The 67,390-nt window shown below is 39.2% G+C and overlaps 1 protein-coding gene across 2 annotated transcripts; it reads right to left on the bottom strand.

Moving 5' to 3' along the window:
• Window positions 1-7,324: 7,324 nt before the first annotated feature.
• On the bottom strand, window positions 7,325-52,727 carry trim44 (tripartite motif containing 44). Of its 2 annotated transcripts, none has more exons than XM_030730593.1 (6): window positions 52,471-52,727; window positions 50,987-51,671; window positions 49,596-49,673; window positions 41,639-41,935; window positions 35,991-36,013; window positions 7,325-8,606 (listed from the first exon to the last, which is right to left on the bottom strand). In XM_030730593.1, exons 2-6 carry the CDS (start codon window positions 51,629-51,631, stop codon window positions 8,522-8,524), a joined length of 1,128 nt encoding a protein of 375 aa, XP_030586453.1. In that variant the 5' UTR covers window positions 51,632-51,671; window positions 52,471-52,727; the 3' UTR covers window positions 7,325-8,521. The 2 variants fall into 2 exon arrangements, with proteins under 2 accessions (XP_030586453.1, XP_030586454.1); XM_030730594.1 differs by having other exon boundaries at window positions 50,987-51,636.
• Window positions 52,728-67,390: the final 14,663 nt, after the last annotated feature.

Genomic DNA, 67,390 nt, shown 5'->3' with positions numbered 1-67,390 from the left:
GTGTTAGCTGATAAAGTAGCAGTCCATCCTTTCATCCACATAAAGTAACAACAAAACATCAGCACAGTATGTGCATATAGTGCAGTAACAAAAGAATGTTTGGAATCAGTGGACATCCCACCTGTTTGACCACTGATTCTCATTGACTTCATTCTCTGCACCTGTCTGCATCTTATATTCTGTTGCCTTTCTCTTGTTGCACTGCCCCACAGCCTTTTTCTTTTCTATGGACTGTAAAATGTTGAGCAGGGTCCTCCATGGTCACAAAGTGCTGTAATTCTGTTGCACTCAAGTGCTACAAATATGTGTTACAGTAATTATGACTTGCACCTGTGGGTCACTAATATAGAAGATCTTCATTTAGCCTGTAAAAAGAGTTTGTTAGTTTATAAAAAGCCAGTTTATAAAGCTAGGACATCTTACTATTCATCACTGACTGAAGAAAATAAGAACCCCAGGTTTCTTTTCAGCCCTGGAGCCAGGCTGACAAAGAATCAGAGCTCTGTTGAGCTGAATATTCCTTTAACCTTAACTAGTAAAGACTTCATGAATTTCTTCACAGATAAAATTTTAACATTAGAGAAAAAATATTTATAACCATCTCACAAGCATATATTATGTACAGCTACTTTCAGTTCTATTGATATTTATTTAGACTCTTTCGCTCTGATTGATCTTTCTGAGTTAATTTAAATAGTTACTTCCTCCAAACTATCAATGTATATATTATATCCCATTCGTACAAGATTGCTACGAGTCCTACCAGTAATTAATGCTTCAATCTTAAATATGATCAATCTATCTCTATTAATGGGCTATATACAACAACCTTTAAGGTGGCAGTAATTAAACTGGGGGTTCATCCGGGATCTCTTATCCCACTGCTGGATTTTGAACATTTGGAGGTTTTTGTTTCTGGTCACTGGGAGGTTGGTGTGTCTGCTGTCAGTGGTGATTATGGCAGCTGGTGCGTTTGATTCAAGTAAGTTTTTGAACGAACCTTCTTGGGAGGAATTACATCTGTATAGGAACGATGATTTGTTGTCCTTGGCAGTGCATATTAAATTAGATATGGGCAAGGAAATGTGGAAAAAAGACTTGAAAATGTGGTTTCAAATAAGCTGGTGGAGGAGAGGTTTCTTATTGAGCTTGGTTCACTTTGTTCAGGTTCTCCTGATAGATCTATGGAGTCCCAATTAAAATCTGCAGTGCTGGTGACAGATGGGGATTGCCTGCTGTTGGGACGCCACCTAGAATTGCAAAAATAACCACTTTGTCTAGCTCTGTTAGTACCTTCTCACTCGCCTGGATTGAAGGCAAAATTGCAGTTAGAGGCCCAAGATAAAGCCCAAGCCTGTCAGGCAGAGTTTGAACTTTGGGAGTTGGAGCTAGAGGTAGAAACAGAAATTCCATAGACTCCAGAAACTGGAACTGGAGTTCCAGGCTGATAAGGAAATAAGGCTGCGTCAGTTAGAGCTACAGGCACAGAGTTCTAGCCCTGCTGTTCAGCCTCAGGTTTTGTCTGTTACAGCTGGTTCCACAATACATAAACCAGGTCCTTCCACAGAACCCACCATGGGGTCTTCCACAGAGTCTATGACTTCTTCAGCCAGCCTAAGTTAATTTAATGTGAGTAAACAGATTGTGTGTGAGTCAGAGGTTGGCACTTATTTCACTGTGTTTGAACGTGTTGCTACTTCTTTGCATTGGCCCAAGGAGTTTTGACCTTTGCTATTTCAGTGCAAATTGGTAGGAAAAGCCCAAGAACTGTGATCAGCTGTGGTGCAGCAGCCAGTACTTACATAGCCACCAGGCCCAAAAGAGAAGGAGCAAGCTGAGTCTGATAAGGAACTGAAAAAGATGATGGCATTGATATTGAGGCAGAAGGTGATGCCAGTGCTAAACCTATGGAGAAGGAAGAAGCCAAACCAGAAGAGACTGTGGTGGAGTCAGAAGTTCTCTAAGACAAACCAGCAGAAGCTGAAATGGTAAATGCTGAGGCTTCAGCAGAAATTGGAAATGTAAAACCTGAGTCTGAGCCTCAAAAAGATGAGGAAGTCCCTACTTCTGGCTCTTTTTAGAACAGGAGCAGACCAAAGATGCCCTGCGAATCTCTCATACCCTTGTTGTCCTTAGAGGCTTTTCCTGTGCCTACCACCAGATGGGAGCTGTGTAGAGTCCTTTGGAAGGCTGGCTACTACAGATGTTTCTGCAGAAATTTCTCCGAAGTAGTGGCACCTTTAACTAGTCTGTGCAGCCCAAAGCAGCGATTTATCTGGAGCAGTGAATGTCAACATGCTTTTGAATGTGCTAAAGCCCTCTTGTGCAGCTCACTAGTCCTTGCTGCTCCAGACTTTTCCAAGCTTTTTAAGTTGGAGGTGGATGCTAGCGATGCAGAGGTGGGAGCCGTACTTCTCCAGGGCGATCCCAAGGGAGTAAACCCTCCAGTATGCTACTTCTCTTGCAAGTTTAACAAGCATCAAATGAAATATTCAGCGATTGAGAAGGAAACCTTGGCCATGCTTCTTGCACTTCAACAGTTTGAAGTTTATATGGGTTCAACGCCACAACCTGTGGAAGTCTATACAGATCACAGCCCCCTTGTATTCCTGTCGTGTACGTACAACAACAATCAGCGTCTAACGAGGTGGGCACTATGTCAAAATTACAACCTCCTCATTAAACATGAAAGAGGATGTGACAATGTGGTAGCAGATGCCCTTTCGCGGTTGTAATCTGTGTGCTATAGTTAACAAACATATGTTTTTTCTTATGGGTGGGGGTGTTACATTCCCTTAACAGAATGTATGTTTGCATCAGGTCAATGTTTATTATGCTGCTTCCAGGTCCTGATGTTTGGGTTCCACCCTTCCCCTACTACTGGCTCCTGCTCATCCTGCTTTCCCTGCTATTGGCCTGGTCTTACTCCTACAGCCAATGGATGCTCTGCAGGGCCTATATTAGTTGGCTGTAGCCACACTTCAGAGCATTTTGCAATTTGTTGGTGATTGGAGCACCACACCATATCCTCTTGGGTGTTTGTTTGCTTTTGATCGTTAGCCTTGATTTGTCCTTTTGTTTTCTGTTATAGTGCCCAGTGGAAGTTAGGGTTGTTTTAGTTGTTGTGTTGGCCTTGGCCTTAACCTCTGGGCAAAAAAGCTTTTCAAACCAACCCAAACCGCTTCCTCATGTTCCTTCATCCAGTCTTATCTTACTCCCCTCACCCCAGCCCTTGTTGTGGATTTAACAAAACTATTACTTAAAAAGCTACAGTATCACTTGACCCAGTTGTCTTAGCTAATTATAGGCCAATCTCCAACCTTACTTACTAAAATCTTCAAAGAATAGTTGTAGAACAGCTAATTGATCATCTGCAAAGGAATGTTTTATTTGAAGAGTTTCTGTCAGGTTTTAGAATTCACCACAGTACAGAAGCAGCATTAATGAAGGTTACAAATGATCTTTTTATGGCCTCTTCAGTGGACTCCTCTCTGTGCTTGTCCTGCAAGACCTCAGTGTAGCTTAATATTTTAATATTTTTTTTGACCAAAATATTTTAGTACAGAGATTAGAACATCCGGTAGGTATTAAAGGTACTGTGCTGCAGTGGTTTGAATCATATTTAACTAATGGACTCCAATTTGTTCATATAAATGGGGAGTCTTCTTCACACACTAAGGTTAATTATGGAGTTCCACAGGGTTCTGTGCGAGGACCAATTTCTCTTTGCATTATACATGCAAAGAGAAATTGGACAGTATTAGATTAGACAGTATTATTAGAAGGCATGTCATACATTTTCATTGTTATGCAAATGATACCCAGCTTTATCTATCCATGGAGCCAGATGATAAACCAATTAGTTAGACTGCAGCAATGTCTTTAAAGACATAAAGGCCTGAATGACCTTTAATTTCCTGCTTCTAGAATCAGATAAAACTGAGGTTATAAGGTTATGGTGTCTAACCAGATACTTACTCATTACCTTGGCATTACCTTGGCTTCCAGTACCACAGTGAGGAATCTTGGGAGTCATTTTTGACCAGGATATGTCTTTCAATGTACATATTAAACAAATATGAAGGACTGCTTTCTTACACTTTCTTGCAATATCACTAAAATAAGAAAGATCTTCATAATTATCAGGTTGTACTAAAAACTCCCTGAAAAGCCTTCACTTGATCCAAAATGTTGCAGCTAGAGTACTGACAGGGACTAGAAAGAGAGAGCAGATTTCTCCCACATTGGCTTCTTTTCATTGGCTCCCTGTTAAATCCAGAATCAAATTTAAAACCCTTCTCCTCACATACAAGGTCTTGAGTAATCAGGCCCCAACTTATCTTAAAGACCTCATAGTACCTCTTCTGTGGAACCAGCTCCCAGTTTGGATTCAGGAGACAGACGTGTGTGAACGATATAGAAAACAACAGTGCTTGTGTGAATACAAATGTGTTGTATAAAGCGCTTTGAGTGCTCAACAAGAGTAGAAAAGCGCAATATAAGAACTAGTCCATCTACTTTTAAGATTAAGCTTAAAATGTTCCTTTTGATAACACTCATAGTTAGGGCTGGATCATGTGACCCTGACACTTCCTTTAGTTACGCTGCAATAGGCCTAGATTGCTGGGGGCTTTTTTCACTCACCTCTTTTCAGTCTCTGTGTGTTTATACATCACTCTGCATTTAATTATTAGTTATTAGTTATAGTTATAGTTGTTAGTTATGTCTTTTGTCTGCTCTCCCTCCCCTCACCCCCAACTGGTTGTGGCGAATGACTTCCCCTCCCTGCCAGAAGTTTTTTCCTGTTAAAAGGGGATTTTTCCTTCCAACTGTCACCAAGCGCTTGCTCATAGGGAGTCATCTGATTGTTGGGATTTTTTCTGTATTATTGTAGGTTACCTTGCAATATAAAGTGCATTGAGGTGACTGTTGTTGTGATTGGGCGCTACAGGAATAAAATTTAAGTGAATTGGGTTCTGTGGACTTTGACAACTAAATTGGCTGCTCTGTATGTGATAATGGGCACACTTTGATGAATACACTCTAGTCATCTAAAAAGTATATTTGGATGACAGACACAGATAACCAATAGGGCAGTTGTTCCAATTGTAGACAATTATGCTTAGCTTTTTCCCTAAATATGTTAAACAATTTACAAGTGCTACAAAATGGAAAATGCTGCAAGTAAAAATAAAAAGAAATGTCCTGAAAACTTCATCTGTCATTCAAGTTTTGAGCCAAAGCAGCTGGAAATAAGCTAGTAATATCATCTAAGCCAATATGTTAATTTTTTCACTGCTCTCCACCTCCCATTCTGTATCCAAAATGAAGGGTGCAGATTGGAAACCCTTATAAGTTGACACAGGTGATGAAAATGTTGAATTTCAAGGTGACACCAGCTTTGAATTTTCACGATGAAATATGTCAGGTGTTGTAGCAGTCATGTCTGGTTGCAGTGAGACCTAGAAGCCAAAGCAAACTGAGGGAAACCTAAAAAAAAAAAAAAAAAAAAAAATCTTGGCTAGCACCCTCAGACTGATGCCTATTTGCTTGTTTTCAGGTGTGTGTATGTGTGAGCATCTGAAAAGGCCAGAGGAAAAGATGAATAAGAAAGTGCATTTACTGTGAGAGAAGCAATTCATTCTCCTTAAAGGTACAAGAACATGTTATTTGGGTGAGGGTGGAGGTGTGGGTCTCTGCAAATAAACTGTGATGTTTCACAGGCCAACGCACATCCTTACAAATACTTAAAAAAAGCACACACATATAAATATACCACGCAGCGTGCACACACAGATACATTTCAGCGCAGTGTGCAGTCTGTTATTAGAGAAATTTCCTATTTCTCTTGGAGCTATTGCATTGCTAATAAACAGAATCATTAAGGCATGTTATGGTGGGCTGGTGGGTGGCAGAGCTGCTCCATTACTGGGAAACCCACAGACTCTGTCTTAAAAAGACAGCAGAGAAACAGGCTCCATTAATGGCAGCAATCAAAGCTGCATCCCCACTAGTAAGCCTGTCACGTACCTAATTCAATCTCACAACCCATGAAGCAATTAATTCATGTCAATACAAATACACAAACAGTCTTTTTTTTTTTTTTTTTGCGAAGCAAAGGTCTTAAGATTGTGCTTCTGTTTATTCGCACTTTGTGACTGTGTGTGATCATGCTTAGTGAAGTGTATGTGGAAGAGCAGGTGTAATTGGGTGTGGAAAAAAGAAATCTTGTGGTCTCCTGAGCTAAATGAGATCCGACAATCTTCTCCTCTGCATTTCCTCCCCTGACAATGGGCACATTGTGCCCCCTCAGGTTTGTTATCACTGCTCCATGACATAAGCAATGCACATTTAGGACTAATGACAGCACCCTCCCTTTGATAGCACAGGAGCTTGTATCTGGCTATGCCCACACCTAACTAACTTAAATCAATTTAGCTGCAGACACTAAAACACTTAAGGCAAAAGGGAATCTCTAAAGGGGTTTAAGTGCTCTGGGACTTTGACAGGAGGCAATGACTTAGTAAATGTTGGAAGATCAAAAGTTAAAGCCATTAGAGAATACCAAACTAGATGTTATCATCTATACAGCAACCAGGGGCTAAATGAGTTTGTCAGAGTCAATATCTCAGTGTTTTGTTTGAGTCAATATTTCAATTATGCTCTAAGAAAGCATTCTTGACTAGATGAAGCAGCTCAGGGAGAAAATAGGTGTGATGCGACATGCATCACACGGTGTGTCTGAAAAGTAATGTGAGAAAGGAACATGAGCGACGGAGGGACAAAGCCTTTCAGATTCAGGTTAGGAGCTGATCAAAGTGGGTTCCAGCTTGTCTGAGTCTGCAGGCATGAGACTGGTGTGCGTTAAAATACATCTGTGGAGAAGCAGAGACCCTAAAGAGCTCTCCAGCTCCATCACTCCCTCTTGCTCCCAAACCTCCCATTCCCAGCCCTATCTGAATGGGTTGTTGCTTTGAATTTTAATGAAGAAAAATTCTCCCCTTCCCGAATTCCCTCTTTAGAGCACTTCATCTCTTTTTCTGTCTCTATCCATTAGAAAAAAAAAACCTTACATGCCTGTAAGGTTTTTCCTGATAATGGTGACTTGGTTGACTGATGGTTTTCACATGTTTTAGAGCTTTACAGGAGACACAAACAGTGGCTTTTGAAGTGGAGATATGAATGTCATCATCTGCATCCAATCTAAGAAACAAGCTGTTTATTTATAGATTTAAGACAAAAATAGACAAATAAAAACAAGCAAAAACATCAGATAGCCAGACTAATGTGTGCTGTTATACTAGAAAAAACAATACGCTTTCAGTTTTTTTTTTTTCAATAGGCTGTTGACACACCAACATTTCCCTTGGGAAGGTACAATCTCAGTGCATCTTAGTGTAGTGCTACAATAGTGAAGTCATGTTGTTGTCAAACTTGCCCCACATATTGTGGGTGACACAGCTTTCAATTCTGGATTTAAGGCAACAGAATCAATCACATTAAAAACAAACTGCTGATACAGACAGACTCAGGGCAGTACATCATAAATGAAAGGTATGGATGAGTAGGTCAAGGTAGGGGGGGGGGGGGGGTGCGTACACTCGTCTGGACTGTAATCTGTCATACACTGCAGATTGGCCAGGAGTAATGAGCCTTTACATTTCAGTACATAGAAAGGTGATAACTACTGGAGTGCTATTTTGCACAAAATGCAGTTCAGTTTTCACCTAACAAAGACTCAGCAACATTCACCAATCAAGAGGTGTCAAAATGTCCCCCCACCTTTGATAATAAATCTGACAAGAGCATGAGGAAATGGCACAAATCTACAAGCCTTATGAGACACGGGGTAGGGCAGAGGATGTAGGGAAAAGAGGAGGTGAAGGCAATAGGATGACATAAAGCACAGGTGACAGTTTTTTTTTTTTCTCCCTTTTTTTACCATCAACATAAAACACACAGAACAATATATTCTCTTGACACTGTAAGGCATTGTGGCATCTGAGAAATGTTCCCTTTCTGTATTTCAGAGTGTCCACAGTGTTTGTCAAAACAACAGAGCCAAAATGATATTGCGAATAAATGAAGAGTGAAGTACACCCTGTCAAAGAATTTCCTATTGCTGACATCAGTTTGGGCTTAACAGATGCTTTGCTCGGCTGCCTACCCAGGCTCCTGTCTAAGTCAGCCAGGCTCACCAGTAAGCCAAGGATCTGACTGGCTGTGAAAATTGAGCCTGATGGTAATTGATTGCACATAACTTGCGTGCTTCAATTAAAGAAAGTTAGTAGCTAGTGAGGAATTAGAAAAGTTTGAGTAGAAAAGATGTGGCCATCCATATTTGTCACAGCAGCTTTCTTCAAGGTCACTTCATTGCCAGCAGGCACTGAAAGGGGAGGGGGAGGTCCTAGGGAGTTGGCTGACAGAGAGAGGGCCAGCCTGACAGCTCAGCAGAGCTGATGGCTGGCTGAAGCAGATAGTGAAGGACAGGTAGACGTAAAAAGAGCCAAGTCTTCTTGTATCAGGGGGCGTGGTCCATGGATGGTCCAGAATCATTGTCTTCAAAGTCCCGTGGGTTCATGGGCTCTGCTCTTGGCTCAGGCAGCCTAGATGAGAGAAAAACACACACACATTATATCATATCTGTTTCAGTCCCCCAGCTTTTCTTCTCATCCCTTTTTCCACAAACATCTGAAAGCACTCACACAAACATCTCCTACCACCCACACAGTTCAACACTCACACATATTATGGAAATATAATAAAGCTTTGTGAAATGCAATCAGCTTCAATCAAGCTACGCCTTAAGTAGAAATCATCCATTCTGTCAGTTTTATATCAGCAGCTTTAAGCTGACAGAGACAAAGTGATAGCTAAATTGCAGGGACCTGTTGTAATTTGAGCCTGGCTGATAGATTCAATTTCACTGGAGACAGTCTACACTAATCATATGCTCTAATTGGACAATGTCGCAAGGGTGACAGAGCACTGCTGCCGCCACATAAGCAACTCTACTGTAACTTCTTTCCCACCCCATCTTTCTTATTATGATTTTCCACCTAAATCTTCAGGCAAACATCCATTTTCAAAAGACTACATGTCAGCATCTTTTTCTAAACACACACTTATTCACAGTATGTGGGAACTGTTTAATTCAGAGAGATTCAGTGCACTTTAGGGCTATGCCATTTAATATCACCACTCAAATACATCAATTCAAAGCAATCGCTTCCTATGACCTTGGGCAGTTAGTTTGCATTTATATATGTGAATTTACACTCATCTATCAAAGCAAGAACACACAAAGAAGAGCTTAGTTCAAATACATCTCTGACTTTATACTCACATTCAGTTTGTAGGCCATAAACTAGAGCAGAAGGACAAGTAAACTCTTACGGGAGTTTGATTGCCTGTATACTTAAAGATGTGCATGGATCTCAGCCTTTTAATGCCTTTGCTTTATCACTCTCAATAGTATGTTGCATTGGTACAGTGTGGATGCTTTTTCCTTTGGTTTTTACATTTGAAGGTTTAATAACAAGTAAAAAGCAACAGGTAAATAAAGCAATATTACCTTCTACACAAATGGTTACAAATGATAGTTAATAAAATTAATTCCCAGACAAGCACTGTGAGCAATAACTAATAACTGGAAAGCTTCTACACATAGTAACAAAGCAGTCATAATGCAACTAAGAATTGCTTGGAGAATATATTAGTGTGATGTGGATGCAACACAAGTTATTTCATCACACATTTTTTCAGTTGTATTGAAATGGAGCTAAGTGCAACGTACAGGAAATTTGATGGAAAGAACATTTGTTACAATTCCCTGTAGGTGACTGTTCCCATGCAGTACTGTTCAAAGGTTTAGAACCACCCCTCAATTCTTTATATTTTGCTTCCAAGGAGCCATACATATTTTTTTTATAAGTGGTCTTGAGCAATAGTTCTCAGGATTTCTGAAGGTCTCTGAAGAACTCAAAAGTTTTTCATTAGACATTGCCTGCATTTCCATTCATTTTCAGTGCAGTCCTTGTACGGAACATTTTCAGATGAATGCTTTTTTAAGCACTGAACTCAAGGAATGAACTGCTGTTGTCTACACTTAATAGAAAGCTTAGCAAAGAGCCAATTAAAAATTAAATCTTTAGGCACTTTGGCATTTCTTTAGTTGAATCTACAAAAAAATGCTAAAGACAACACAGTTTGACAGGCATAAAATAGTAAATAGTAAATTTTTCAAGGTGATTTCCAAAGAGCTTTTAGCCAAAAACTGGAGGAAACTGGAGAAGGAGGACAAAAGAAATGGCAGGTCTAAAAACTATCTACAATAGATCTACAGTATCTGAAAGTATTGTCAAGTGATTAAGAAATAGGAATCATTTAGCAAAGACCTGAGAGGAGCTCAAAATGCATTTGGCCCTTCAGTTGTTCCATCTACTGTTTGTCAAAGCCTCATCAAAAATGGTCTCAGTGGAAGAGTGTCAATCAAGAAGCCATTCTTTAGGAAGAGAAATAGGGAGAAAAAGCAGAGTTATGCCAAATTACACAAGAACTAAAAATCAGTTTTAACAGGTCTTATGAAGTGATGAATCCAAATGTGAAAGTTTTGGTTCAAATCATCATCAATATATAAGGTCAGGAGAGAAGTACAACGGTGAGTGTCTACAGCCATCTGTAATAAACGGTGTATGATTTTTCATGGTTTTGGGGAGCTTGTCAAAACTGATAGACTTCTAAACGCAGAAACGTATGGTCAGATTTTGAGCCACGATGCAGCACCATCTGGAAAGCATCTGATTGGCAACAGCTTCATTTTTCAGCATGACAATGTTCCCAAACACATTGCCAATGCAGTAAAAGCATACCTGGACAGAAAAAACACACAATGGAACACTTTCAGTCACAGACTGGCCTGCCCAGAGCCCAGACCTCAACATTATTGAAACAGTGTGGGATCATCTTGACAGACAATGAAACAAAATGTCCTTCAAGAAGCCTGGAAAACTATTCCTGAAAGCTAATTAAAGAAATTACCAGAAAGCCTGCCTAAGAAGGTTCAGGCTGTGTTAAAGAATAAAGGTGGTCATACCAAATACTGATTGTTAAGACTTAACTGTTAGAATTGTACAAACACTGTTTTTGCCTTATGTACTGTATTTCCATGTTTGCATGTATCATTAAATCCCTGCTATTTCCCATCTTTCTAGCAAAATATAAAAAAAAAAACTTTGGACAATACTGTACTAATAAAGAGGTAAAAGCAAACACCAAGTTCAAAATAGATGAACAGATCATTCATTGGCATGAATGAGACCCAGGACTAAGATTAAGGATTAAGAACATGACTTAGTAGAAAGACCAACAATTTACAGCAAAATATACTTAATATATATATAATAATATAAAAATACACAGTAGTAAAATGCTACTTACTTAATGAGTAAGTTGCATTTTATTTTTGTATACTTGCAATGATGGAAGAATAATTTGACTTTGTACTGGGTAGCAATGCTCAGTATTCTAAACACTGATCAGCCATAACATTAAAAACACAGAATTTTGCAATAAACTGCAGTTTCACTGGGAAACCTTGAGTCCTGATATCGACGCAAATGTTACTTTCAGTACTACTACTACTACATACTAACCACTGAAACACTGTTGCAGACAATACCAAATCCCACATGTCAACAGCTCTCCCCAAAGGTACCAGTGCCCCCCCAGCTTCACTATAATTTCAAGCTGTTTGGATAGGGCACAATAACACATCCAACCTATACTGGTTAAAAAAAAAAAAAAGCCACCTTACCTTGCAAAAGCAGCAGCATCAAGCAATTTGGTCATCTATAAAGCAACATCCCATTTACACAGTCGTGGAATATTTTAAAGATCATTAATAAATGTCATCTAGACCTTAACTTGTGCAGGTTACCTCATGTCATTTCCTCATCTCTCTGTGACAGACACATTTCCTTCCATCTCTGCTTCCCTGAAAAGTCATTCCCACCTTTCTTTCTCCATCTTTGTTGCCCATGTAATTTATAGCACAATCTTTGAGGGGAAAAAAAGAAAGCGTCCCCATTTTTGTTACCAGGCAGCAAAACCTTTCTGAGCACTGAATATTCCTGTCTGACAAACTTTTGTTGGCAGAAACAAAGAGCTGCTTCCTCTCCCTTTCTGCGACTCCTCAAGGAGCACCTCATCACAATAAAATCTCAAACAGGGCAGCAGATCAAAGAACAGCGTGACACAGGAACACCTGCTAGTCCTTGTGTGTACGGCCTGTAATCAGAGCCATATTAGCCTTCCAAACCTTGATGGGTTTACTCCAGTTTGGGTAGTGGTCAAGCTGTAAACAACACTATAAACCAAGCAAAAAATATGCATACAGACACACACATACACACACACAAACCTTGGCATCTAGTGCCAACTTTCTGACTGCCAAAAGAAATGATGATACTGGACAGAGTCAACACACACAAATAGTACAGGGTCAGTTTTTATATAATTGTATACCCTCTTAAGCATAAAATCAAGACATTAATTATTCAACAGTGCTGTTAATTCAAATTCTTGGCAAAGTTATCTCTTGTGCTTTCATGCTCTGGACCAGTTTTACTCAGGATTCAAACTGTCGACAGGATCACACAGGCTGTTCATTCTTTGTCATCAGCACGACACACAAAAGTCTGCATTGAGCTGAGCCCTGAGCTCTCACAAAGCTCCGTCCTGTCTGAGATGGTGTTTGGGGTAAAACGTTGACAGACTTATTTGTGTAAGGCAATTTCATCTTGCATCTCCAGTCAACCAAAACAGTCACCCTGCTCCTCACAAAAAAGACTATGGCACAAAGTGAGGCCTACACTATGGAGGCAAATGAACTATTTATATTCAGATGGTCTTTGCTGAGCTTTAGGACACATGGATGTAATAACTTATTTATTCCACCCGGAGGAAAAGGCCATTACTTGAGTGAGAGTGAGGCTGTGAACGGGACTTGTAGTCGACAAAAAAAAAAAAAAAAAGGCAGTAAAGCTTTCAACATATAGGGGATGGGTGATAAATTCCCTATAACTTAAAGACTTTGATTTGTTCTCTTTTTTTTGTCTGTTCATCTTCCCTGGCCTAAGTAAAAGATCACTTAGCTGATTGTATATGTGCATGTCTTCTCACGACTGGGTTCTTTCCATCCATGACTTATTCATAAGCTTTAATGCATTCGATGTTTTATTGATCACGACTGATCACTGCCTTCACCCCTTGATGTGACCATGGCGTAAAAGCGGAGAGCTGATGGCTGAGTGGGCCGCTACAGAGCCGGCATGGGCTTCAGTGAAACATGCTGGCTACACTTCTAGGTGATGGATGGACAATAAACATAGTGTGTGGAAATTTGGAACACCGAGCATATGTGTTTGTGTATGAGGGTGAAAGAGATACGGGTTTAGATAGGATTGATTGAGTAGGACAAAGCTAATCTTACTAATGTTTCCTCTCTGAGTGAAAAAGAAAAGTTTCTTCAGTAGCCCCAGAATGAAACCATCGCTCACTAAAGAAAACCTCTGCCTCCCTGTGGGGAAAACAGAGGGAGGTAAAGTGTGTGATGATGCCTAGACTTTGACTTTTGTCTCTCTCACTCTGTTCCTGTTTAGGCCTTAACCCCGTGCAGCTCTCTGGTAGATAGAGGAGGGAGGGGTCCTTGCCCTGATTAAGTTTGAATTCCCTGCTCTTGGCAGAGGAGCCACAGGACTCCTAAGTCATCATCCGGAAAGACTCCCATCACGCTATGGCAGCCTTGCCAGCTTGATCCAGCCTCATTGCCATATGAATAATCATACTGCAGTAGCTTGGATATGCTGAATGGGCCTGAGAGGTGTGTGTGTGTGTGTGTGTGTGTGTGTGTGTGTGTGTGTGTGTGTGTGTGTGTGTGTGTGTGTGTGTGTGTGTGTGTGTGTGTAAATAGATAGAGAGACGGAAAAGGGAGGAGCTGAAGAGCAAACTGCAGGTTGCTGATAGGGGAGTGAGGTCCTCCTTGATTAAGCAAAGAGGTTGAATGAGAATAAGGCTATGTACACAGGCCTCATGGCAATCATCCGGAGGGGAAAATAACCATTGCAATTTGCATTTCCAAACAGTGGTGATGCCATCTAAGCGTACTCCATCACATAAGATGGCTGAGCCCATTCCTCAAGCCCTGGGGGTCTATGAGGTTTGGTCTAATGAGAGAGGATCCTTAATGGTTATTGATAGAGCCCATGAGGACAGACTCTTACCCTTACTCCCCAGTGAAGCAGTGCACTCTGCTACTATTTAATGAAGTAAAACTTGCTACTTCTGAAGGATGATTTAACACTAAAAACAGATTTCTGACAAGAGATGACTGTAATGGGTAGAATGAAAAGAGAAGTGAAAGGAGTGTAGAACATTAAGGAAATAAGGACGGAAGCTGGTGAAAAAAAATTGCAAATGGCAACCTATAATGTAAAAAAGTACAGACAGATTCTCAAGTATTATGCATAATCTACTATCTCTGCACTATTGCTTGATCTAATAGTCCTGGAGAGGCTTACATCCTTCTCTCTCTTTTGCCATCAAGTCATCAACATCCATCTTCTCTCTATGGATTTATGTTCTTTCCTTTCATCTGACAGCCTTGTCTACGGATGAGTAATTTAGAAATGGCCCATGCACATACACCTTTCATTAAAGGCACCCCTGTGATCTTCCCAGCACTTTGCACTATGATGATCCTGTTAGCTAGAATTTGAGATATGAATATATACCAATGAGAAAAAATGTAAGGGTAAAGCAGGGGAGGGCAAAGGAGTGACACAGAAAGGTTCAGGAAGGTAAAGATTAGAGAACAGTGAAAGGAGAACCAGAGTGATAGAATGAACATGATATCATTTTGATTGAAACGTGTGCTGCAGAAACATGAAAAAATAAAAAGGTAAAGCGTTTCCTTTAAAGTTCCACATTCTTCAGGCCATCATAAGCGTTTCACCGGTTCATTGGGAACAGCACGAGCACTGGCACGCGAACCGGCTCCTCGGCAGTGGGAAAGTAGCAACAGTGTGTTTCTCCAACACTAAGGGAGCTTGCCTGCAACACAATCATATATATATATATATATATATATATATATATATATATATATATATACACACACACACACAACATTTCTAAAATTATATCTACTTTGCACACAACAACAGCAGCTTTTAGTAGGCTATAATACAAACTTGACAGATAGTGCAATTTAATCTTTAGTTTAAGAAAAAAAGCATTTTAAGGGACAGCTACCTCATCAACAAAGTACACACAATAAGGAAAACAAGAGCACTTGAACAGAAGCTAAAACTGTTTTAAGGTTAAAAAAAAAACATCTGTCCTGAAGGGAGTCCTGAAGTGCTATATTCAAAGTAATGCATTCTTTAAGTGCAGTATCCAATATTTCTATGTCATAAAAGCAACAATAAATAACACAATACTTTATTAAGGATGGCTTCGTAAATAATAATAAAAAAAGATGTTCCCTTCGAGTGGGAAGTGTTGGCCATCCAATCTGTTCAAAGAAGTTGCAATGAAGAGTGTTGAAGCTGTTTCCTCTAATAAATCTAAGAGAACAGTGATACATCAAGGGACTTAAGAACATGGGCAACATCATTCATATAAATTATATCTGCATAGTCAAGCACTAATAAAAATGTTGCCAAGGACAAGGACACAATCTAGAGAAAGAAGCTTAGGTAGGGAAAAAGCATGCCCATAATTGCTTATTGAGTTTTTTCCTAAATTTTGCTGGACTTATTTCCCCAATCAGCAAAACAAAACAAAAGAAAACAAAACCAGTGTGACCATTTCTGAATGCCCTGACAAAATTGTTTCCAAGGTCCTGCCTGCAAACCACACAGGACTTTGAGTCTAAAGTATTGACTTTAAGTGATTTTTGGTGTGTGGCCAATTAGAAGTTCAGATAAGCTGAATTTAATTTATTTGAATACACTGATTTTTTGTTTCACAAATAATGTCACCGATGAATAAAACTTCAAAAGCCTTATATAAAATATAAAGACTTAGACACCAAAATAAGTCAAGACTTTAGACTGTTATTTAATCATAAAAAAGACAATACAAACAACTGAAAAATGCAATATAAACCATCACCATTTTTATAAGTTTTTTCTATTTCTTTTCCATATGGGGACTGTGACAACAGCTTCTATCTCAGGGAGCAAGTGCATCCTAAAATGCCCTGAGGAGCAGATCACCTGAGCTGCATGAATCAGTGAAGCCAGCGAAATTGAGATCTCTGGTGCTGAGGAATGGAAAGATCACGTGAAAGGTCACAGAGATATTATCCATGCACTAAAAAAAGAGGTGATTGCTGCACCTTGAGAGACTTGGCATCTAGCCAAAGCCAAGCTAGCTGCATTGAACAACTCATGCCATCCTCCTACAGATTGCATGAATATTCTTGGTATATTGGGCCCTATTCACTACAGCGATTCCTAAGCAGTTCTTTTATGGGCTTAACAACAAATTGTGTACCGCCTGAAATATTCAGAAGGAATTCTTTATTTAGCTTGGAGTCACTGAGTCATGGGTAAGGCACAGTGTGCTGGTGGATGCAGTGTCTTATGGAAAGGCTGGCACAGACATCAGCATTAAATCTCTATCCACAATAAGGACAAAAGATGCAGGATGAGGTGGGACCATCAGATTAAGATGAAGAAGTCAGCAGAAGCTCAGCCATGACCAATTCCTAAAAGCCACAGTGGATGCCAAGTGCAGTGGCATTAGCCACTAAAAACACCTCCATCTAGTGAAGAAGACAACTGCTTTTGTTAGGACTAGGGAAATACTAGTATCTGATGCCTGAACACCCTCTGGTCTGCTAGCAATGGCCCAAGATGAAATTCAACCTGGGGAAGCAACTAAACCATCATTGATGGTGTATCCAGCAATAGTTAAATGATGTATTATGTAAACTGTGATTCTACCTGCTAAAAGGCACAGCTGCATTCTTCCCTCACTCTATCACTTCCTAAGACTTCATTGATTAGTTTCAAAGTATGACTGCATCTGCCTCTTTTGATCACAGCCAAATAACAGAACCTCTACAATCTGGACAAGTAAACTGAATAGAAAAGGTAACCATCTTCTGCACAAGGGCTAAAATTTCAGAACGCACCTCAACATTCCAGGCTATACAGGTCAGTAAAGTACTTACTTTTATCTAGTGACTCCTTTAATGTGCTTATGTCCCCAGTATTTTTCTTTCTGAGTTCTGCTTTATTTGTAATTCAAACACCTACAATACTACAAGGTTTTTTTTTTGTCTGTCATGGCAGAAAAGAAAACCTCTCAGTGTGAGAACAGTAATCGAGAGGCTGCTATGTGAGCAAAGGTGCGACATGCAGTGCAGGCATTAGAGGTGGATGGCAAAATCGATGAGTCACAGCTGGAAATTCATCCATTTTTAAACCATTGCCTGATACACTGTATTTCATATTCCGAAAGGCATAAATAAACTTTTCAATTGCATTATTTGGGAGTCAATAATGACACACAAATAGGTGGCATGCTGGGTGAGTCTAGATTGTTCCATTTATTTTGGCAAAAAATGTTCTGTTTTGCTTTATATTTCCTAATTGAATGAGGATTTAAGCACAACACCAACAACTAGATGGGTTTTCAGAGACAACATTAGCAGCCACATCGAAAGCTGAAATACATTATGATACTCTGAAAAGTAGACCCACAAAAAAATTCACGATGTTAGTGTCTTGCCTTGAGACAAATAACACAACCACAACACTGTTATTCCTCTTTGAGATGGGAGATAATCGACAAGGGTGTCAAAACTCTGTGGGCAGTTTAATGACAAATCTGTCCATTTCTACCCCGCCTGTATGTGTGTACTGACCCTTGTCGAACCATACTTGTAAAAGTTTCGACTTTGTTTACATTGCGATTTATTGAGCTGAAGAAATTCTTTTCCCCAGGAAATATCACTTGCTACCCTCACGATATCTAGACTGGCCATAGCAAACTGCAAAAGTGAAAGAAAATACTGTTATACAATTATTTAATATTTAAATGGCTAGCCTGCTCAATCCAAGAAAAGTGTAATCTGTTATCCAATCAGTTATAACCTAAGCACATGAGCCTTTTTTCAATTTAAATTTCATTTTGAGATAAAGTCTTCAAATTTTCATATTCAAACAGTGATGATTATTGGAAGAGAGTGAAACAAACTTATGGACCAAAGAGAAAACCTACTAATATGACAAACTGTGAACAGACTGACTAATTGCTATAAACAATGAGAGTCTGCGTCTTTCAGAGTCACTGGTCTATTCATACTGTTCACTGGGACTGTCTTCCTCCTGAAAAACATTGAAATACCCTGTGGTGTTTTCATGCTGTTCCAAAGACTTAATCAGTTCACAAAGGAAGTGAAGAGACAAGCCACAACAACAGGCAATGAATCATGGTACAGAGGACAGAGAGCTAGGGGCTGTTTAAAATGACCCTCTGTGAGCACCACAGCTTATTCATCAGAACAAAATGGGAGCAGCGAGGATAAAATCCATCTCATCATCCACCAGATGTATTGCCTCAAGTAGAACCCATTCAAACTCATGTTCATGCATGTGATTATTTTAAAAATGTACATCAGGAAGTGTAGTGCTTACCACTCCAACCAAGGAGTGTGTGCAGGCAACGAACCACACGATGCACGTGTTACGCCAAGGATGCTTTCTCCTGTGTACAGAATGCATAAAGTCAGAGAGAGGTAGATACATGAAGCAGAATAAAACCGTGTGCTGATGCCTAGCCAATGAGAATAATCACACAGGTCTGTCTGTGCTGCCGCACGTGTAAGAAGTTGAATGAATACCATTATCCCCATAAACTAAATTCTTGATCACTTTGACACAGGTACCTGCCATTAATCATACAGAGGAATTACTGCATAGCCATTCAGATAAGAGCATTAAACCACTGTAGAGCCTCTATCTTACACTGGCTCATTTGGTAAGTTTGCAGTTCTGTAAGTTCTGTGGCCACGGGGCAATAGAGAAATTAATCGAGGAGAACTGCAGCAATCCAATCTATGTAGCCCACAAAAATAAAATTGTTGATTAGTGTTAATGGTAAATTAAAACTGCCTCAACATGAGGACAAGCATCTTGTCACTTGCTAGGTATATAGTGGTGTGTAGACAAGTGATACTCTTCTCCACCATGGGGTTTTTAATCAGTTAACAATTACCCTGAATAGCACACCCCGATAGGCATGTATGCTTCATCCATCCATCCCTCCCTGCTTTTTCCTTCTGATTTTCAACAGCCATTATACCCTTAGTCACAAATTAAATGGCAATGAATGGTGTTAAGAAGATCCTTTAGAGGAGCGCAAAAAGCATATAATAGAATCACCTTAATGGTTCTCTAGTGTCTAACAAAGAATGAGGTGTAAGAGGACAAATGTGTTGGATGAGGTTTGATCTTGAGGACATTATCCTGTGCCATATTCTATTCTTCTACATTACTGCAAATATGCCGCTGTTCATTTTTATAACACCAAAGAACTAGGTTCCATTTATAAACCCAAAGGGTATTTATAACAAATTGCTCACTGTGGTCTAGCCTACACAGTCTGGTAATAAAATGTAAATGCTGTTGTTTGGTGATTCAGTGTGAAAGAGACAATCCTGAAAGAGCACAGCCGCAAGGGTCAGCATGGCTCAATCCTAACTGATGGGTGAATAAAATGCACACAAATGTGCAACTTCTACAAACTACATTCACTCCATGCAATAACAAACAGGTCTGAAGAGAAAAACAATCAAAAAAATAAAATAAAAGAATCTTTCTCTATCACACACAAACACAACAATCAGGCATTACATTATGAACACTGACAGGTAAAGTGAATAACACTGATTATCTCTTCATCATGGCACCTGTTAGTGGGACATATTAGGGAGCAAGTGAACATTTTGTCCTCAAAGTTAATGTGTTAGAAGCACGAAAAAGGACTTGAGATTGGGAAGGGCTGAACTGTGATGATTAGACGGCTGGGTCAGAGCATCTCCTAACGAGCAGCTCTTGTGGGGTGTTTCTGGTCTGCAGTGGTCAGTATCTATCAAAAGCGGTCCAAGGAAGGAAGTGTTGAACCAGCCACAGGGTCATGGGCAGCCAAGGCTCATTGATGCACATGTGGTCCAATCCAACAGACGAGCTACTGTAGCTCAAAATACTGAAAAAGTTAATATTGGTTCTGATAGAAAGATGTCACCATACACAGTGCATTGTAGTTTGTTGCATATCGGGCTGCATAGACACAGACCAGTCAGGGTGCCCATGCTGACCCCCGTCACCTGCTGAAAGTGTCAATAATGGGCACGTGAATAGCAGAACTGAACCACAGAACAATGGAAGGTGACCTGGTCTGATGAATTATGCCCCCCCCACCCCACCGGTAGAAATACCAGACTGGGCGCCTTGCTAACAACTTGGTACCAGATACCACAGCAGACCTTCACGGGTCTTGTGGAGTCCATGCCTCACTGGGTCAGGGATGTTTTGGCAGCAAAAGAAGGACTAACACAATATTAGGCAGGTGGTCAGAATGTTATGCCATTGCTATACTTCTTCACTCCTGTATTTAATATGTATTTCCAACATAATTTACCCATGCAAAGGATATTAATCTCAAACAAAAAATTAATCCTTGTCCCTGTTGTTTCTTTTCAAAGTCCATCCTAAAGCCATCCTAGGTCTGTGGGTAACTGACACGTTTCCAAGCCAAGCAAAATCCTTTTCCTGAATGAATGTTTTCTTTTTTTTATTATGGTTGTTTTTTTGTTTTTTTTGGGAAGCATGGAAACTTGAAATGCAGACTACATCTTTGCAGACTATGGCTTAAATTGAAATTTCGGTACTATCTAATACTCCTTTGAAGTCTGAATCTCAAGCTCACAAGAGTGAAAATAGGAGAGGAAAACACATTGAAGAGATAAATTTTTATCTTTCTCAAAAAGCACACAGCATCAGCTTACAGGTAATGAATAGTGACAGCCTACACTATACCTACTCTCCCTTTTACTTAAAACTGCTTGCATTCCTTCTCTCTAGTGCTTTTGACTCCAACATAGCTGTAATTATATTTCCTAGTCCAACCTCTGTCGTTCATTATATCCAATGTCAGCTACTCAACAGTTTGTTTGCCTTCCACCCTGGGCTCCTGTCTGCCCTTTGTTGTCTCCAAAGGAACTAAGGCACCATCGATCCAAGGTTTCTGAAGGGAGGTTCTGGTTGCCTCATCTGTACAGTCTGTCCTATGACCAGTGAGCTGGCTCTGTCCCAGGTGCAGACAGCCATTATGAAGGCTGACTAGTCAAAGCAGTGCCCACACATTTGGCAGGCTGGCACAACTGCCCCCTGTTGCCTTTTTAAACAACCCCAAACTCTAACAGCAGAATGTTGACGCCTCCTTAATAAGTGAAGAGCTCAGGTGCCCTAATGAGCTGTCCTGGAATCTGGAGAGATTTCTAAAATTAAATGCTCTTTACACAAGATTTGGAGCAATGATAGTGACTGCAGTTTCTTCCATCAGATATGAAGGGATGTCATGGACACATATGGAGGGAGAAGAGAAAAAAAAAAAAAAAGAGCGTCTATGAGACAGACAAACACGGACAGAGTTGGAGAACAGACTGGCTATTAGGCAGAGCCTTCTGTCACTTCAAAACTCCCCCTCCCTTGCATCCAAACCCTGTCATCCAAGCTCTCACTGTGAAGGACACCCAGACAGACAGCCCAGAAAACCTGGGCTCCAGACTGTCACAACGCTCATCTCGCCTGATAAAAGTCTCATATGCCTCATCCGTCCCTCGCTGCTTTTTTTTTCTCTGCTGAATGTTAAAAACGCTGTGGAACTAAAGGACTTACCTCGGGGTGCAGCAAAAAGATCTTTTGCTTGCAACAAACAAAAAAGATTAACAGTTATAATCTCTACCACAGAAGCAACTTTAAAGTTAAAGCAAATCTGGTGTTACAATGCAAAAGGTTAACATCAGGCTTTAAATGATACTAGCCTGGACATAAATTTGTTTTTCTCCTGCAGAAGCAGCATGCTTAAATGCAGAATTGCAACACAGTGAAATACGGAGTCATGGGGCTTAAAGGCTCCCCAGTGTCCCCTGACGTATTAAACTTTATGTGTACTAATGCATCCTATAAAACATAAGTCATAAAATTCTGCCTGTTGAAGGTGACATGCCGTTATTGCATATTTCATCATCCGAAAACTGAAAGCAATTTCATTTAAAAAAATTTGTTTTTTTTTTACTTTTGTTTTAAATTAGATGCACTCTTGGAAAGTGGACCTTTATCTGTGATCACATGTGAATACAAGTTTTAATTTCTGCTTAAAATGTACAACTCTCTAAATAATAATAAACAGCATTCACAAATATAAAAAGCAAGATTGTTAATTACGTGCAAAAACTGTTTGAAGGAGAAATATGGATGTGCAAATGGGGCTGACTTCAGAAAAAGCTATTAATTTTTCGTTCACATCCCTCCCCTCAGAGAATAATGCTGGATTAAGGTGATTTTGTAAAGTGCATGCTAAATCTCCCATTAGAATCCTGCGGTAGTTAAATCCTAAGCATCTCCTCATTCCTCTCTACCCAATACTATAAATCTACATGGTGACAGGGCTTGTCGTGAGGCTGCTGAATTAAACATGCCAACCTTCACACACTCCTACTTCCTCTCACTGCCAGAATAACTGATCAGAGGGGTAAAGTGAGGACTGGAAGAGGCACAGTGCCTTGTGTGTGATGTGATATTGTTTCCTCTGTCCAACTATGGAAGGGAGATGTTTTCCAGAAGTGTGTGAGTGTGTGTTACTGCCATTTCTGTGTTGACAGTTCATACATAGAGCAAGGGGTTTGATAAGGCACTGATTCATAACCCCTTGGCTGAGTCTGCCACTACTGCCCTCTTACATCGTCACCAAGCTGAAATCAGACCTATAATTTCACCCGAAGGCTAACACGATGTGATATGCATGTGTACATGTGTTTGTGATAGAAGGGGACAAAGGTCAGACAGCACGAGGAAGGCATCTGTGTGAAAGCATCTTTCACTCTGTGCATAGATGGTTTCCTTGCTCTTTTTGCCTCTTATCTAATTATCTGATCCATGTGAGTGTGTGTGTTTGAATCCTGTTTATGTGTGACTTTTAGAATGACTAATGAGTGTTTATACAGTATGTGACATCTTTTGAGATTTACTGTGTATGCATGAGCACTGCATGCACAAAAGGGTGCAAGACAGTCTTTTTAGATCCAATATGACAATCTGCCTTGCGGAGAGAACCCTGAGAGAGGGACTGTGTGTGTGTGTGTGTGTGAGAGAGAGAGCAAGAGAGACAGAGAATATGCAAATAGATTCCAGAGAACCTATTTTTCCTGTTTGTAAATAGACTAAATTTTCTGACAAGAACAAGACAGGAGAATTGCCTAATCCATTTCCTGTACAGTATGTCAATTCTGCCTTCCCAAGACCAAATAAATGTATTTTCAAAAGCAAACAAGACTCACAAACACTACTACACAGAATATGCAACATGCCTCATACACTAATTACCTTCTGGCTGATTCTCAATGTGCCGATTTCAGCTCACAACACTCATGTTTCCAAAACCATTATAGTCCAGAGGGGTGTACTACGAAGGGAGATAAATGGCTGTGCGAGCTATGTCAAACTTAAAGTCAGAGTTTCCTGTGTCACCTGCTTGGGAGCAGGTTATGTTCAGAGTTTCGGTTTAAAATTGACTGAAGTTTTCACTGATTTAATTTTTAAAGCATGAACGGATGAATGCTTTAACTGTATTATAGATTCTCTGCTGTGGGAATACATTTTATATGTGTCAGTTGTCAAGAAGTACCTTAGTAAAACCACTGAATGAAGCACAAACTGTGTGCCACATTGTCATGGGAATGTGCACGTATGAATTTGGTGATGCAGAAAACAAATGTTTTTATACTTGATTCTAATCTGTTGCTAAGTCTCTTTTACACTGCTTGAACAGCAGCTATTAGAACACAGAACACACACCAAGAATATCCATTTAATCAATAAATTTGATTGATCACCATTTTATAATACCGTAGTTTCCGGAGTATAAGTCGCACTTTTTTCATAGTTTGGCTGGGGGTGCGACCTATACTCCGGAGCGACTTATATATGACATTTATAACACATGAACCAAAATACTCCAGCCACTTGACATCTCCGTGAACTGCAGCTTTAAGGCAGTCTTGCGTAACCTGTGGGCGCAGTGGATGATGGACGGAGAGCACAGCTTAACGGCAACTGGGAGAATGCGCCACCCAACTTTCCTGGAAGTCATTGGATGGATCAAGAAAACATGGGCTTCAGTGACAAACCATCCTGTTGGGATTCAGAAAGGCTGGAATAATTGGAACTGCAGCTGACGACGAGTCTGACGAAAGCGACACAGAAGAGGAAGCGGCGCTTCGTCTACGTACGGAGTGTGCGGAGTTGTTTAGAAGTGACACCGAGGATGAAGAATTCAATGGATTGATGGTTTGGTTAACTTGTTAGCATGTTCTTTATGCTATGGTTATCTGAATAACTGTTAATGTTAAGTTAACATACCAGACACGTACTCTGTTCGTTGTGCGTCATGTAGCTGAATGTGTTACGTTAGCATAACGTAGGCGTAACCGTGTTCGTCCTGTTCTTTAATCCATTATTATTTTAAATTGCCTTTCAAGATGGAATTTCTGCTCTGAGTCTCGGATTCTATCAAACCCCCCCCCCCAAAAAAGTGCGACTTATAGTCCAGTGTGACTTATATATGTTTTTTTTTTCTTTATTATGCATTTTTTGGCTGGTGCGACCTATACTCCGGAGCGACTTATAGTCCGAAAAATACGGTAATCATCATCTGGTGATGTCTCTGATTGGAGTAGGCAGCACTCACAGGACTCATTTCGTGCAGCAGGAGTCACATGGCCCCCAAATCGCCCATTTTCATGTGAACGTGCACAGAGCCCGAAGCAGAAAACCCGGCTTAACAGAAAAAGTTGATTACCATCGTTGTGATACTCATTATCACCAGCTGGGGTTTTAGGTTTTGACAAGCCAGCTAATGCAAAGAAAGCCTGGCTATGTTGAACTTTGGTCCTAGTATATCCCTCAATTTTTGCAGGCTAATTAAAAAAAAAAAAAAAAAAAAGGAACACTAGCGTGAGTAGATAGTTTATGATGATATTATGATAATTGTATAAAAATATCAGAATTCAGATGTTTTTGTGAAAACTACTTTTCAGGCAATGTGTAGCTGTTTGGTCTGCCCATCAGTAGGACTACATTTTCTTTGGTTTTTGTACAGCATTTGTACACCAGCTCATCACCATAAATGAATGGGTGATTCCATTCATTTATATGCCGTGCCACAGTAAAGTGGTTCCATTCTCTGTTCCTATACGGCAAATCCTTTTTTCATCCTCTAAAGGTCATCATGAAGTTTGTGCTGAGTTTTGAATGAATTTCTATTAAATGGATTGTAATAAAATTGGTACATTCAGGATCACTTTCAGATTGTTTTGTTACAACCATTAAGGCTACTAAAAATGCATCACACTAATATTGTCACTGTGAGCAGTTTAACACTGACATCGGGGCACTTAGTGTTTAGGTTGTCCTTAAGTAAAACCTCACGGCTGATTTGGACTTCTGCAGTGAATCTGTGCAGAGCCTGTGACATAACCAATGAAAGTGGTTATGCTGTCAACATTCATGCTTCTGCATGGTGCATTATGTGTTAATTACCTTGCGTTCATGTCCCGGTGTTTTATAGGTGTTGACAGCCTCGACACAAACAAATAAAATGCTGGTCTTATTTTTTTGTTTGTTTTTTGGAGGCAAACACATTTATGACATAACATACTTATGGCATAATCATTGGGTTTTTTTGAGGTGATTAAAAATCCAAAATTTAAAATACCTTTACTGTTCACTTTACAACAAGGTGTGACTGCCATTAGATAAGCTAGCTCATACTTTACAGTAAAAGAACCTAGAAATATACGCCTGACAATAAAATATTGCTCAACAACAATAAAATCTGAAACTGAAGGTCATTTCATTACTACTTCAACAGAGACACATCTCGCCAGATATAGTTTGACATGTGACGGATGTGCAAGGAGAATATGCAGATGTGCATCGTTGATGCAGCAATTTAGCTCCTGCCAACTCTCTGTCATTGCACTTCCTCAATCACCTTCCTCGCGTCTTTGTTCTTCTCGCTTTCTTCTTTTCAAGTATTCACATGCCTGCAAAAACAGCCACATAGCCACTCCACAAGTATCTGTTTTCACGGAGGACAATAAGCTGTAATTAACACCTTTGAATTTCTTTTTTTTTTTTTTTATTTCTGATACTAATTTCTCACAGCCTTTCCCTGGGTTTGTGTGGCATCTGTGACAGGAGACAGGAAAGCTACAGATGTTTCGATGAGTAATTTAATGAGAGGGTGCAGAGGGGGGAAAAAAAACAGGCTATGAAAAGGGATTGTAGCACACAGAAACCCTGTTCTGTACGCATAAATAATAAAGTAGATAATAACACATCAACACATTTTATGATGTGACATAAAGATGACATGTTCTGCCTCAATTTACAGCCACAGCAACCTGAAGGAAGGCGAGACCTGAAGAAATGAGTGTGGTTCCTCAGTCTCAGTGACTCAATATGATCTTCAGTACAGTGCTACTGTAGATAGTGCAAGGTTATCAGGAAGGTTAGCTGGTGAAGCAGATACGACAAAATATGGGCCACTGGGAGAGATTCATGCTATGAAGCTTGGCGAAGTTTACCGAACTAACCTACTGTTGCTGACTGCAACAGAATCTTCTGAAATATGATTTGCAATGCTTTCTCTCATTTTTCCCATGTTTTCCTTCAGTATTACAAACCTGCTCGGAAGTCTTACTGTAGTTCCCCAGTTTACAGCACCCTCTATTTTGTCCTTTTCCTCTTCAGAAGTCACCCCACATCTCCCCTGATAGAGTGAAAATACATCTCTACAGGCTACACCTTCTGCTCACCCCATCTCTGCCTGGTTACACACTACCATCGATAAATTTTATTTCCACAATTCACCAATACAAATATTCCTTTACAATTTGCTTATAATAAAGATGCTCTGGAGAACTTTAACCTTTTTTTTTAAGTAAAATAAAAATCACAAAGGTTCCCAAACTATTTCTGTTAAACGTAGTCTTTTATACGTCAAGTCAAAGTTTAACAGATTTGAATATTGAAAGAGTTCTGTGGTGCTCCTTAAATTGTTAAATATCTCTTTCTTAAAGTTATCCATTGTGTGCAAATCAAAACTGACAATCGCTTCTTTTCTCATTTGAGAAAATTGGCCTGCTGATGAGAATATCTTGAAAAGCAGATGCACACAGTGCAGTCAGAAAACATCAGGTTTCAAACACACCTTGGCAAACAGAACAAAAACAGAAGTGGAAAGGCAAGAGAGTGGAAGACAGATGTATTTTACATACATTTAAGAATCTGGGCACTTCAGGCTCAGTAGCAACACAAAAGCAGCAATAACATGATGTTAGTGCTGGACAATTCACAGGTACTTAATGCAGACTCTTCGCTCTCTTCAATTATAGACAACACACACACGCACACACTGCTCACACACAATACTAAAAGCACTCCTAAACACACTGTGCTTCAGGTCCTTATAGGGCTATGTTATAGGAAGTGAACAACTATGCATATCCAGCAGAAGTGCCCTGGACTTGTGGTGAAATTCCTGAGGTAAGATCAGACTTATCGCGTGACTTATCAGGCCCACTGGAGTCAAGTCAAATATCAAAAGAAGGATTTTCTGTTGGAAAATACTTTCATCGCTGTCATGTCTGTTTCACAAAAGTACACTCCCACCTGTCTGGACTATTTCATTTTTTGACAGGTGGTGTACAGTCACAATTCTTGCAACTAAGAGATGATTCAATTAGACAAGTTTCTATTTCCCTACTTGATCTGGAAACATCATATTACAGTGGAAGCTCTGGACACAATTTAGAGGCTCCCCATAGGCAAAAGTAAACTAGATGAGTAGCAGAGGTGTTTTTTTATATTAAAAAAAAAAGATTGAGGAAAAACAAATAACTGTCATTAGCTGCCATATAAGACAAAGCTGCAATAGATGTATGCACATGCACGCACACGCACTTATTTTCTTTCTCCCTTTGCTTTTCAAAAACTGTTTGATGTGAGTCATGCTATGCTGACAGTATTCATGAACCACACGTGCCCACACACTCAAACACAAATGAATGACATCTTAAAAATTGGAGGAAAATTGTGCCTGTGGCATGAATTATACATGCTTATAGTCTTTTATCATCTAAATGCATGTCTATCTATATGTCAGTAAGGTTTGTGTGTGCTTTGCATTCATTAGTAGCCTCAGATCCACCCCTGCGGAATGGGGTTGGCCTAAAGAGAGATTGAAAGAGGACAAGGTGGCAGGGTGAAAGCAAGACAGATGCACAGAGAGAGCAAGAGTGAGAAAAGAAGAGGCTTAGTAAAGTCATAACAAGCAGCTGGGCCTTACCCCCTACACACATGCAGAAAAACAGATACAGATGCATCTAGCTGAAACATTTTTAATTATTAAGTGAGGGCATGTTGACACACACACACACACACACACGGTATAAAAGCAAGAAGGCCTGTAGAGGTTCCTTTTGTAGAAAGGAATGTAAATTTTTCATTAGAGGAAATGCAGCTCTCTCTCTCCATGCCTTCATCTCTGGGCTCTGTCCTGTGTCCTCCGGCCATGCTCCCCTGACACCTTCTTGCTTCACTCAACACATCTATTTGACCCAGTGAAGGGCAAGAAGCCCAGATAGATAAGCTGTGTCCCAAAGTACCCGCTTTGTTTCCACATCAACCTCTTTTCTTGGTTTGTGTGTTCATGTGAATGCACACCAGGATTTTGGGTGGTCTGAAGCCTTCACTTTGTAAGGCAGTGTGACTTTCCCCATGTTTCTCTCTCCTGTCAGCGAGTGTGCAATGACGGCAGACTATTTGGTGACTTGAGAAACTCAAAATGAAGAAATAGGCTTATAATACAGGACGTTAATACAACGGCATAGTAATAATGGTGATAATAATAATATTAATAAATAATAAAAAAAATGATGACCAGATCTGGAAATAAAAAAACAAAACACAAAAACACAACATCCTGCCCCTTTTTTAGTGTTTCCTTTGTCAACCAAAATAGACATTTTTGGAAAATGAACAGATTTCTGCCAAATAACTTATTGTGTTTACTGTACACAGTCATCATGTTTACTGCTGTGCCTGCTCATTTCCATGGACCGTATATGCAAAAAACTTCTGGGCCTGAAAAGCAAAGTTAGCCCAGGAGGGCCATTCTTTCTAATAGCCACCAGAGGGCAACTACGTTAGACAAAGTCAAATTGTCCAGAAGTCTATGGGAAAATGACCTTATATCTCACTTGATCTGTTTTAATTAGTTTAAGTTCTCAATCTTAGCGCTCTCTCTTTAACTAATGTTTTATTAATATCAATATTTTTTGCAAATTATGGTCCCCATTAGAATAAAAAAGAACAATAAAACAGGGTACGCTTTAGGTGAATCTCAGTTTTTCCAGGAATATCCAATCCTTGTGCATCACTTCTGGTTTTTACAACAAAATTGATGAAGATGGCCAAAATGGAAAATCTTGATCGCCATGTCCATCTTTTTTGCACACACTGGCCACTTTATTAGGTACATGGTCCTTAAAAGATTTTGGTCCATCTTGACATGACAACATTATGCAGGCTGTACATCATTGATGCTAATCGCCTGTTCCATCACATTCAAAAGGTGCTCTGACTGTGGAGGCCCCTGTATTCATGTTAAAGAAAGCAGTTTGAGATAATCTGAGCTTTGTGACAATGTGCATTATTTTTCTGGAAGCAGCCATCAGAAGATGGGTATACAGAATGGGATGGACATGGTCCGTAACAATACTCAGGTAAGCTGTGGTGTTTAAACAATGCTCAATTGTTACTAAGCAAGCCAAAATATGCCAAGACCCCCCCCCCCCCACACACACACACACACATTACACCACCACTAGCCTGATCCATTCATGTTGTTTATGCCAAATTCTGACCCTACATTTTAATGTTGAATTGAGCCTCATCAGACCAGGCAATGTTTTTCTAATCTTCTACTATCCAATTTTGGTGAGTCAGTGTGAACTGACTGAGGACCCCATTCACTCTAAGAATCAGCTGCTTTAATTGCCTAAATGTTCACAAACCAGTCCTGAATTTCATCTGTCTGCTGTTTGATGAGATTTTGGATATTTTCAGGAATGGCTGCTTTGTGTCGTAGAAAGTGGCCCAAAAAGAGTCCATAGTGATTTTAATTACTTTGGTAGATTGTAAATATTCTCTCAAGACTGTGGGTGTATACAATCTGACATGTCATGGTTGACATTGTTAGGTTTACTGTGGTGGTGGTGTGTAAAATACACAGCAATGACTAAAAGAACAGAAAGAACATTACTGACATATCAGAGCAAATTCATGGTGGCTATTCAGTATGATGTCTGTGTTTATGGAAGACAAAAAAAAAAAAAAAAAAGCAAAGGAAACAGAAGAAGAACCTTTCCTTTTTAGCTCTGTGTGTGCATGCTATGTGCCACGTGTGAAAAGAAAAAAAAAAAAGTAAATGAAGCAGGGCATAGGGGCTTCTGAGATACAGTGGCAACATGAGTGATTACACCAATAAATGTTAGAACTTCACACTGGAATTAGAAGTGCTGCGCTCCTCTGCTAGCTCTACCTTTTTTTGTGTAATTGCACTGTGAGAGTCATAAACGCAACAAGCCTTGATCACTCTAAGAAAATTATTTTTTTTCTTCTTCTGATCATGAAGAGTTTTTTTTTGTCTAAGCTAAGATCAGAAACAAACGAGATTATCAGCAGCAGTGACTGAGCATTATGATATAGTTACTGACAACTAAAGCTTACATTTTTCTTGCTTCACAGTAATGCATGCACATTCTTTTCTTCTTTATTCATTATCTATGCATTTTGCTGCTTCATTACCAAATATCTAAGTACAGAGTTAGTAGAAATGATATGGTCACAGGATATAGTCACAGAATTTGTGAGTTGTGATAATTTACGATTTAAAAAAAGAGACAATTGTAAGCGTTTATGCATTTCCATTGCTTCATTTATATTCAACTCTATTTAAAATAGAGAAAAATAAAGAAAAAAAAGCTTTCAAACCTACTATACAGATGCTTTAATAATTGCTGAGCTGAGTGAGTTAATGTGTTGAACAAAGGTGCACGATGCAAAAGAGCAGAAGTTGCATTAAGATTTTACTGCTTTGGTTTGTCATAATCAAGTCTTATGATGACTGATCTGCTGAACAGGCAGCTGGAAGCAGCTCAGTGCTGCACATTTTTCCCCAAAACACATTTCTTTAAAGGCATCTGATTTTCTGTCTCTGTACTGTAATATATGGTCAGAATGACAGGCTACATAAAAGAGGTACAGCTCACTGTGGGAAGCAAAGAAAACAGAAGGCTGCCTTCTCTGACAAGACCTAACTTAAAGATGGCACTGCTTTCAAAAATACTTAGAGTTACAACTTTCACACAAGAAAGTGTGAAGCTGCGTATGTTTTTTTTCTATTAAATACTACTACTAAATATAAATATAACATACTAAATACAAACACTAGGTGTAGGCAGTTAGCATCCTGAACCTATTTTATATATTTTTTGTGGTGAGAAATTTTATATTATATATATATATATATATATATATATATATATATATATATATATATATATATATATATATAGTAAGTTATATATAGAGGTGTGTTTATTAGATAGTCACATCTCTGACACAACTGAGGCAAAACAAAAGCTAAAGAGGGCAAACATCCATCACAAAAGAAATTTATCACAAGTATGTGTGGGTGACAGTTATATTAAGAGAGACTTCCACCCCACCCCCCTGGTTAGGGGCTTGATTATGTGACATCCTACAAACAGTGTCCCACTGATTTCTTTTTGGTGAGCAGAGCTTTAAAACACTCACTCCAAAACACATTCAGTCCAACAAGCCAAAAGGCAGTTAAATTTGTTTACACATTTACCAAAAATAAGTCTCCATACATTCTAACAGAAAAGCAAATGCAAGTCTAGTGAGTGGAATTCCTTGGCGTCAATCTTTTTTGGTAATGTCTTATTTTATTTCATTTCTCTCTTAACCACAATACATCAGGAATCAGACATTTTCTATGCTAGTAAATCCATTTTTCCCCATCCTTCCTTGAGTGTGCACGTGCTAGTGTGCTCAGACATCCTGCGACACACTCCTACGATCACTGGCAAATAGGTATATTTGCAAGAAAGTTTCTGAACTCTTTGTAATTATGTGCACTTTTTCACTGATTATCTGATCATTACACAAGTCAGAACTGAGCACAAACAAATAACACACCACTATACTTTTCATGTCTTTATTGGACTCAATCCAGTGCAGACTGGAAAAAGTGAACATGAGTGGTAATGGCTTCTCCAACAGCTACTTGGAGAGTGGGAGAGTGGGTTGTAGAGGTGCACTTCCTATAAATGAAGACAGAAAAACCTGCTACTGACAAAGCTTACTCTTCTCAAAAATGACTAGCTGGTGTGAACCTCAATCACAGTATATAGGAGAAGCATTACAGAACAACACTACAAAAAAAGACCCTCTACAAAAAATATTTTTAAGACCTGGATTTTGATCAGTCCATAGAAAAACAAAATCAGCAACAAATGATAGAAATAAAGGATGGCTGCAGCTCTCATGAAACAAGTGGGGTAGCAAGGGTAATGACAAAAAACACCTACAGTAATCTCCACAAAATCAAAAACACTCATTTGTGCAAACAAATTCTACTTCAACTTTTTGGTGTTGCAAGAGTGGCAGAAGTGCAGACACCTAAAGTTAATGCATTTTCCCTTTTCCCACACTCTACCACTTTTCATGAAAATCTGCAACAGGAAAGACAAATGACTGCTGAAAACAGCCTTCTTGGCAGAGGTAATCAATGGAGAAATTCTGCTAATTGCCAAGGTTTCATAAACATTTTCTTCCAGCTAATACATATATAAGCTATGAAAGGGAGAAAAAAAAATGCTTAATAGCTTTAATTTAATAAATACTCATGAAATTAAATTTGCATAATTGATACACTGAATGCCAAAGGATGTAAGCAAGAAACATATTTTCACCTTTAGGCATTGAACTATGAGCACATGCAGTAATAAACTGACAAAAATGATTCATGAATAGAATCTAAGACATAGATTAGATAAATTATAACTATTGTTCTAGTTTGCTTAGGAACATTCATGCAAACATTACACTAAAACACAACCTAAATACATACAAGACATAACATATTCACAAACATATGTAAAAACCTACAAGTCAGAAACAAGGGTTGCAAGGGGGGGGGGGGGGGGGGGGGGGGGGGGGGGGGGGGGGGGGGGCTCAGATTAAAGCCAAGGAATGAGAGTAAAATTTGAAATGCATCACATTAGAGCCAGCAGAGAAATGGATGGGAGGAGGGGAGCAAAGCAAGATTTATATTCAGAGGAGGACAAATCTTGGCAGGCATGGAGTACCTATGTTAAGCGGCTTGGGGAGAGGCAGGGGTTTGTATTGATGAGCAAGACCAGGAAAGATGTGTGTGGGTGCGGGATTGCGGTCCTACGGGAATGCTCTGTCTACGGCAGCGATATGGGGCTCAGACAGCGGATTAGTGTTTCTGCTCCATAATCAATTTGCTGTCTGGATCCCATTGCACATAACCCTAAACATCCCTTCCATGCTTGATCCTCTAAAATCTATTTTCTCCTTCTCTTTATTTCCTCCTTATACCTATTCCACTTAATTTCTCTTTTTCCTGTTTACCTTTTTGTTTGCTTCACCTTCAAGCCCTAAGGTGAGTAATCTCTAGTGTTCAACCATTAAAAACAAACAAAACAAAACCTCTCATATGAGTTGTTCAAAACACACATTGCTGGTTTCTTCCTTTCTACTAACCTCCCAATAAACTTCATGCCTTTTAGCATTTCTCTCCAAAGCATGTGCCATCTTATATTAGCCACAGCAAATTCTGCACAAACTGCATTTTAGTGTAATATGTTGGAGTAATTATATCAGGGGGTGTGTGTGTGCAGAGATGTAGAGGTTAACCTTGACCAAAGGCAAACTATTAGCTTCATTTCACCCTCGAGTCCAAGCTGGCCGCCATGTGGTCTAGAACTTCAGGGTCATAATTGTGGCTGACTAATCAATATCATGTTGGCACCATGCGCCAGCCCTGGCTAACGTGTTCCTTCCTTATTGAAAAGAACATTACACTCCAGGGAGAAAACACAGTACATTTCCCACAATCAGGCAGCACAAATGTCAACAGTACAAAGTTTAATTAAAAATTTAATATCTATTTGCAGGAAACAAGCAGACTGTCCATCAAAAGTGTATTTATTTGGCAAACAAGACTATTTTTATATTCAGCCTTCACTTTAAATACAGAAAACACTTTATTTTTTCTTTAAAGACAGATCAACTGGCATTTGCTGAAGGTGTCTAAACCTGTGTTTTGTGTGTATTTGTGCATCTGTCTGTGTCTATAGAGGGGAGGAGTACTTTTGAGATGAAAGCCCACAGAGACAGCTAAGGAGGAAGGCAGAGACAACAGATGGTGTTAGGAGTGCTCCTGTTCCGGTTGAAGGAGGTATAGAGATTTTCATGTCAACAGATCAATAAGTGTGAGAGTATCCATTTCAGATTGCCTGACACAAACAGACAGAATAGTGAAAGATGAAGTCTAGGCAAACCATGATGCAAATAAATACATAGCAACTGAGAAATAAATCCCCCTTATACACGTTCGCAGGCGCACCTTATCTGCTTTGAGATAGTAGAGATGTAACTACAATGCTGTATTAGATAGTGAGACTTGATTCTGCTGATGATACAACCATCCTACCAGAACTGCATGCGATCTTATTCGACAGCATGCATTTAAACACACCCACCCATCGTACACAGAGCTGCTAGAATTGCATTATTAACATATAAGCTGTATTACAATTTATAAATATTAATGTTTCTCAAGAAGATATTCATATCAACAATAAAGTTATCCTAACATGTATTATTGGTAATGCCCAAGTAGTGCCTAGTTATTCCCTGAATGTAACACTGATAATATTGTAGTCAAGTCATTATAAGGAATGACCGCACAGATGCAGACATTATTTAAGAATGTTAACCGTGTATTTTTTTTAAGAATGTTTGTGGCTTTTTGAAATAGCTCACGAGTCTATGTGTGCACCACAGTCACCCATCTACACGCACACACGCACACACACACACACACACACACACACACACACACACACACACACACACACACACACACACACACACACCTCTTGCCAGTAGCTGTTTTGAGCACTTTTATTGGAACAGGCAGACTGTCATCTCCTCTGATTCCAGGGGGACACTCAGAAGAGGGCTACTAATTGCCTTGCTGGGGCACGGATATGCCTTGCACGTGACTAAATAGGTTGGGAGGCATGGAATGGCTTGATGTGTGTGAGTCTGGGCGATGTTTGAGGGAGGAAATTACAGGTTGTAAATTATCTGACTGTATGCAAGATGAATACTAGTTAGATTCATAGTGGATGATGCTGAAAAGCTGAAGAAGGAGGTACTGAAGGATCTTTATTCACAGTAAAATTCTGAAGAAAAAAAAGTATACATGAATCATAAAGGCAGTCTTACCTTGGCCTGGCATCAATGTTGTGCTGAAAATAATGACAAATAGATGGAAAAGTGTGAGAGTGGCAGAGTGAGAGAAAGGAAAATTTTTTTTTTTTTTTAAATTACATTTTTTTTTTTTTGCAAAAATTGTGAATAACAAAGAAAAAGTAAACAACTTAAATTTGAACTTAAATCAATGCAGTCCACAGCTGGTGTGGCTTGACATCTGACCTGTTCATTTTTAGTTTCATTTTCCAGTTGTGCTCATGTATATTCATAAGCTTTTAAAGGAACAATCTGGAACAAAGCTGCAAACATTACTCATCTACAGGCTGTTCTATTTAATTTTGATTGGAGCTCAAAAGATTTTTCAATGTCACGCTGCCAGTGTGGAACAATCATACCATCATTACAAGCAAAATACTTTTTTATGTAAATAACAACAAAGTGAATCAAATCTCCTCAAATCCTAGAAGATGCAAATTGATTATTTCCCAAAGCTTATCTGTAACATTTAAATTATAGCTTGAATGCAGACATGAAATCTTCATGTTCAAAAATTAGCATGCTGTGCATAAAGGTTTAGTACATGCAACATAAATAAAACTGATGCCATGTATTACAGCTAAACTGAATAAGAATGTATTTGGCCACTCCTAAAGGTTTTGCTTTCTCCCTGATAGGTTTATTTTGGGTTTTCTGCCAAATGATGGCACCCTTCAATTGCATCAACATCTCTTTGGACACCATATGGAGAGTTCCAGTCAACAACTGAAAGTTCAGCACTTGGAATCAACTCTAGACTTTTATCTGCTTAATTTGTCACGGAATAATGAGGCAGCCCTGAAACCACTTGCCAGTCAATTAATTTTGAGCCTCTGAAAATGGGGGCTATGGATAAAAAATGGCTGTAATTCCTAAACAGTTAATACCAAACTTTTAATAAACCCCTTAAATTAAAAGCTGAAATTCTGCACTCTAATCAAATCTTGGTTGTTTGATTTAAAATCCACTGTGGTGGTGTACAGAGGCAAAATTGCAAAAACTGTGTCACTGTCCAAATGCTTAAGGACCATTCCTAATTTTAATTTGTCTGTTTTGCAAATATGGATTTCTCATAAAGTAAATCAGATATTAATGGAAACTTCTGACCTGCTATTTTTTAAAAGCCCTAATAAGGTTAACGTGTGTTAATTGTTAAAAGCAAAATATGCCATATTGGTTCATGTCTGGTTTTTACCTCGGCTGCATATTGTATGGGCCAATTTATTTTTGTTTTTATACAGGTCAGTTGTGCATTGATAACACATAATGCATGTTTTTGTTTTTGACTGTGTTACTTAATGAGTATAAACAAGGCTGTTAGAATTCTGCTGTGTTCATGATTTTTATTTTGTCCAATTAAGCTTTTTAATGGAACTGCCCACAAAATTAAAAGAAATGTGCTGTTAGAAAGAAGATGTCAGCTACAGGGCTTTGTCCTGACTATGGTTACCTTCTCAAAAGAGGGAAAAAAATATGCCTCTAGGTCTGAATAAGCCCAGATTCAACATTTCCTACATTATTCACATAGCCTAGAGCAACTTACTTACTATGTGCACACATAAAAACTGGTCTCTCAAAGACAGAAAGAAACCTCAGTCAAACTGCCATCAAACAATGCAACCAGAAGCTGCACCTATAATTTTAAACAAAAACATCTTAAAAGAATGATGTGTTCTTTAACTGCTCAAACAACAGCTTTGTCTTATTTGAAGCTTTAAGCATCAACTGAAAAGTGTAATGCAATGATCTGAAACAAAAAATAATAATTTTTTTTTTCATTTGACGCTCCATTTGTACAGTCATAAATAATAAATATAGAAAAAATGAAAAAATATTGTTAAAATATTACTTCTTATCGTTTTCAAATGGTTTAAACCAAAACTCTCCCAACATGTATAACATATTGAAAATGAACAAAGCAGACCTGGATCACAAATAAGTCAGGGTTAATGCCTGAATAATGAGGCTTCTTAGCATTCTTTTCATGCTGGATCTTCTTTATAGGTTAGTGAGCCTCTCTGTCTGCTTTTCTAGATATGATCAGATAACCTTAAAGAACCCCTACAGTAATACACAAGTTGGCTGACATGTACATAAGCACATGTACACACATGTACACCAGTAGCAGCACGTAGGTACAAAAGTGGATTTTTCCATAACCTCTACCGACAGTATCAACCATGTTTAGTCTATAATCCTGTACCTGTTGTGTACAATCTTCTGCATTCCTGTCCTTTTAGTGTGCATGTTTAGTCACTGTGATTGCCATGTTCTCTGTCTATCTGTATGGATCTGTATGGATCAGCCAGGGGCATGTCTGTTTTTTCACTTACTATACTGTCATCAGTAATTGTTCAAGTAAATGCATTAAATGATTATACAAATGAGTACCTACAGCCACTTTTTATTAAAAATACAGAAACTGAGCAACATGCTAATGGAGAAACTGTGACTTATAATAGATTCTCTCTCTGACTCCTTATGAATGGTTAATTTTCAGATTGTCATTTTCATCTATGTTGGTAAAAGGATGGGTTTGCATGCAAGATACATTTTTTACATAATACCTTATACATAGACACAGACACAGACTTGCTGTTACATAGCTACAGTATTTGGGCTTGATATGCACACAAAGCAGCAACTGTCTGAAGAAGTAAATCCTTCTTTTCTTGTAAAAAGTTGGAATCAAAGCACAAATTCCAAAAGGGCTGCAGGGTTAATGGTAGCTCTCAGGCTAACAGGATTAGATTGAGCTGTACAGAAAGTGAAATAAACAATAATCCAGAAAAGCAAATAGGGACAGCATTTAGCATGTGAAAAGTTATTAGAACCCTTTCTAGTTTTCCAAATCTTGTTATGTTTTACACTCATGTTAAAATGGATTTAATCCATTTTCCTCTTTATAAGACTGCACACAATTCTCCACAATGGCAAACTAAAAGGATGTGTAATGTATAATGTTAATTCATTATGGCAAAGTCTTACAGAAAAACAATCAGCAGCACAGCACTTCACCAATAAGATCTTTATAGTGGGGTGGTCAGATGCAAGCCATTTCTAGCACTCCTAGAAATGGCTTGCATCTGACCATCTAGGAGTGCTATAAAGCATCTGAATTGAACTATTTGGCCACAATTCCCAACCACATGAATCCAGGCACTGAGCATCACTTCAGTAATATAATCCCCATAGAATAACAATGGGCTAAATGGATCCAAAGCACAATATCTCTCCAATTACCCAAAACACCAAGAAACCACAGCGGTGGCTTTGGGCAAACAGTGAAATTCATAGTGTGACCCAGTCAGATCTGGACCAGAACTTAACAGACCATCTCTGAAGAGACCTTAAATGGTTGTGTACCAAGGCTCCCCTTCGAGCCTAGATAAACTTTAAAATGACTGATCCCAAATTTACCTGAAAAACAAATGAATCCAATAATAATTGGTGTATTCATCAAAAATGTATAGTTTTAGCCATGACAACATGAACAGTGGTTACCCCACACACTTCAGCAGAACTACAGTACAGGAGCAATAGTTTCATGTGTTGTGGTAGTACCACAAATAAACTAAAAGTTATAGTGTGAGATGGCACTGTGTATTCACTCTCGAGTGCTCAGTAAGATATGTATTAAGTGAGCTACTGCATAACCTATCTTTCTGCACAGACAATTCTCCAATGACCAAATAACGCTGCTTTTTAGTTACGCTATTAATAACTAACACATGACAACAAACAGCTTAACCACCAATGTTCATTTAGGGCCATAATGAACCTGGTCCATTAGGATTAATTTCTCAGCAAGAAAAGCAATCTACACATCAGCTATCGCCATTACTACATCCTACTTAGTTGTGCACAGCACCTCCAGGGAACACTCAAGCCTCCTCTCTTAACTGCAGTGACTGAAATATAGAGAATGACAAATAGACCAACGCGATATTTTAATTTGGGGCCATGAGCAGTAAAAGCCTTCACTTCAATTTTCAAATGAGACATGCAGTGAAGTGTCAGAGTTTGATGCACGTGCGAGGAGCTGACCCGCACTTCACATATATAAGCTCACATACAGTCAAACTGTTAGAATACACAGTGTAGCTGCACACACGCACAGGTGTGTACAGTTCTTCAGCACAAGATGTAAACTTTCACCAAGGGGCCAATATGTAAAAAAGACTAAGTCCGCTTCTGTATTCGTAACTGGCTAATACTATAGGACAAACATACTTAGTCTTAGATTTCAGACAAAAGCTAAGAATTTATCTGCATCTACCTCTGTGTATCATACTAACAGAGGAGAGAACATGTAAAAAAAAAACAAAAAAACAATTTCTACAAATAAGCATAATATAACTGTATAAATACAGTAGAGCCAGTCTCTCATTTCACTTGGAACAAAGCTGTGTATGATGACACCTGTATATAACTGTTGTTGTTTGCAGCAGGTTTCTCAAGCTTTAGGAAGATAATCATTACAAGTGGACGACCACTTGCTAAAAGTAAAATAATATTGATTAACGTGTCTTTATGCAAAGACCTTATTAGTAAGATCATTGTGGGACCTAATCACAAATAGAGACGGGTTTATGCACCACTGATAACGGTCCTGTGTTACAGTTCTTGTTTTCTATTCATGCTACCATAAAACTGCTTATAACTCTTTTTTTAGATAAGAACAATAGCACAGATTTTGCAAGCACATTTCCACATTCAAAGTTTACAAGAGTTATTCATTCTTTCAAAACGCTCTCAACAGACCTTGTACTGTACTGTCATTTAGAGTGTCAGGTTCACTCAAATGCATGTAAGGCACTGGGTTTTCATTAAATTTTTTTAAGCACTTGGTTAATGTTCTAAGACTGTATGTAAACAATTTTTTTAGGCCCAGTTAGTAACCATGCTTCAGCCCATGAAAAGGCAAATGGAAAGGCCCCAGCATAATGGGTGTGTTATAGTTTCCGTGTCCGCGAGCCTGCTAGGGTACGCGTCGATCCACATGATGTACATTTCGACAGTGAGCTCTGGGAAGCTGTTAGTGTGTCTGTCTTTTTTTTTTTTTTGGAGACTGTGTGGACTTGTCTGGTGACTTTACATTACAATGCACCAACAACGCATGAGCCCCACAGGCAGATTTCATTATAGTAAAACAGGAATGACTGTTTGTCCACAGTGTTTGCAGCTGTCTGTGTCCTTGCCTGCAAAGGTGTATAATTCCCACTTAACCTGTCAAACAAATTCATGAAGGTGAAGTGAAATTTTAAAAGTCTACCTTGCACAAGCACTTTAACATGAAGAAAAAAAATCTGAATCACTTCTTTCACAAAAGAATCCCATTTAGGTGATATGTGGACCAAAATAGAGGAAGACCAACATAACTAACTCTGATTTATGAACTGTAAGGGATGAACTTATGTACAACCAAGTGTGTAAAGATTAGGGAGAAATGGTGTGTTTCTAAGCAGGCAAAATTTAGAAGCTTAAATCACTGCTAAATGCTGTGCTATACCTTTCCTATCTATATTGCACTTTGCATTGAGTATGATTCTCATTGCCAGATGTATATAAAAAGTTTAAGAAGCAAAATATTAATTAAAAAAAAAAGTGTAAATATTACTTACTGGCACTCTGTGAGCTGGTCCAGGCCCTGCTACCAGAGCCTCTACTGCCACTGCAGGAGCTACTGCCTGTGCCTCAGCCTGCTCCAGCAGGCATAGCTGGTGTGTTATGTTGGCCATTTCTTCCTGCAGCTTTTCAGTTTCGAGTGTGATCTCTGCGATTTTCTCAGCAGCAGATGCTGTGAGGAATGCTTCTTTAAGGTCTACCAGGTGAAGGGTCCTCTTCTCTTCCAGTAGCACCAATTTGCGGAGCTCCTCAAACTGACTGTTCACATACTCCTCAAGTTGCTCTGTAGACATCTAAGACATATAGAAAAATATGTAGAAAGACAGCGAGGGAAACAGTAGAGAGAAAGAATGAACTGGGCAAATTTAGGTCACCACAAATTAACCAAAAATAAACCACGATGAACTACTAAACATCAGAATCCAGGGGAAAAAAGCAATTAAAGAGATGCATCATGTAAGGATCAGATAGGGACTTTATACATTTGCATGTGAATATTATTCCAGTAAGCCTACAGGTCTCTGTCATGCATTAACTAATTAATAGCATGCATCAGATTTCCCCAAAAGCAAACTCCATGCATCCCATCTGCAGATAGAGATCTCAGAGGCTTCTTCTACCACAGCAAGCCATCTGTTTGGCTTTCAAGCCAGCTGAACTGCTCACTGAGATACCTTTTTAATTCCTCTGCCCGTTCCCCAATGAGGCTCTCTTTAGCTATGACTCATTACGTTAAAACACCTCAACAAACAAGCTCCTTCCCACAGTCCTTCTCACTGCGCAAAACTCCACCTCCAATGCAGATGCTGTCATGAGGTAAAATAACCCAAAATCCCTTGTCATGATCTCTGCTCCTGAATATAATTGCTTCAATCTATGAACATCAGCTGCTCTGTCTCCCGCTTTCCCTTGAGCAGAACTTCACTCTCTTCCTTTCCATCTATTTAATCTTGTTTCCCCTCAGCCTCCCTCTCTCCAGTGAAGCAAAGAATCATCAGTCTTTACTAAGGTTGGCAGAGCCATGGCCCCTGGGGGCCCAAAGTTTTATTGTGTATTTGCCATTTCTGCACAAGCAATCAGATTCTCCAAATTGCCCATTAAACCAAGCACAAGAAGTAACACTTTTAATTTACTTTCTTTGTATGAGAAGAGAAAAACATGCACATTGCTCATTCTGAATAAGACAGAGGGAGTTAGTTAACATCTAACTGGAAAGCAAAGAGTTGTTTTTTCTTTTATCTTCACCAAAATCAATTCTCTCTATATATGTCTCACAGATGAAGAACAATAAACTACAACTGTGTTGGACTAGTAACAAGTTCCATTCATTGTCAAGACAAACTCATATCAAAGCCTGCGAATGTGGAAAGCCTGGAGAGAAAGGACCAGCATGGTCCACATGCATCTTTCTTTGCCTCCTGAATTAATTTATTCTACAATCCAAAAATAAGTTGCAATGCTGCGTGAAATGTTAATAAAAACAGAATGGAATAGTTTTCAGATAATTTTAAAGTTTACTGAAAATAGTTCCAAGACAACACACCAATGCTGAAACTAAAAAACTATTACTTTTTATAAAAATATAGGATCATTTGAAATTGATCCCAACATGGCAAAAATGTTAGTACAGTGGCTAAAAAAGACTGGAAACTTGAGATGATTGAGAGTGTGTTGTAGGGGTTCACAACTGTGTGAGAGAGTACATGGGCAGAATAACCTCTCTCACTGAAAAAGGTCAGCAAAGAAGTGGAGTTCATTATCAGCTGTTTATAATTTTAAACATTCAAATCATCTGGAGAAATGTCTACAGAAGGGACAAAACCAAAATCCAAAAGGCTGTGACCTTCAGGCCATGAAGCTGCACAGTGTTAAAAACAGACATATTTCTACAGCTGAAATCACTCTGAATAAACCTGAGTGAATAAATGCAAGCTAAAAATCCTACTATGAAAAGAAAAAAAATAACAAACAAGATCCAGACACACCACTACCTTCTCTGGGCATAACTTAGGTGAAGTGGAAAGCTGTCCTATGGTTTGACCAATGAAAAACCGAAATTCCTAGAAATCCCGAATGCTGCATTGTACAGACTAAAGAGGACAGGGGCCATTTGGCTTGTAATCAACATACAGTTCAAGAGAAGTTATCTGCTCTTGCTTTCTGAGAGATGGTTATGTTTAGTTCCACTGGTAAAAGCTGTTGGACAAAGATGTGTGCACATTTCTAACTATTAGTCTGCCACCACCACCTGCTAGCAAGAATGTACGGAGGAATGTAGGGGGCTGAAAAAAACAGATATTAAAATGTATACTAACCAACTCCCAACACCAGTGACATCTCAGGAGGGTTTGAAGGTATTTGCAAATAATCCTAACAGACTTCAGGGACTTTATCTTCTTTAATTCTGCTTCTTTTATTTTATAACTTAACATAATCTTGTAACTTTTAACTTCAAATATGTAATGCAACAACAGATTAAAACTCATAATTATGTGTGGTTTCATTTATCTTCACATTGTTTCACATACACACATCTGCATACATATTTAATGGTCAGAAAATGGCTGGTATTATTTTCACTTATTCAGTCTTTTTGCCACAATGACAATCATTGTGGTCTGTGATCGCACTGCTGTTGTGGGTGGTTTGATCCAATGCCAGCATGGTTTCTAGTTTGTCCTTTTGTGGTCACACAGGTATTAGAGAATGGACTGAAAATAGTTACATCATGAACCATAAAGAACCTTCCTAAAGCAAAAGCTACAATATGAATAGACAGAATTCAAAAAAACAAAACAAAACAAAAAAAAACAGTGTCCTATCTCTCAACAATCTCTGTCTGTGTCTGTCTAACATATTACATCACTAAAACTCCAAATCTCCAGGATCTTGACAAAGCCCTCTGCTCACTCTCTGGCCTATGTGGCAGATGGAGCTGTGATCCTGGACCAGTGTTTTTTGTTTTTTGAGGAGCAGGAGCCCATTACCATTGGACCTTTCACTCAGCAATGGAGTTGCTGAAGAAGGAATATGAACTCATGTGTGATAATCTTCATTTGCACTGCTGCAAACTAAGGCCACAAAATGAGGCTGCAGGAGAGACAGTGGCACACTGCTCACAAGGGCATAGTTGGAGTAAGGATCCAGGGTGAGCAAGAGAGTGCAGTCAGAGGTGGGACAGCTGGCAAGCTGATTAAGAAAGCTAATTTCTTTTACAAGTAAAAGGTGGGATATTAGTCAAGCAGACAGGAAGAACAAAAGGCTGTGTCAATAATTTTTCTAACGTGCTTTGTTATAACTGTGAAAGTTTTCTGATCTGAGAAATTCAGGAGTAAACAAACCTTTTCACTAAAAATGCCTCTACTCAAATCATAAGCAACTTTAAACCAAAACAAAAAAGACAAATAAATGTCATGAGAGGGGAAAGGTTGAGTGTGAAACTGCAACCTACCATAGATAATGCTCCATTTTGAAACAGTATGACCAAGATTTATAAAGTTTTTAATTCAATATGACCTGACATAAGTGACAGAGCCCATAAACACATTGGGAGCTAGTTTACAGAGGTTGAGACAGAAGGCTATTTTCCCCATAGACTTCTATAGGACCGGAAGTCTTTTGGCAACCACAGCCATCGCCACCTAGTGGCCTTCAAACAGAATGCAGATTTAAGGCACTTCCGCGTTTGCTTAATTTTTCTGACTCGTCCATGTTTTATACTGTTTATGATTGAATTATAAAGCTGGCATGCGTGTGTTAATTCACATGACAACACAGCAGGATAGCTAATGGAACTGACTTTCTACTATGAATGAAATTGTGACTGGCTGTGTTATTCATTAGTGTGGAAAAAAAATGTGAGAAGAAAAACTAAGGCCATTGGAAGGGAAAATAAGCAACTTCTTGTCATGTTGCCATTACTTTGATTAAATATCAGGGCACACTAAAATGGAAACTGAAAGCAGCTCACTATCAGAACGAGTTTTTAATCTTAACCTTTTCAACCACACGGAAACTTCAGTAAGTCCATCATAACAAATGCATTTTTATAGAACAAAGAATTTAAATTTCTAGTTAACTCCAAAAGACAGTTATGGTGTCTCAACACAATTATCAAGACATCTAAAATTAACTGGTTGGTCCAAAGGGTCAGAAAAAATGCTGCTGTCTTACTGTTCGACATTTCTCTAAATGTTTTAATTAGAATGATGAAAACCTTTAAGCCTTAGGAATTTTTTTTAAGCAACAGAGTTCAAATGGATATGTTTCTTTGTTCTTCCAAATCACAACAGACTCTACTGCTGATTCACAGCTCTGTTTTGTGCAATGCTTTTTTAAAAAGGCCTAAAAAGCATTAATAGAACATTAGGAGTAAATGTATTTGAACTGTCCTTGCCCTTAGCAACAGTGGCCCTGTTCCAAGTGAGCATTACTCTCTCACTCTCCTTTGTCTCTCCCAGAAACCAGATTTTCCAATTTAGCCTCTAACACAACAAAGCAATAGACAGAAAATTGATTTGAATAACACCAGCTCTACTATATTCAAATAAAACAATATGAAAAAATGGAAGTGGCAGAAGTTATAAAAATGAGACACGAAGTTTGTTTTTTATAATAGCAGAGTTTCAATATCCAACACCTTTTTATTGGTTTCGAATAAAGCAATGTCAGCCAAGAAACTTTGGGGAAATGATACTGATAAATTCAATTAAAATGCCAAAAATAAAAAGGGGAGTGTTAGCTCTAAAGAGCAATGGGAGAATGGGGTAGGAAGAAAAACAGGAGAAAGAATAGGATAAGGTAGAGAGGGATGAATAAACCTAACAGCAGTAGCCAAGTCTTTTCATGTCCCTCCTGTCTATTCCTCAACCTCAGCTTCCTAAGACAGCTTTAATATGTCTGCTGCTCTTGTAGATTTTATGAGGCAGGGAAAATGGATGTAGCCACTGCACACACACACACACACACACACACACACACACACACACACACACACACACACACACACACACAATTGTGACTGGGCTGATACTGCTGTGCTACTAATGGACTCTTCTCACTGTAGCCGAGCAGCTCTGCAGGCTGCATGTGCCCTAGATGGCACCCTGGTTGGCAAAAACAAGTGTAAATAAAACATGAGATGAGGTAAATATGCTGACTACGTACTGTCGTGGTTTGAAGGCCCAACATGCTTCACATATCATTACCTGCTCTCTAACAATAGGTAACTTTAGGTGACTGGCTGAGTGACAGACAGCCATCTTGACTTTTCGAATTATGTTACATCTCTGGTCCTCTATCAATATGTATGCAGCTTCATCTCTGTCTTTTGCCTTTTATTCCAGTCCCCTGTGGAGAATTACAATATGAGCTCAGAGATTAAAATCCCAAAGCCTGTGGCAAAGTACATAAGCAGATTAGAATTAATAAGCAAACGCAAGCTAAGGGTTAAATCTTTCATCCACCTCCAACCCCCACACAGACAGCCACTCAGACCTCTTCCTGTCTGAAGTGTTTTAAGATGTCAATACCATGCAATTTAACCTCCTCCATCTCCTCTTTTTCTTTTCCTGCTATTTTATTCACACACATGCACCCAACTTTTCTCTCCACAAGTAGTCATTCTGACTTGCCTGTCATGCATAATAAGCGATGCTGACATTTGAGAGAGCCGAAAGGACATGCCGACATGCCACATAATGGTCTCTAACACAGTGCCCTATGAGTGAGCAGGTAAGAGGTTTTCAGCAAGCACGCTGCAGATCCACAGTGGAACAGCGCGAGACTAAATGTTCAGGAAGTCCTTGGGGCGGCACTGATATTTTACTATGATAATGGACATAAACTTGGGTGGGGTGCCAGCTGCCAGAAAAAGTGTTCTCTCGCACAGGCCAGTCAAATTAACTTGTTACATTATGCCACTGTGCTTGGGTCACAACTCTGCATGTATTCAGCAATGCTCTTGTGTGCCACCGCTCTCTGATGGGTTCTGACACAGTTATAAAAGCAGAGCATACAGTAGAACAGGGGCTGCAGAGGTGGCTGAAAGAGAGCAGGTGCTGCAGCTTTAAATGGTAAATAGCTGGGACCATTGCTGCACATTCCCTATCCCGTCTTTTATTGTCACACCTCTCACTGCACAACTCCTAAGTCTATGTGGTCAGGTTTTATTTTCAGTGGCAGAACATACCCCCTGCTATGGCATCTGTAATGGAAATACAGCAACTGCTTTCAAGGTTGACTTGTCATGAAAATTCACTTTGAGCAGCTTTTGTTTGGGTTGACATTAAGAGAAAAGGTGACTGTTTATTTTTGGAGGGCAACCTGGAAAACGACTTGATGAAAATGGTAAAGTAAGGTTACAACTGTGGCACGATGATTGAGACAATCTGAGAAGAAGAAAAAAATCAATGTCACATAGCATCTCTCAATGCCTACACTGCCAGGTGCTTTTGCAGAAGGCACTACCACCAGTAAGAGGCTAGTACACAAAGCCAGCCTCGCTTGTATGAGTCAGAGGGGCATGTGAGCCATAGGATTTGAGTGGATTTAGCAAGTGAGCAGAAGTGAAATAACACAACAGTCCTGTATAGATACAATTTTGATGAACCAACACTAAAATTCATAATAACTGTTTGAGATGAATGTCAGAGATTGATTGTTTATATTTTTAATATCCTGTCCACCTTATTTACTTAACTAAGAAGAATAAAAATAAAATGTACAAATTCACTGTGTTACAATGTAACACAGTACATTGTTACAGTGTAACAGTGCATTTTACAACATAAGCATGTTCAGTTATTGAATGAATAATTTTGTCAGCTTACCAAGTTCAACAAGGGTTTAAAAACAGCTACAAGGCATTCAGTATTCAGCACTTTTTTATCTTATCTTATTTTTTATTTTTTACATGACAATGCCTAGATCACAGTCACTTTGAAAAAGACAACCTCTGACTTGGTACAGAAGTGCTGAGTCAAAAAAGCCAAATCAACCGATGTCTAAAACTGTCATGACTCAGTAATCGCACAATGAAGCCACGCTTCAAGCAGACTTCTATCTGCAGAAACCTAACACAATAGGGAATATCTGTGGTCTGTGAATGGGACAACACAACACAATACACACAATACTGAATCCCTTTATGACATAATCTGTTTATATTCTAGACTGGTGTGTCTGACACTGCAGTGTCTGTATCAACTCTACTTATAACTGCACACAATAAATTAGAAAAGAGTTATGTCTCATATTTTTGGTTTTTGCCTTGTTAGCGCTTCAAATCAGGTTCATTCCAAGCTGCAGAACCTACAAAAACAAACAAGTTGCTCCTATACACATAACCTGTTTGATCGTCCATGGAAGAAAAAAAGAAAAAAATCACATACAAGGCCTTCATATCAGACGCGTCCCAACTGGAGCAGCATAAATACACATTTGCATTTAAAATATACAAACGCCCAGTGCCTGCAGCGTCAATTTGTTAGGGTGACTGATGCTGCTTGCCCTAAATACATCCATGGGTATGAATTAAAATTGACCATTTTCTTGATGTGGCGTCACCTCTAAGCAAGTGAAAAACTGTCAAGCAACGAGTTAATTGTATAACTACACTGGTTTTTCCCCTTAACTCAAAAATACTGTATGTTATGTGACACTTGCAAACTTAATGTTAACTACATTAGTTGATTAGCTTTCTCTAAAATGCAAGCTTCAGAAATAATCTGCACGTTCAATCAAATCACATGGCACACTCACGATGGAAACCAAGTCATCCCTTGCATGGATATCAAAACCTCCTTTTATTGATGCAAATATATTCTAACTTCCTTTTAATTAGAGCTGATATGAACTCATTAAATAAGAACAGAAGCGTTCACATTTATTTGGAGTGGTTTTCTTTGCTGTGTAACTAATGTCAGGCTTCTGTACACACGAGTTAGCACTCACCTCAGGGTTGGTCCACTTGGTCTTGATCTTCTCAGCCATCTGTTGTGTACAGCCCAGCAGGTCATAACCCTGCCTGCTCTGCAGATACAGCAGACAAATAAGCAGTAAACACAACACAGTCGGCTGCTATAAAAAAAAAAAAAAAAACACAGCACATACACTGATATTCTTTCTGTACAAGTCAAACAATAACACAAACATCCAGCTGGCTGATTATTGGTTCACTTTAATCTTGCAGTCATTTAAAAGAGCACCACTGACTTTACATTTTAGTTTATAACCCCACACAAAGTCATACTGACAAAAACAGTCACATTTTTTTGGTAATAAGACAAAATTTTGAGGAGATGAGAATCACAGTCTACAATTTTATATATTTTGACATGCAAAACCTAAGTGTGGAGGTTTCTCCACAAGAATACATCAACACAGGAAGCAGGATTAAAGCTAAGGGACATTTAGACTAAACACCACAGCCTTAGGCTGTATGTCTGACCCTCTTTGTCTGTCATCAATATGTGGCTGTAAAAGTAAGTCAGTTAAGTGTGGTGCTCTATTTTTGTTTGTACCACCAAAGGGCAAAGACAACACTGCAGTTCTACATAGTTAAATTTCACTGACTTTGTGTGACCATTTTCAAATAATGCTCTTGCTGAGACTTTCTAGATCAGTTTATTTCACTCCTTACAAACAAAAACCTTGGCTGCTCATAACATAATTCAGAACAAAACCCTTGTTTCTGATCATACCACACCCCTGCTAAAGGGTCCTCTGTGCAACAGCACAGCCCGAATGTGATCAGTGTGCTGAACATCTGACCTGAAATGGCACTGTAATCATCAGAAACACCATCTCTGCATAAGTGAGCCCACATTTGATGGACCTTTTCACAAATCCAACACATTAACATGTCTTATTGGACCAAATGCAGTGCTTCACTAAACAACTTGTGACTCAGTGGCCCTATTTAATATGCCTGAAGAGAAAATGCCATCTGGGAAAATGAACCAACGGTGAAGCCATAGTTGCCACTGAGCCAAAGGGACGGGGGGTGGGAGTATATTCATAACGTTTTATTTCTATTTCACAGCTTTCAGTGACATTCAAGTGGCTGTAAGAATCAATTTATTGATGAAGAACTGTGGGTTATCATGAGACATTGTTATGTTTAAAATATAATACAGAGCCCTCTCAAGTCAACTTGAAGACTGCAAACATTGGCATACCAGCTAATACAAAATTACAAATGCAAACAAGACAGGTGACACTCTGAATAAATTATGTTCCATATATATATATATATATATATATATATATATATATATATATATATATATATATATATATATATATATACATGACTGTGCATCTTACATGAGTGTGTATCTCACCTTCTGCCAAACGTAGGCTTCATGCAGAGTTATGATCTCGTGTTCCCTGTGCTCACCTTGCACAGCACACACCACGCAGATGATCTTCTCATCAGGTTTACAGTAGAGGGAGCCCTCCTGGCCATGTTCCTTGCAACGCAATCTCTCTACTGTCACAGTGTTTTTCTTCCCATGCTCTTCAGCAGCCCCAGCCTCTGGCCCTGCTTCTGCACCCTCAGCTCCCTCACCCAACTCTGCTTCCACAGGTGGAGAGTTCTGGGCTCCTTCTCCTTCCTCAGGATCAACACTCTCATTGCCATTCACTACTGCAACTCCAAGATGTGCCATCCCACAATTTGCACCCATTTCAGCTGCCATCTCTGCCACAGCCTCATCCTCAGCTGCGCCTTCAACTCGGGAGTTCCTGTTAGTGCCAAGACCATTAGCCTGTGTCTCTTCATGGTTATAAGGCATTAGCACATGATGTGTGCTACTGGCGTGTCTGTCGGCATGGACTGGGCAGAAGGCAAAGCTGCAGATGTGGCACACTTGTGTTGCTGGCTGGGCCTCATCAGGCTCGCACGCATCACATGAACCGTCCATCTGTGGCAGCTCTTCTTGTTTCAGTTCATTAAAATCTTCCTCATGTTCTCCTTTGTACTCCATGGTGGCTGATAATAAAATTCAGGGGATCAGATAAGCAAGTCTGATAGGAGACACATAGTGAGGACAGGTTATAAATAGCTGTGACCTTATGTAAACACTTCTCATCTTTGCACAAGGGAAAGTCCAAGATTCTCAGGACTTATCCCCTCTGATTTAATATTCCCAAAACAGATGCTGCCAGGCATATACAGAAAATGCCACACTACAGCACAAGCCACACATACGCAGACACACACATAAAAACCATCGTTCTGCAACTGCAATAAACATAAAGACCCCATCTGCAGTCACTGAGCTGCCTTTGTGTGCAAACACAATGACGTTGTTTACTGACTCACAAACAGAAAGTGCTGAGTGTGTATGCCTGTGCCCTCAGCATGACCAAACACTGTCCTGCTCCCTTTCTTTCACCTCCCTGGGTAATGTCGTCAGGCCTTGACCTTTTCATATTTTGTTCTTTGTCTTTATGTGCACTCTGCCCCCCCCCCCCCCCCCCCCCCCCCCCCCCCCCCCCCCCTTTCAGTCCACTCTGCAGAAGTGAAGCTGAAAGAATGCAAAAGAGAGCACGGATGCATGCCTGGCTGGTACACACTTTTTTGTCTCCTCGAAGCCTTCCTCTCCTGAGCTCTGTTTGTGTACTCTTTCCCCAGTGCTGACACAAACAACCGATAGAAAAAGTGCTGTAATGCAGATACCCCCCCACCCCCTCTTCCACCACCTCCCTCTGCCTGTTCGCTGTCTCTTACCCACATTCACACAGTGCTTCCTCGCACAAACACACAGACATTTTCTCCCTCATCCTGCGGGGCAGTTTACAGCAGTCTGCAGTGTGTACTTACTCGTCTGTCTTCCTCTCCCCACCGTGTTTTCTCTCTAGGGCTTGTTTTGAGCTAATGTGGAGTCAGTGGAAGTATTAGCTTGACGGCTAACTTCCTTAGCGCAGCCGTCGTACTTTGAATTCTACTGCTGAGCTGTCGACTTATCTACTTTTACTTTATAGCACAAAGAAGGCTCCAGCTCTAAACCGACAGCGTTTACTTCCTTATTTTTATCAGCTGCTGTCTTCTTTTTTTTTTTTTTCTACTTCCTGCTAGTAGCCTCCTGTGTGTTTAGGAACTGCAGAGACACGCAGAGGCGAGAGAGAGAAAACTCGTTTGACACGTAAAACCAAAGACGGAGAAGCTCTAACCTGAAGCAGCTCGAAAGATTCACATATTGGGGTTTAGGCTATTATTTATTTATGGATTTATCTATGTATGTATTTATTTTTGCTTTACAAACACACGAAAGACCAAAGACCTTGTTATGTAATGCATATCTAAAAGTTTACATACCTCATTATGGGCATGAATGCCGGTTCTATTATCTGGGCGGAATGATTGCAAAGCACACATCTTTAATGATTAAAAAAAAAGTTTGAATTTCTTTTAGATTTTTCTCTAATCCACAAAGAGCCAAAATAACACATAAAAGCTCAAATATATACATGTATTCACTTACATTTACATTTATTTAACAAGGCTAAAGACTATTGATTTCTTGTTAGTGGCCCTTATCGACTACACCTTGTATTTTCTCTTTACCAGTATAAAAAGGATTTGTTTGACAGTACTCACTGGATTGACCAATACTCAGAACAATGGGAAAGACCAAAGAACTCAGTGAAGACCTAAGACAAAGATTTACACAATATGTGAAGGTCTCTTGGACCCGTTTCCAAACAACTGCAGATTCCAAGATCATCAGTTCAAACAACAGTATGTAAGTACAAGTTGTTTGGATGTGTCACCACTTTGCCAAGGTCTGGGAGAAGACCCAAACTGTCACTGAGAGGAAATTCGTTAGGATGTCCAGGAACAACTCAGGAACCACCAAGTCTCAAGCCTGCCATGAACTGGTAACTGCTGGAACACTACTGTCACTGTCCACAGTGAAGTGAGTTTTACATCACCATGGACTGAGAGGGTGCCAACCAAGAAAGAAACCCCTGCTACAAAAATGACACCTTCAAGCTCAACTGAAATTTGCAGCTGTCTGCATGGAAAAGTCAAATGCCTTCTGGAGAAAAGGTCAGATGAGACAAAGACAAAGACTGTAGCCTAAGGTTTATACTGTTTGATGGTAGTTATGTGACAATGCATTTCAGGACATATTACAGTGGTGTGAAAGTAATGTAACAAGTAGTGTAACAAATTACTTTCTCCAGTGAGTAATAAAGTAATGTATTGCATTACTTTTAAGAAACGTAACAAGTAATGTGTAATATGTTACTTTTACTAACAACCCCAACATTGCCAGAATTACCATGACATTCATGCTTTTATGAGTGTATATAAACTTCTGACCACAACTGTAAAACAATGTTCATTTTATTGTTCCTTTCCAAAATAATTCTTCCTTTTAGTTCACAAAAAAATCTGCTGTTGAATAAAATACGTTAAAAATGTAGCATATTCAAAATAAACACGCAAATAAAAGTAACTAAAACTAACTGGGGGTACTGGATTTAAAATAATAAATATTTACCAAAAACATTTAATTACTATTTCGTTACACTTAAGAATGCAAAACAAAGTAGATCTACATATAAATAAAGTATATTGGCATATATTGTATAATTTTTTCCCCCAATAAGTAAGAAAAATAATTTAAAGTGTTAATTAAAATTTATTAAAATTGACCTGTTTTCATAGCAGTAGACTTGGAATATGGACTTGGATGTGAAATGGGTCACTTCATCTTGAAATTCAACTTTATTTATTTATATTTAAATCTTTATTTTATCAGGTAAAATATAGGAATTTACCAGGAGCAACAATGATGCGAGCAGATGCTTTTAGGAACATGGGATCACGTCCGTAAAAGCCAGCAGATTTGTTTGGGTCTAGTTTAGTGACTGAGAGGGATTTGAAGGAGAAACCAGTATTACTGGAAGGGGAAGGCTGAGTAACAGACGAGGCAGTGACTGGGGCTGGTATAGTAAAAGCTTTGGTTGATAATGGTTGAGGAGATCAGTAATAACAATGTTGTTGAATACCATAGAGATTGTCAGGTGGGGAGAAGTAAGTTTGTTTTCCATGGACTTGACTGTTTTCACACACTAAAACCTATTCTTACATGTTAATGTGTTTAGTTGGCATCCCTTAAAATAGCTCATAATAGGGCGTGAGGATGAGAAGAAATTCCTATAGTTTACTCAGAGGATTAGCCAAAATGAGTCAAAAGAACGGCTGCTTCCAGTGTGTATCTAAAGGGCAGTAAAGGAAGGGTAGGTTACAGCCGATGCATACATTTATACAAAATTACAGCAAAGTGAGTGGCAGCGATAAGCCCAAATGTATTCATTATATGAATAGAGGAAAAGGTTCAGCTGGAAGAGTAGACAAATTGTGAATTTTAACACTGGTGTTAATGGGAAGTTTCTAACTATGATGTCTGCTTTCCCCTTCTGTTCATGTCCTTACCCTTCATAAAGCAGCGCTGAGAGACAATGGAGCAGCATTAGAGGTCTGGAGAGAGACACAGAGAGATGAGGCAAAACAAGCTGTTCTCTGTAGAGAGCTATAAAGGCTATTGAGTTGGACTTCACACAAGCAGTATTTGGCATATAATTGTTGACTGTTAGCTTGATTTGAATGGCGCGTCATAAATAACCACAGACCATGTTTCCAATCCACTCAGAATGGATGTTGCTACTGTTTTTGCCAAAGTTTCTGAGCTGTTTTGGACGAGGGAACTCTTCTCCCATCTATCTTGTTACCAGAAAAGATTTTTCAGAAACCTATAAAAAGAAAGGGTGACTCAATGAAAACATATTTAACTGGCAAAATCATATTTGCCTTGGCATCCTGGCATAATGATTGAAAGTGAAACTGCTTAAGAGGGCATTTAATCATCATTAGGATTAGATTTTTATGAGGCTTGTAACTATGAGAACAAGTATGTTTTTCATACATGTGCCACAGCAAAATTCAGTTCAGCTTTATGATGTCTTATATGATTGCGCCTCACTACAAGGTCAGTGTAATGTTTAATGGCAAAATTACATTTTTGATGCACAGCAAAAAAACCCAGCATCATCTCGCATTCTGCATAAAACTGAGAGCAATTTAAAGGCTCATTGACTTGCAATTCATTAGAATAAGCACTCCATATAAATACAATATGGGTCTGTGGTACAGAAATCTGCTTTTTTTTTCCCTCTACCCAGGAAATGTAGTGAAAAAAAATGTAGCACGCAATAGGAGCTAAATTTGTGTGCCTAATATGGGCTTGTGCAACTCAGAAAACCCTGCACATGGATGCTGGAAACACAAAGAGCATCAAGCTCTCAGAAATGCCAGCCAAGAGTGAAGGAAGGAGCTTTGGCAGACAAGCAGAGCAGACAGAAAACACTTACCTAATGCCTGAGTTTTAACATTGTTTTATTGGCATGAGGTCAGCCTTGGGTCTTAAGATTAAATGTCCTTCAGTGCAATAGCACCAGTCTGTCAGAGGAGGAACTTTTAAAGTGAGTTAGCACCCCTCAACCCACCCCCCACTCCTCAGCCCACCTCTTATTCACTAATATTTCATTCTGTCACCCTGCTCCTCATTTGCCCTCTGGATCATTCCCTGGATGCTCCCGAGTTTGCTACAACTCTTTCAAGCTGTCATAGGTGGAAAACACGACACAGAGTCAATAAGCTGTTTTGTGAGGTTGTCTGCACATTCCCGTAATCTGTTTTATGAAGGAAGATAGTGAAATGTTTATGAATAAAACCTTTAACCCCTTCAAAGCTGAGCTGGAACATCTGGACTGCAGTGAAAGGAGATGCATTGGTTTTTTATTTTTGCCCAGGTGGCGTTTTTCAGCTAAATTAGTACTGCAGCTTTATGAGCTATTCTCCCTTTGGAGAACTCAGTCATTTTTATTTTCTCTGTGTTTGCCTGTGTGCATGAGTGTGTGTGCAGGACAAGGGAATGACACCTGCCGCGACGGATTGTAGACAGTGAGGAGTAAAATACTGGGGAGGGAGGGAAGAAGAAAATAAGCACAATTTGTGGGAGAAGAGCGCATATATGTATGAAGCGCTCAGATAACTGGCGGCATTTTTCAAAAGTATTGTCATCCTAAATATTGTGCGGTCAAGAGCTTACTGTATATGCCCTGAATACAAAATGTCCTCAATTCCAACATTCAACTTGTCCATGTGCTGCGGTTTAAAGGAAAACTACATTATCTTAATATGGTCTTTACTATAAATACCACATACTCTGAAGCCAGTTCAAATACACGGCATTCGGGCAGCAGTACCTAAAACAGGTCGAACTGAATACACCAGCTTGACAAGAATACATTTAAACAGGCTCCAGTGTTCAGTTCTGTTGAGGCTATTACGCGGGTGTTTATTCAACGTTCTAATTAATTTTGAGGTTTTATTGGTCGTGCTGCATTGATTTTCTTTTTTTCAGAGAGAGGTTGGAAATATGTTAGTCTGCTCTCACTAAAATTTCATTTCAAGAGGAAGGAGAAAAACATATTCTGAACACTCCCTCATGAATGTAGAAGTATTTTAGTTAGTGAGGGAGAGTGCCAGCATTTCCACCAGCTGAATGCAAGTGTACATTACCAAAAAAAAAAAAAAAGTTAAGATTACAAGGCTGCAGCATCACACACGATATGTCATTTATTCAATAATCACATGAGACTACTGCTTTGTGTTAGCTTTTTAAGTCTGTTTTCTACCTTGGACTGGATTACTGGATGCAAATGGCCAGAATGAGAGCGCTGGGTTATATTGCTACTCTTTGAATGATTGTCCATTAGCAATGAAACCACACTGTTTGTTATCAGTAGTGTATTAGTAATGCTTAATTTCTTAAAGACAAAGAACAGTATGGATTTTTCTATCATTAAGAGCTTTATTAAAAAATGTTTACACACATTTAAGCCGGTAACCGCTCTCATTCTTTTTTGTTGCTTTTTTTAATGCAGTGTACACACAAAGCAGATGAACTAGCACAGCGCTGTCATTGCCTGGCTCTTATCAGCCTCTTACACACACTCTGTGACTAAAGTTACTGTCTTTTAGCACTAGAAGCAGAGCAGTCATGTGCAACCAGGTCTGCTTTTGCTCTGCATGGTGACGGTAATAATGTTATACAGAATCAAACATCCAGCTCAGCTAATATGATGACATTGAAATCTCATTGCACAGTTTAGTGTGTGGAAGCAATCAAGTTTAGGCTTGTATTCCTAAAGCAATTTGAAATGTATCATACATCACTAGTCCTTTACTTGTTATGTGTGGGAGAGAATTTCAGAAAGTATAGAGGGATTCAGTTTTTCTTAATTTGCTTTGCTTCTATAGAAGCTTGAGTGTCAGCTGAGACTGCTAAAGAGCTCAGCAACAAGATGCACCTGATTAGTCTCTTTTTGTTAGAATGACATAATAAAAATGATTCATACAGGTTAAATGCTACAGGGTGTACATAACAGCAACAGAAATGATTCCGTTTCTTTTTTTCTATATTCTTTGTATCATCTTTCAAGACAGCAGAGTCTAGGGTCTATTTCACGCTTGTAAATAAATAAATAGATAAACATTCAAGTTAAATTAAATCAATAAATGAAAAAATAAAGTTTTCAATTCAATTGTATTTTTATTGCCAAATCACAACAGTCATTATATTTTATATTATATTTTAAGGTAAAGACCCTGCAGTAATTACAGAGAAAACCCAACAGTCAAAACGACCCCCCTGTGAGCAGCACTTGGTGACAGTGGGAAGGAAAAACTCCCTTTTAACAGGAAGAAACCTCTAACAGCTCCAGGCTCAGGGAGGGGCAGAAAGCAGAAAGAAGAACAATAAATTACACTCTTGAAGAAGCAAGAAAGAAAGAAAAAGAAAGGAAGGCAGGAGGGAGGGAAGGAAGGTGGTGATAACTGTAATTAATTGAGTAATTTAGGTGGTGCCTCCTGTTTACTAGCAATGCTCTTGATTAAAACACTATATTATTTGTTTGCTTTTTTGACATAGAACTTATTTAATTATTATTATTATTATTATTATTATTATTATTATTATTATTATTATTATTATTATTATTATTATTATTATTATTATTATTATTATTATTATTATTATTATTATTATTATTATTATTATTATTATTATTATCATCATTATTATTATTATTATTATTATTATTATATTTTGGTATGATTCTGGTCCTAGCCAATTTCTTTATGATGGTCACATATGAAATATTAGATAGATTCATCTCAGATGTCTGGCAGCTTTATCTTTTCAACTAAATGCAAACTAAACGCAATTGTTTTCTGGTTTTGCAGACTGTTTAAAAAAAATGTTAAGGAAATAAAAGTCAAAATAAAAACTAAGTATGTCCGTATCTTTCAGCATCCTCTCCAGCAGCTGGTCCACACTCGTGTGTCTGCTGCAGTCCCAAAGCACTGAGCCCATGTACGTTTTCATTTGGTCAGCATAAATGTTCCACTGCTAGCATTTGACCTCACAATACTATACATTTATTTTATGTTGCAGAAACATCTAGGGCCTCATATTTAATGTTTATTTTATCAAACTGTTTTCTTGAATACATTCATATAAAACTGATGTATAAAATTCACCTATACCATTATAGGTGAGTGGTATACAGCAGTATTTATTGTAGAACTATACATTTGGCAATGGTACTGTACCCCTCTGTGCTCCAGAGAAAAAGAAACTTCCAAGGGAAACTTAATCTGCAAGGCTGAAAAGGTGATTTGTGTAGAGAGTGTTATCTTAGGAGGAGACCATCCTTGAAGTTATTATTGGATTTATGCCCACAAGAGGGATTTTAGTAATGGACTGTGAGAACAGAAATGTGTGTATTAAGAAAAGTTTCTTGTCAGTATGAATATGTCCCAGTATAGAAGATAGAGACTGCTGACAAATTAAAGGGAAAAACAATGTAAATCATCTCAGTTAGGTGCCAGCTTCAATGCTTCGTGGATCTACAAGTCTCTGATACTCAGTTCTTCAAAAAGATATTCCATCTTCTGGTGCTCTGATGATGGCAGTGCAGACTGACATCTCCCAAAGGTGCGGCTGGGTTGGGATCTTGCTCCTGCAAAAACTAAAGCATATATTCACAACCACCCTTTTGCCCTATTAGATAGGAGCATTGTCAAGGAACCACTCCTATCAGGATAGAAATGTTTCACAACAGGAAAAAGGTGACCACACAGAACAACTTTGCAATGATGTGCAGAGAAACGTCATTACAAAGTCTCATTACAGTGTCCATGGTAGCACAAATAACTTGCCACACTTAAGTTACATCTCTATTTAAACTCATTTGTATTTCTGGAAGGAAATTCTGGGGATTATTTTCAGTGCATCATAACGGATGACTTGGCCTTCTCCACAAACTGCCTCAAAAATAGCACAAAACACAGACGTTCAGTAATGTTTTCTTTGCAGAAGCAGGCAGACCTCTGCAGTGATGCAACGGTGAGGAAAACAAAATATGAAATGTTGCTATATTTATTTATTTTGCAAGACACTGCTATTACTACTAATGGCAAGAATAATATTTTGTTAGTTAGCTACTATATGTCAGAATTACCTTTGCTTAATAGAAGAGCCTGTGCTTAATAAACCTAGCCTTCTGTGGGTAAACTCACTCTGTCTCTTCACTCAAACCAAAAAGGAAGAACACACCACGTCATATACAATGGGTGGTTTGTCTGAGGTTGTTATGTCTTTACTCACAACAAGTAAAGCTACATCTGTGCTTCATCAATGGCAAACAAGTGTGTACTTGCCACTTAGTCACACCACTTGCATCTTTTCCATTTTGAATACTTTCCAAACTTTGAAACTTAGAAACAAGTTTTGTGAATACAAATATGGCTACAAAGTCAACTTAACATCTGATTAAGTTGCTTGCATGTGAGAATAGTCAAGCAGTCATGCAGTGCTACAGTTAATGACCTTTTTCAATAGTCGAGCATGCTTGGCCACAGCTGGATTAGTGTCTGCCATGACATCATAGCTGAGGACACAGAACAGATCATTGGCACTATATAACAATGACATTCAGTGTTTCCCTCTCAGCAGGCCCATAAATGTGGGCGCCAGTTCACAATGCTCCTCTGTGCCCCCTGAAGTATGGCATCCTGGCATCGTTGTGGTCCTGGAAGGCTCTCAGGATGAACAATTGTGCCAAAAGCTTTTGAACCTTCCAAATCCTTAGATAGTGTCCTCTGGGGCTCATGCTTGATTGTCTGGGACTCAGCTTACAAAAATGCTGAAAGAGAGACAGCTCTAAGGTAAGTGTGTTTAGCGAGATAGGCAAAGCGTGTGAGTAAAAGTAAGAAACACCTTTGAATAGGTAAAAAAGTGGCCTCTTCCAACAAGTGAAGGAAGCTCTAATTCCTAAATTCATACTTTTGCTGATAAATTATACTGATAATGATTGAAAAGGTTTATACACACTTCTTGCTTGGAAAAGGAACAAGAAGCGTATTTCCCAAAGAGACATGAACCAAAAAAAAAAAAAAAATGTCTTTAACGCACACCTCTTGTCTATTATTTTTTGTGCTCTCTGATCAGATTCTAGCATTGATCCTGAAGTACAGTGATACTACACCTGCCAGTCAAAAGGTGGCAACATAAACCTTATTTCTTTCTCTGACAGAGAGGAAAATCAGGGAATGAGGGCGTGAGGGTGCATTTGGCTCAATCACTGAGGTAATTACAGATTTAGACACAAAAGAGACTCACTCAAACAACAGTGCTCGAGGCCAGTGAAATAAAGGAGCGTTTTTTTGTGTGTGTGTGTGTGCGTAATGTGCGCGTGTGTGTCGCTGATGCGACTGACAGAATGGTTGGGAAAGAATAAGAAAGATATGGGAAAGACGAGTGAGAAAAGGGGAAAAGCAGTTTAAGAGGGAGGACGGAAGCAGAGAATAGTTTGAGTAAAAGGGTGGGGTGATGTGAAGGGGGAGAGAAAAGCAGTGAGTGAAAGGATGAAGATTGAATTTCGTCTTCACAGGCGAGAACACTGTCTGAGAGCAAACAAAAGGATAAAACGATGACCCGCTGCTGTTCTCTGACTGGCAGTTGGACAGTTCCCCATCTTCCTGATGGCAGCTCCTCCCTTTATCTCCCTTTGTTGCTGCAAATGTCCCCACGCCATTGTGCAATATGAACTCCTAAGACAATTTATGGACTCCCGGTGGATCGACACATGCTGAGTCAGCAAAGAGGTGTGGAGGACTACCTGTCACAGACTGTGGAGTGGGTCCAGGAAAATAGTGTAGGGGGGGGGGTTAAAAAAAAAAAAAAAAAAGGAAGCAAGGAAGAAAGAATGGATGAATCATTTTAGAAATGGAAGTCTAAAGACAGTTAAGCTGCTTAATAATTTGGCTGACGCTGCAGATGTGTATGTGCGCATGTGTGCTTGTTTGTGCTGTCTGTTTGTCCCGCGCCTTTGAGGGAATACAACACTAGTCACAGTAAAAGCAGATTATGAGATTAAGTGGTGTGCTTCTGGGAAATAAATTAAAAAATGGTATGTGAATGAATATAGCAAGTAGCCCACAATGGCACTACAAGAATATTCTTCGTAATTGATTTTTTTTTTTTTCCCTGTGTGATGCATTTATGTGTAAGGACGAGTGTGGGAGTAAAGTATGACTGATATTGAAATTGGATATGAATTAGTGCATGGTATTGCACAGAATATTACATGTTGTGACAAACAGAGGGTTGAGGAGGTTAACTTCACTTTATGAATGCTTTACCGGGGCCCACGTGAGCAGGGAAATAAATCAGTAAATCACAGCATTGATAATTGACTTTGGGCAAGAAGAAACCTGCAGAGAATCACGACTTTGCTTTTATCTCCTGTGCTTACAGAGTTGCATGTCTTGCTCAAAATTTCCTTGTGCATATACCACATAATCCCATGGGATTAATATTATTTTAGCTTCTTTTTCTTTTTTTTAAAGAAACATGAAGCATGGCAGCAGAGGAATCTTTAAACCATGTTAAATATGAAATCGAGGCTTTGATGTTAACCACTGCAGGGCCACTGTTTTTTTTCATACTTCCTTTGTGTTTATCTCTCATTGCGCCTCTCTCTCTCATTTCCTCTGTGTTTAGAAATAGGATCTTATAGCCTGAAAATGGGACTGCTTCGTAACACTCAACACATGGCAGCAGATGTGTGGCAATATGTGTGGAGGGTGTGAGGGCAAAGGGAATTTAAGCCAGAAGGAGGGTGAGACAGAGAAGATGTAGGAAAGTAACCAAAAAAAGAAAGGGCGAGAAAGAATTGACAGACAGGAGTATAGGGGAGGAAGAAAGATGAGAGAAAGAGGGGAGGGAAGAGAAATGGTGGGGAGTTTAGAGGCTCTCAAACACTTTGCACTCCCAGCACAGCAGATGCCACATTCTGTCTGGCACAGTGATCTGTGGGCCTTGCTCTATTTATACCCTCTCTGTGTCACTTCAGGGCCAGCACCACACTCGCAATGTGCACACATCTAGTACGGGGGTTTTTGCAGCTCCCCTGTCTGAGATGAGGCAGGTAAGAGAGGCTCCCAGCATGAGGTAGAGATGAAAAATGATTTGGAGGCATGTTCAGTGATAAAAGTGGAGCAGGATATATGGTGTAGCTCTATAGGAATGAATATTGGGTGTCTGGAATTCGCATGCGAGAGACATGTGATATAAAGATACAGTTTTTAATTTCTAATAATAACTGGTTGGTTCTAGTTGGCAGGAAAGACCATGAGAAAAAGGAGAGTGAACAAACAGTGGTCTGATTAAGCAGTGGGAGAACGGGAGCCTTTTCAGTCGCCCTGGTTACTGGGAATAACAGCTACAGTTTGCTGCAGCTTTTGTACCTTAACAATGGGTAGAACTGGAATGCTAAAAAGAGAAAACTTAAATTGAAAAATAATGTCAGAGGGAATGAGAAAAAGGGGGAAAAAAGAGCAATAATTTGGGCATTTATAGTTGAAACAGTAAATACACTTTGAAACACTTTCTTCCATAAAAGTGAAAAGTGGCTTTGAAGAAATACATGAGATGAGAAAATTGTACATGAATCACCACACAGTTTCATTTTCATCCTGGGTGGTACTTTCATACGGGTGGAGAGAAAACTTGATAATGGCACAGCTTTAATTTAAAAAGCGCGCACGCTGTGGACAAAAGCGGGATGCCTTTACTCATACTTTATGTGTAATCTCATCTGTTGCATTGTTAAGAGGCAGCACCCCTGCATGTTAAATGGCCTTTGTTTGCAATCAGTCAACCCAAATGTTACAGAAGCGAAGCAGGGTTCATTACACATCCGCTCAGAGAAACAACGCTACTCCACAGATCCATCAGCTTCACTCATGTGGGCCCCTGCCATGTAACACTAGCTGGATGGGAGCGACGGGTGTGCTCGTGCGAAAATACAAACACACACAATCTGTGACCTATTATATTATATCAAAGTCACACAAGCAAACTCTAATAGCACAGGGAGAAGTGGCTTTTAAGTGCAAGGAATTTTATGCAAGTGCACTAAAAAAAGATTTGAAGCAGTCTTTGAAGGGTGACCTTTGATATGAGAAATAACAGGCTAAATCATAGTTCTGTGTGTCTATCGACGGTGAAGATGAGAAAGATAGACTTCAAAGGTGCAAACCGACATCTCTCTTCATACAGGAATCAAAAAATTAAATGAAAGCATTCTGAACAGATAACAATGTGTAAACCAGTGAGTGAACACTCCAGCTGTCTGAGGTTCAGAGGGAGAGACTTTGCATGTGTGTGCACCACTGAGCATGGAGGAGGAAAAACAACAAACGCTTCCTCCTCTTTGAAGTGGACCCTGTCACCCTCCCAGCAGCAAATTTGCCTCCCCCTCCGCTGTCCATCAGCAAGCCATAAATCCAGGCTTTCACCCGCCGATGTGCCTCTGAAGTTCAGGAATGCCCGTATAGGGTTTGAGCCCCGGTGAGTTATGGGAACACCTGGGAGGGGTGAAGGGGAGCAGGGAGAGAAGGAGGGGGAGTTCATGCATGCTTTTACCTATAAAGGGCAACATGTTGACAGCCAACAAAGCTAATGCATTAGTTCTGGTGGATCTTAGGTGTAATATGTAAAGTAATATGCCTTTGAATACTGGATTAAGCATGGAATACAGCCTGTTGATGGCATGCACATGTGTACCCATGCGCACACCTACTGTTTTTACAAGATGACAATGTCAGCGTGTAATACAGGCTTTGGTGTCCAGTGGCAACTTCATACAGAAATAAGATGGAGGGAACTAAATGGTGACAGAGGGGTGTTTTGGAAAAACATGAGGTTATAAAAACAAATCATGGCTGGGGTTGTGGGACCTAACCTAACTCTGTAGTTGTTGTGCAGGAAACTCAGAGTTACCCATCTGGCTACCAGCAGAGACACTGTAATGTCCTCCATTTGTGTCAATGTGAGCAGCAGTTTGTTTGAATGCATGTACCAGACGTGCTGCCTTTAGGTCTCCTGACACAGTAACAAAAATGCTGCTCATATCTGACCATTTTCAAAGCCCTTCCCGTTTAGTTTTGGTTTCTATGCCTGTCAAATTCCCATTCTCTGTTGGCAAACTTGAATAGAATGACAATGATTAAAAAAAGTTATTGCTCAAAAATATTTTTGAAACATTATGTGCTTAATTTTAGGTATACCAAAAAATAAAAATAAAAAAAGGCTTTTCACTGTGAGCTTCAATTTTGCCAGCTCAATGAAAAGACTTGACAAGCTAAAATTAATAAGCTAACATTAATTCATAAACTCCCTGAACATTCTAATTCATTTTAAAATGGGAAAACAGTTAGGGTATGAATTATACTTTTGACAGCATGCTGAAGATTTAGACTATAGCTATATCTCCCTCTGTAGTCAATGCTCAGTGGAGAAGCATGAAAATAGGAATGTTCTTGTTATTCAAGACAGAGGTTACACACACACACAGACAAAGAGAGAGAGTCATACACCCACCCTCACATCCACATGTGGAGCCAATTTAGATTCACCAATCAGTCTAAGATGCATGGCTTTAGAGCAGGGATTTTCAAACATTTTGTGCCCAAAGCACACCAAAGGGCAAGCTAAAATTTCAAGGCACAGCTACATTCATATCAGTCTGGAATCTGGAATATTAAATCAGTTCTTCTTTTAGTTCTATTATCAGATGAAGACACTTTTGATAAGATATTTACAGTACCTAGACCTAGCATGACTCCTATTGTTTGAATTATTTGTGGTTTGCTCCACACAAGAAAGTGATCTTTTTTACCTTCCCACTAATGTTATCCTTCTTGCTCTGAATAAGGCCCTTTAAAGTCTGCGAATGTAGACTGTATGTTAATTTAATCCATCACCCTTTGTGCAGATCTAATAGGCTAATAATTTTTATTTGACACAAATTTCCAAGGCAGAAATGGGCTTGCCCTAAGGTACCACATAGAATCTGTAGGTGTAGTTTGAACCAGGAGCCTTTTTGCTGTGAGGTGACAGTGCTACCAACTAGACCACCATGTCGGCCCCTAAGCAAATATGATTTTAATTCTTAATGCAGGCTAAAAGTGACACAGTTGGCCCAGCTGAAGCCATGAAGGAAAGCTAGAAAGGAAATATCAAAGTGGGCAAATGCACAAATTAATTCATCAGAGTCACTGTCCTGCCATAAAAGCATGAACAGATCTGAGTATATAAGTCATTATTTCTTGTTTCTTTGCTCTATTTGAAATCTTATAATGTGCTTTAATAAGTCTCTGGTTGAGGATTATATTTGTATGAGAAGGCTTATAGAACAATAAGATGACAGTTTCCTCCCCTGAGAATCTGTATCACTTACACAGATGCTTGTTAGCAAACGCCAAAGACAGTCTCTAAGAACTCTTGGCTTCTAAGAGAGCCTCACACTATTAATGCACTGATGCACACGGTATCTTCTTGGTGAAAATAGTGATTTTATTTTCTTTGAAAATTGTTCATTAGGTGGTGAGCTGTGATTTGCCCGCGCTTGACTGCAACCTACTTCTTAGGGAGTCAGGTGTACAGCTTAAATTACCGCAGTAATGTGTCTCTATAGGAAATTAACTGCAATGATTATGAAGGCGAGGGGTGCACTATGAAGCAAGATTAATGGGTTAGTGAAATGTATGAGCCTAAAGACAGGATTTTTAATATCACAAGGATGGCTTTCTTTTAACTTGCCTTGTTTATCATGATGTCTAATACTACACATGAGGAAAAGGTTATATTTAGAGCTACAAACATGTTGAGCTATAGTTTAGTGAGACCTCACGATAAAGCTTTTACTAATGGGAGGTAATTACTGAACATATTAACAGAAAATCTATTTTAGGAATATGGACTGACACGTGTAACACTGTTTTGAGTCATCAGAATGCAGAGCGGGCTTGCTAATAGAGAGAAGGTCAGTAGAAAAAAGGCATTATTTATATATTAATTTAAAATATTCATATATTTGTATATGAACATACTATATATGCAGATAAATGTTATTTAAATTGTATGAATGTTGAGTATCATCCTTATCACAGCCTGACCAAGCACACTGCTTCAACAGATGGAGAGATCCAAAGTTGGACAGACCTTCTGTGCCCCAGTTAAAGGTGCTGTCCTGTGAATGGATAATCACTGTTTGGGGGAGGGGTTCCACACACAGCCGGTTTCCTTGAACTCATC

This window comes from Archocentrus centrarchus, chromosome 6 (assembly GCF_007364275.1).
Source record: "Archocentrus centrarchus isolate MPI-CPG fArcCen1 chromosome 6, fArcCen1, whole genome shotgun sequence".
Lineage (NCBI taxonomy): Eukaryota > Metazoa > Chordata > Actinopteri > Cichliformes > Cichlidae > Archocentrus > Archocentrus centrarchus.
Note: the sequence above shows the minus strand (reverse complement) of the source record. Positions and strands in the feature narration are given on the sequence as shown.

Bases quoted from the DNA above. Each gene is read 5' to 3' on its own strand.
- trim44 (XM_030730593.1), bottom strand. From the start codon at position 51,631: ATGGAGTACAAAGGAGAACATGAGGAAGATTTTAATGAACTGAAACAA. The intron at 41,936-49,595 runs GTGAGTGCTAAC...TATATGTCTTAG, and splicing joins CCAAGTGGACCAACCCTGAG to ATGTCTACAGAGCAACTTGA. The intron at 36,014-41,638 runs GTAAGTAATATT...CATTATTTTCAG, and splicing joins GACCAGCTCACAGAGTGCCA to CACAACATTGATGCCAGGCC.